At 43.8% G+C, this 68,969-nt stretch overlaps 3 protein-coding genes across 3 annotated transcripts; 1 reads left to right on the top strand and 2 right to left on the bottom strand.

Annotated features, from left to right (window-relative positions):
• Positions 1-4,714: 4,714 nt before the first annotated feature.
• Positions 4,715-5,665, bottom strand: LOC142198669 (olfactory receptor 5A2-like). Its single transcript, XM_075269697.1, has one exon. It carries the CDS (start codon positions 5,663-5,665, stop codon positions 4,715-4,717), a length of 951 nt encoding a protein of 316 aa, XP_075125798.1.
• Positions 5,666-36,111: 30,446 nt separating this feature from the next.
• Positions 36,112-45,021, top strand: LOC142198668 (vomeronasal type-2 receptor 26-like). Its single transcript, XM_075269696.1, has 5 exons — positions 36,112-36,891; positions 41,212-41,439; positions 42,468-42,656; positions 43,132-43,255; positions 44,147-45,021. The coding sequence occupies exons 1-5, from the start codon at positions 36,112-36,114 to the stop codon at positions 45,019-45,021; spliced, it is 2,196 nt and encodes a 731-aa protein (XP_075125797.1).
• An 11,019-nt stretch (positions 45,022-56,040) lies between these two features.
• LOC142198667 (olfactory receptor 2K2-like) lies at positions 56,041-56,976 on the bottom strand. The gene has a single exon (XM_075269695.1). The coding sequence runs from the start codon at positions 56,974-56,976 to the stop codon at positions 56,041-56,043; it is 936 nt and encodes a 311-aa protein (XP_075125796.1).
• Between the last annotated feature and the right edge of the window lie 11,993 nt (positions 56,977-68,969).

Genomic DNA, 68,969 nt, shown 5'->3' with positions numbered 1-68,969 from the left:
TGTCACTGTGCATCAGTCAACTATACAGCGCACTTTGCACAAATAGAAGCTGTATGGGAGAGTGATGAGAAAGAAGCCGTTTCTGCACGTACGCCACAAATAGAGTTGCCTGAGGTATGAAAAAGCACATTTGGACAAGGCAGCTTCATTTTGGAAACAAAAATTGAGTTGTTTGGTTATAAAAAAAGGCGTTATGCATGGCGTCCAAAAAGAAACAGCATTCCAAGAAAAACACTTGCTACCCACTGTAAAATTTGGTGGAGGTTCCATCATGCTTTGGGGCTGTGTGGCCAATGCCGGCATCGGGAATCTTGTTAAAGTTGAGGGTCGCATGGATTCCACTCAGTATCAGCAGATTCTTGAGAATAATGTTCAAGAATCAGTGACGAAGTTGAAGTTACGCCGGGGATGGATATTTCAGCAAGACAATGATCCAAAACACCGCTCCAAATCCTCAGGCATTCATGCAGAGGAACAATTACAATGTTCTGGAATGGCCATCCCAGTCCCCAGACCTGAATATCATTGAACATCTGTGGGATGATTTGAAGCGGGCTGTCCATGCTCGGCGACCATCTAACTTAACTGAACTTGAATTGTTTGTCCAAAATACCTTTATCCAGGATCCAGGAACTGATTAAAAGCTACAGGAAGCGACTAGAGGCTGTTATCTTTGCAAAAGGAGGATCTACTAAATATTAATGTCACTTTTCTGTTGAGGTGCCCATATTTTTGCACCGGTCAAATTTTGGTTTAATGCATATTGCACATTTTCTGTTAGTACAATAAACCTCATTTCAATCCTGAAATATTACTGTGTCCATCAGTTATTAGATATATCAAACTGAAATGGCTGCTGCAAATACCAAAATATTTAGAACTAAAAATGATTAAGATTAATAGGGGTGCCCAAACTTTTTCATAGGACTGTATCTATCTAAACTAGCTGCAAACTAGATACACACAGAATATAGAATACAGAATATAGAATATAGGAATAGGATTAGTGTCCATGAGAACGAAAATAAACTACATGTAATTACAAATTATAAATTGATAGGGACAGATAGGAGTCAGTGAGAGAGATGGGAGTCAGCACTAGTGTCAGGCTGCTGTATAACAACCCTTATATCCAGTCTATGGCCAAGGGATGTGACAATTCAGTGATACACGGCAGTTCTCGTTATGTTATATGCATTATATACAGGCCACCTAAAATGGTTGGTATGTTTCTACTTCTGTTACCGGCCATAATATGGCACTAAAAGTGGTTGATGAGATATTCTGGGCCACACAGACTCCCTTGAATGATCACTGCGGCATAACAGAAGGTGAATGTAAATGTTTATTATTTTTGTTTCCCTCCCTCTATTATAATCTGGGATATAAAGAGATCCCACAAAATAATAATATACAGCAATGCGTGTTGCGACGGCCATGTTAGGTAATCTGAGACAAATCCCAAATTGTTCGGTTTCGATAAAAACTGAACAATTCAGAATATTCAGGTCGATTCCAGTTCATTCGCCATTCTGTAGTTAAAACGTATAAAAAGGAGTGTCAGTGAAGTGTATGAATAAACTCGGATCTGTATCCATTGCTTACCACTTCTTTTCCCATAGACATACATGTCACATTCATTTTGACATAACTGTGACTGTATTTGCTTTAGAGACATAGAAATTAGATATTTAGGTTCCTAGGAGTCCTAAGAGTATTCTACACTATGTATTATAGATCGGTTCCTAGGAGTCCTAATAGTGTTCTACACTATGTTTTATAGATAGGTTCCTAGGAGCCCTAAGAGTGTTCTACACTATGTTTTATAGATCGGTTCCTAGGAGTCCTAATAGTGTTCTACACTATGTTTTATAGATAGGTTCCTAGGAGCCCTAAGAGTGTTCTACACTATGTTTTATAGATAGGTTCCTAGGAGTCCTAATAGTGTTCTACACTATGTTTTATAGATAGGTTCCTAGGAGCCCTAAGAGTGTTCTACACTATGTTTTATAGATCGGTTCCTAGGAGTCCTAATAGTGTTCTACACTATGTTTTATAGATAGGTTCCTAGGAGCCCTGACAGTATTCTACACTATGTTTTATAGATAGGTTCCTAGGAGCCCTGACAGTGTTATACACTATGTTTTATAGATAGGTTCCTAGGAGCCCTAAGAGTATTCTACACTATGTATTATAGATAGGTTCCTAGGAGTCCTAAGAGTATTCTACACTATGTTTTATAGATAGGTTCCTAGGAGTCCTAAGAGTATTCTACACTATGTTTTATAGATAGGTTCCTAGGAGCCCTAAGAGTATTCTACACTATGTTTTATAGATCGGTTCCTAGGAGTCCTAATAGTGTTCTACACTATGTTTTATAGATAGGTTCCTAGGAGTCCTGACAGTGTTCTACACTATGTATTATAGATCGGTTCCTAGGAGTCCTTATAGTGTTCTACACTATGTTTTATAGATAGGCTCCTAGGAGTCCTAATAGTGTTCTACACTATGTTTTATAGATAGGTTCCTAGGAGCCCTAAGAGTATTCTACACTATGTTTTATAGATAGGTGCCTAGGAGCCCTAAGAGTATTCTACACTATGTTTTATAGATAGGTTCCTAGGAGCCCTAAGAGTATTCTACACTATGTTTTATAGATAGGTTCCTAGGAGCCCTAAGAGTGTTCTACACTATGTTTTATAGATAGGTTCCTAGGAGCCCTAAGAGTGTTCTACACTATGTTTTATAGATAGGTTCCTAGGAGTCCTAATAGTGCTCTACACTATGTTTTATAGATGGGTTCCTAGGAGCCCTAAGAGTATTCTACACTATGTTTTATAGATAGGTTCCTAGGAGCCCTAAGACTATTCTACACTATGTTTTATAGATAGGCTCCTAGGAGTCCTAAGAGTATTCTACACTATGTTTTATAGATAGGTTCCTAGGAGTCCTAAGAGTATTCTACACTATGTTTTATAGATAGGTTCCTAGGAGTCCTAAGAGTATTCTACACTATGTCTTATAGATAGGTTCCTAGGAGTCCTAATAGTGTTCTACACTATGTTTTATAGATAGGTTCCTAGGAGCCCTAAGAGTATTCTACACTATGTTTTATAGATAGGTTCCTAGGAGCCCTAAGACTATTCTACACTATGTTTTATAGATAGGTTCCTAGGAGTCCTGACAGTATTATACACTATGTTTTATAGATAGGTTCCTAGGAGTCCTGACAGTATTCTACACTATGTTTTATAGATAGGTTCCTAGGAGCCCTAAGAGTATTCTACACTATGTTTTATAGATAGGTTCCTAGGAGCCCTAAGAGTGTTCTACACTATGTTTTATAGATAGGCTCCTAGGAGCCCTGACAATGACAAATACTATGTTTTAAGCCAATTTAACTTTGGCTCGTAACAAACTTATAAAACCCAAAATAAATCTTTGCACAGAACCAGCTACACCGGAAACAAAATGCATTTTTGTGATGTTCACGCATCTCTAGCACTGTGCAGTGTACATATACAGAGAATAAAAGCAGATACTGAGAATTACACCCAGTACACAGGACAAGGGACTGTATAGTGTCCTGTATATGTACTTATGTATATACTGTGTACTGTATATGTACTGTGTATGTACTGTATAGTGCCCATATACTGAATGAGAGCAAATTGAGGAAGTGAGAACAGTAGAGATAGTAGATAGTGACTGCTGTAATAACAATCCTGGATAATACTGGAATTCTACACGTTTCCGTATACAGCCTTTCCTGGCAGACCTTTACGGATCAGTGCGCCATCTGCAATCTTCCTTCTGCCTAGCACCGGCTGTCGGTGTATATGAAGTTCTGCTTCTCTTGCCACCTCTTACCTGGGCAATTCTTCAGTTTCCTGTATCATGTTTTGCTGTTTGGTTGCATGTTGTCCTTCTGTCTGTATGTCTCCAGTTCCTGTATTCTTGTATTTCACATGTTCATGTTTGGACTTATATCCTTCTGTGTCATTGGCTGGGACTTGGTTTCTGTACTTGTGCAGTTCTATAAGTATCAGTGTGTGGATGTATATATCTCCATCTATCATATATTTCTGTAAGGTCATGTATATCCTTCTACCATGTTTCGTGGATACATGTCCTTCTGTGGTGTATTGAGATTCATGCACTTCTGCTTTGAATGTTTGGCCTCTGGGTTTCCACCATACAGCAATGTCTTCTGTCTGTATTGACTTCTGGACCTTCTGCTATATATGTTTGGCCTTCAGGCTTCCTCCATGTTTGCATTTCTGCTACCTATTTTGGCCTCTGTAACTTTTGTTATAAATGCTCACCCCCAGGAAACCACCATGTTTGCATCTTTGTTATCTATCCTGGCCACATGTCCTTCTTTCATGTATGGTAACCTACTACGTTCCCTGATGTTATGTCTTGGATTCCTGTACGAGAACCGAGCACTGCTATCTGTATGTTCTTTGTTACCAGTCCTGTACTTCAGTTTGTCGATGTTCCTAATTCTGTGGTGCACTGGGCCATGGCCTTTGATCTGTCTGGTTAGCTGACAGACCCGGACAGTTTCAAGTCATTGCTACATCTGAACATCTATGTATGGTCACCCAGTGGTGGCCATTTCTGGTGTCCACCCCAAAGTAGGAAAATACGAAAACATGGCTATGACTAGACAAGGCCTTGACTTAGAAAGAATAGGTGAAATGAAGTGACGCTATATGGAGAATGAAAAGTGAGGCTTGGACGTAACCACAGATCTCCATAAACTTACAATGGTCTCATGGACATCTTTATTTCTCAAGCTATAAATGATGGGGTTCAACATCGGGGTGACAGTCGTATAAAACACAGCGATCAGTTTATCTGATAAGTGCCCCATCTGTTCCGGCTTCATATACATGATGATGGCCGAGCCATAGAAGAGAATGACTATGATGAGGTGGGAGATGCACGTGGAGAAAGCCTTGTATCTCCTAGTCCGGATCTTCAGGATTGCCAGGATGATGTGACTGTAGGAGTAAAGAATACACAAGAGAGGAACAAGGAGTAATATGGCGCTCCCGACTAGCTTGACCACATTAAAAGCTGAGAGGTCATTGCAGGACAGCTTCATCAATGATGGAGCTTCACAGAAGAAGTGGTCAATCACAATGTCTCCGCAATATCTTAACTGATACAAAAAGTATATGTCCACCGATGATACGAGGCCTCCGGTCAACCATGAAGCACCTATCATTCTCACACAAGCTGTGGTCTTCATAATCACATTGTAACGTAAGGGATTACTGATGGCAACGTATCGATCATAAGCCATGAAGGCCAAAAGAACACACTCTGTCTCACCAAGGACTAGGAAGCCATAGACCTGTATCAAGCAACCCCCATAAGAAATGGTCTTCTTCTCCCTGAAGAAATTGCTGAGCATCTTGGGAATGGTAAAGGAGATGAAGCAGATGTCCAGGAAGGAGAGATTAGCCAGAAAGATATACATAGGATTGTGTAGAAGATGGTTAGATCTTACAGCCACGATGAGCAGAAGGTTCCCGGCCACCGTGCCAATATACAGGATCAAGAAGATCTGGAAGAGAAAGACTTGTACCGAGGGGATTGTGGAAAACCCGAGAAGAATGAATTCAGTTACTTGGCTGTAATTTCTTCTTTCCATGATACCAAGGATCTATTTATCCCAGATCATGATGTGCTGGAAAGAAAAAAAAAATTACAAAAATTCTAGCTCAGAATCAATGTAATGGTCATACTAAGAGACATCAAGACCATCAAAAACAAGTAGATTGGGTCCAACTGTCTTATGTAGACACGAGAAGGTTCAGTTGTCACCCGATTGCAAAAATTCTATCAAATGTATTATAGTTTGGCTAATACTGGCCATATAGTAGAGGGGTGAACCATTTTGTGGCCACTGGCTGCTTTTCATGATGAAGACAAGGCAACCGAAGGTTTTGTAGATAGCTATGAAAGGTAGATGCAAAATGTTGGATTATATTGGTCATCGTTGGGTGTCAAACAACATATCTGTGACCCATCAATGAAAGTCCAGACCAGGCCACAAACCATGAAAGAGACTGATACCTGAGTTTTTTTTTTTTTTTGGTTATTTTAACTTATGATCTGAAACCAAGACCTTCCCAGAAGAATGAACCACTATTGTATGGCCAGGAGGAGTCTACAGATGAAATATAACCATAGGACATGTTGCATCTGGAGTACTGTCATGACTGTGACCTTGAATATTGAATCCATTTGGTACCTGTTCTGTGTCCATTTGTAGGTTTTCAAGACTGTCATTCACTTCTACTGAATATTTTTTTAAAAAATGGATGAATTTATTGGTATTTTCTTTCTCTTTCTCCCCCAATCCACTGATCCACTTTTTCTGGCCATCACTTAGGTGCAAATCTGTGTTGATGGCTGTTAAAAATGGACCCTTTGACTCCTATTGGACATTCCCCATTTTCTGATGGTTCGGCAACAAAAACATGAATGGTCCCATTGGCCGCAATGTGAAAAATAGCCATTACCAAAAAGAGCCACCAGGCAGCCATTTTTTTTTGTTGTCACTTGAATAAAGCCTCGAGCGATATAAGAAATATTTGGATAAGTCTCCTTTCTATCCAAAATCATAGTGAAATTTTTTGCCGATTTACCACCCTAACAAAATGGAATAAAAAGTGATCAAAACATCCTACATTCCACCAATAGGGTATCAATAAAAACTACCGTATTTTGCGGACTATAACACGCACTGGACTATAAGACGCACCTAGGTTTTAGAGGAGGAAAATAGGGAAAAAAAATTTGGAAGCAAAAAATGGTAAAATATTTAATATATGGGAGTTGTAGTTTTGCAACAGCTGCAAGGCCACATTGACAGGTGACCCTGCAGCTGTACGGGGACGCATAGAGTGTTTTTTTTTGCGGGGCCAGAAGTACTTTTTAGTTATACCATTTTGGGGATATCTATTGCTTAGATCACCTTGTATTGAAAAAAAACCCGGTGGTTTATGATATATGATTTTCTACTTTTATATATAAATTCTAGGCACAGGAGGAGGTACTTTTATTTATTTCATATTTTTATTATATATTTTTAAAGCTTTTTTTTTTTTACTATTTTATTCCCCCCCGGGGGCTTGAACCTGCGGTCATTTGATTGCAAGTCCCATAGACGGCAATACAACTGTATTGCCGTCTATGGGACATTCTGTATATTAGTATTACATAGACCCAGCCGCAATACTAATATAGCAGTGACAGGCCGGGGAGCTTCATTAGGCTCCCGGCTGTCACCCGAACACGTCAGCTCCTGCAATGTCGCCGCGCAGGAGCCGGCCTTCAACTTAACAGGTACGGGGCCGGTGGGGACCGGCCCCGGGGGAGAAGGGGCCGCCGATACTGACCCGGCATCCGCTGTACTAGAGAGGCGGATGCCGGGGAGGGATAGACGCCATCACAGGTGCCGGGGCCTGAGACATCGCTGCGCTCCTCTGCCCTGCATGAAGCCAGTGGCGGGGGGACAGAGGAGCGGAATAGCATCACCGCTGCTGGCTTCATGCAGGGCAGAGGAGCGCAGCGATGTCTCAGGCCCCGGCCCCTGCATCTATCCCTTGCCGGCATCCGCCTCTCTATTACAGCGGGTGCCAGGCGCCACATTCGGAATATAAGACGCACCCTTCTTTTCCCCCCAAATTTGGGGGGAAAAAAAGTGCGTCTTATAGTCCGAAAAATACGGTACATATTGCCCCACAAAAAAAGACGCCTTACACAGCTCCGTACACTGAAATATAAAACAGTTCCAGGTACCAGAATATGAGTCAAAGAAATTTATTTTCTTAAAAATTTAGAATTTTTGTAAAGTTATTAAAACATGAAAAAATTGGTATAAATTTGGTATCACCGTGATCGTACCGACCTACAGAATAAAGCTACCATAGCAATTTTACTGCAGAGCGAAATTCATAAGAACAAAACCCATAAGAACATGGCGGTATTGCGTTTTTTTCCCAATTCTACCCCATTCTGAATTTTTTTCCAGAATATTAAATGGCGCCATAGTGAAGTACAACTTGTCATGCAAAAATTAAGCCCTCATAGGATTACGTCAATGAGAATGTTATGGATTTTGGAATGCAGAACGCTTCAGGTTTCTAGTGATACATAATATAATACCGCCCATCTCGGAGGACATGAAAGGTCTAGACAGAATCGCTTACACTAGCGGTAGTCAAGCAAAATGGGATTCAGAATACTCAATGGTCTGGCCTAGCAGGGCAGTGACCTACAATCTGTCACTCACCACCTACCTTTGGGTGTCAGTGCATACTGATATTTGGAGATCTACTCAATCTGGAGAAGCAGAGATAAGAGGACATCAGAGTAGAAACATCCATTGTTAGGTGAGCAGATTGTGAACCCCGACATTGTGTTCCGTTCCTGCTTCCTTGGGAGTATAAGATGGTGGACCAAAAGGTGACCTCTTATTTTTCTGTATGTCACAATCGGTAAGATGTAACTGTGAAACTAATAATAAGTCATTGATGTAATAGAGAGACATGAATTCTTATATCGTAGTGCAAAGGAAAGCGAATATGAGGATCTAGGACCAACTCCAATGACGCAACGAGGAGACCAAAATTGTTTCTGATTTCAGACGTCCTATGAGAAGATCCACCTTTGTTTGAGATATTTGAGGCATGACGAAGATCCTGAGAATCAAAACACAAGATGGGATATTATAAAGAATCCCTATCACCAGGACCCCGCACAGATTTGGTTGCCACCAGGCCCCCACGGCTGCCGCGGTGGATAGAGACCATGTATACTCTACTTCTACCCAAGTTATGGGAGTGGATTATGTCACCGCCATACAGTGACCACAACTAACACTAAGTACTACTGATAGTACTAACACTAAGAACACTTCCACTACGGTAATAATCCTATCACAGCTACATTATCTCTAGTGTTACTAATACTGTGTCTATGGGAGCATGGGGGTGAGTGGTTAGGACTTTAGTATTGCCATGTTGGAGTCCAAGCCAAGGACAATATGTGCAAGGAATATGTTCTGCCTGTTCGTGCATGGGTGACATACTTATAGCACATTTATATTGGGAGCCCTATATGGGATACTGTTGGGGCGCACTGCTCAGCTGAAAACATCAGTTTTATTAACAGGCTTATACTCAGTCTCTTTCCTTGCCAAACTTGCTGTAATCTGTCCACAACCCCCTGTCTCCTAAATTTCCCTGTGTCTCCTCTGTATCTGCTGTCATTTCCAGGAGAGAAATGCTACTGTAAGGGAATTGCTAGTTGTGTAATTCCCTAGGCTGCTGCTAAACCAGGAAGACAGAGACAACGGGTCCTAAGCTTGACCCAACCCCTGTCCCTACCTGCTGGACTCTCTGTACTAGTGACAGGAGCAACTTGGCGGCGGTCCCTTCTCTGAAATAAGTGTCACACAGAACAAGACAAGACAAAGTAACACAGAAGCGAAGTCAGCAAGCCAAGGGAGAGACAAAACAGTACCAAATCGCAATCCAAAAGAGTAGTAACAAGGTCAGAGGTCAGTAATACAATAATAGCAGAAGGAGGAGCTTAGCAGGGACAAAGTCTAAGGACAAGTCACAATAGTCAGCAAACCCCGATGAGCCTAATGCCAATTGCCCCATATCAGGGGAAAGTACCCAAATATGGAACTGAGTACAAACCCGCAATCAGACTGTGCAACCAAAATCTAAAACCCCTAACCCGTAAAATGTTTCCTTTCAATAAAGAAATATCTTACCCACCACTGAGGTCACACTTACCGGCCTATAGCTTCCGGGATCATATTTAGACCCCTTTTTGAATATTGACACCACATTTGCTATGCGCCAATCCCGTGGAAGAGACAGGGGTGCATGCCATCTGGATGCGGCAATTTCTCTATTTTAGGATTTGGAGGGCATCATTGTCACCCAAGGATCCACCAAAACCTGGAGCCCTGAGCAGTAACACACCTGTACAGAATATGAGGGCTGACACCAAAGAATGAATGAATGAACCAAACCTGCGTCCCCGATCCTGGCGGTGCCCCTTGTAGTTACCGGGTTACATTTCCTCCTCTTTTTTAGTCTTTGAGCCTGAAGAAAATCTCTGCAGTCGTCCTCCGCTCTATATACAGTGAGTCCAGTATCGTATTCTCTTACATTAACCCTTACTCCTCCCTATCTCCTGCCGAGACGATGAAGTCGTAGTAATTCATACAAAAACTTTGTATCTTAGTAATTGACCTCTGGGGAGTTGGTTTTGTAATTTGGGTTTAACGCTTACTCCAGCTAATGTGTAAAGTTTTGTAGTTTTGTATGATGATCACAAGTAATTTACTCCAGGCTATCGATTACTTTGGGATACTTTTTTAAAAACTTTTCTGTTTCACCTATTTTGCTTTATTGACATAGTTTAAAGTTTGGTGCAGAGAAGAGGCGGAGAAGTAGCAGCAAAATTATAGAAAACTTAACTTCAACAGGGGGTGCAATGCTTGGTGGTTACAGTACAGAGCACCTGATCTTGTTAGGGTGCATGCAGACTACATAACGCCGGGCGTGTATGAGAGCCGTACACGCCGGCATTACGGCAGACTGCCGAACACTTCCCATTCACTTCAATGGGAGTGCTCGTAAACGCCGCTGTTACGAGCGCTCCCATTGAAGTGAATGGGAAGTGTTCGGCAGTCTGCCGTAATGCCGGCGTGTACGGCTCTCATACACGCCCGGCGTTACGTAGTCTGCATGCACCCTCAAATTTGTACTATTGGGCCATGCACAGCTCTGAGATTTTTGGGGCTCATCAGCCACAAACTATTATGATACTCTGAGTTCTCTTCGGACCTCAGAGTATAAAGAGAAGGGAAAAAAAAAAAGAGGTGGCACTACTATCGTTTGCCCATTAGCGGTATAGAGGAAAAACTTGTTGAAGTGGTCTATGTAGTGAATCGGCCATTAGAAAAAAAAAGTGGGGGACACTCACCCAAGGCCTTGGGAAAAAAGAAGACGCCCTGGGAAGATGCGGAAACCTAATAAGCACGTCACCTCTTCAAGGCTCCCACACAGTATCTGATGCTCATTTGCTGATGTCATCGTCATCTTCTGGCCTCTTATGGCTTTCTAGGTGATGTCAGTGACCCCACGGGACTTCTGAGGTCTGTAACTGGGTCTGAAAGGAGCCTAGAATAGAGTCAAAGATGCCACAAAGAAGGGGTGGATGCTGCAAGGGAGTCCAGAAAAGGTGACGGAAGTTGAGTATCAGTGCTTATTATTTTTGCAAAGATTTTGGGTTTGCCTGAACATTAAACTTTTGGGGTTCAAAACCCATGAAATACTTTAGACTTTAGAGTACACCAATTGGAGGACCAGGGGCGGTAAGAGAAACTAGCAAACACTTATACTCACCTAGCCTCACCTCTTTAGGGCTTCCAGTGGTCCTCCAGCAACTCTCATCTCTTATGACCTCCAGCTGACATATCACGTCCTATGATCACCATTGAAGCCCAATCACAGACCTCAGAATCGACCTGGGCCTTGACGTCAACTGGATGCTGGACACAAGGACACCATCAGATGCGGCCCAGTATAGGCAAGGCGAATATTTGTGTTTGCCATTACTTTCTCACCTTCCCTGACCCTCTATTTATTATACTCTGAGGTCTGAGGAGATCCTTGAATATACTTACAGTGCTTATGACGCTATCCAAACAAGTTCTGTACGAAACGAACCATAGGGCCGAAGCTCATGAATATTTGTTGAAGCGAATCTCATGAGGTTTTCCCAACTCTATTTCCACTCTCCTTAAAGACAGTATCTGACTCTTAGACATTGACCACTTGCTTATCTAAGATAATCGATATATTTTCACACCAGGCTATTCCACAACTGTACTTGGCAAAGAACGCAGGAAACTTCTTAAAATTAGCTCCACGAGCAAATGTAAACCATCTAAACCAGGGGTCCCCAACCACCGTCCACGGATCAAGACTGGGCCATTGGGGTTTTTTTGCCGGTGGTGGGCTAGCTTCAGTCTTAGCTAGATACTTTGCACTAGGCCACATTACTATGGTAATGTGTAACCTATCGGGTAGTGTTGCGCCCTGTAGCTGCTAAGGATGCTGCTCTATCCCATAGTCTAACCGCCACCATAGCAATGTGGCCTAGTGTGAAGTATCCAGCCTTGGTATCTAGTGATTCACAATACCCGCTCAGATGCTCATGTCACGCCCACCTACCTCGCTAGCATTTTGGCAGAGAACCTTCCCGTTCACCTGGTGGAGCCTGCCTATAACCCCACCCACATATGACCAAAGCCCCGCTTGGCCTGGTCACCGAAAAATGGTCTTTCTTGAAGCCGTTCCATGGTGCAAAAAAGGTTGGAGACCACTGATCTAGACTACCTGTGTAACTACATTGCAGCGCACGCCCATAAATCCATAAGATCTTACTATATTAGGCTTATATTAGGCTTTGTTTGGTCAGGAATATCTAGCAGTGGTAGTAAATAGAGAAGGCTAGGTTCATCCAGAATATTCCAAATTATTTGTTTTTTTTACAAAACCGAAACACAGCCTTATACTCGGGAGTCTCCTCCGACCCCAAAGTATAATAGCATGAGGACCAGGGAAGGGGAGAAAAACCAAAAACATGATATTGACCTCGTTACCTCTCGTGTCCTCCTCATGGTGTCCAATACACTTCTGTGACATCATCTGCCCGAGTTCAACACTGAGGCCTGTGATTAAGCCTCGGTGGTGACCTGGACTTGCTGAGTGGCCTGACATCTTGATGCTTGGCATGTCCATATGACTCCCGCATGGGTTTTTGTAAATACATTACTGTTGGGTTCCCATTACTGACCTGGGCCCATTCTTTGACTCTGTTTTTTTTAAGGGATTCTACCATTAAAACCTTTTTTTTTCTCCTTAAGAAAGGTTATTCGTCTCCTACCTTTAGATATCTTCTCCGCCCTGCTGTTCAGTTAAAATCCCGTTTTCTTCCGGTATGCAAATGAGTTCTCTCGCAGCACTGGGGGAGTCCCCAATGCTGCGAGAGAACTGTCCAGCGCTGCCTCCATCTTCTTCAAGAACGTCTTCTTCTTGTGGCTTCAAACTTCTAGGCCTCGGGCCTAGGGCAAAGCCGACTGCGCATGCCCATGGCCACAAGAAAAATGGCCACATACACATTATTGTAAGCGTCCATTTTCTTGTGGCTGGCGGGCATGCGCAGTCGGGTTTTCCCTATAGACTTCTATAGAGATTATATCGAAGCTTACGCTGTCTCAAACATCTCCAGGTCGTCTACTCTATGTTGCAGGTTGGATATACAGTCCTATGAAAAAGTTTGTGCCCCCCTATTAATCTTAATCATTGTTAGTTGTAAATATTTTGGTGTTTGCAGCAGCCATGTCAGTCTGATCTATCTAATAACTGATGGACACAGTAATATTTCAGGATTGAAATGAGGTTTATTGTACTAACAGAAAATGTGCAATATGCATTAAACCAAAATTTGACCGGTGCAAAAGTCTGGGCACCTCAACAGAGACGTGCCAGTAATATTTAGTAGCTCCTCCTTTTGCCTCTAGTCGCTTCCTGTAGCTGTTAATCAGTTCCTGGATCCTGGATGAAGGGATTTTGGACCATTCCTCTTTACAATTCGCGTTCAGTTCAGTTTGATGGTCGCCGAGCATCCAGCCGCGCACTCCTCTACAGATTAGGCCCAATGAGTGGGCCTAGTATGGAGGAGGGTCTGTCTTTAGGCCGAATCGCGAGGCGAAACAGCCAAAAGAATGAGCATCTCGCTTCTTTTTCCGGGAGCCAGAACAAACCAGCTCCCGGAAAAAAGACCTGAGCAGCTCCCATTGATTTTAGTGGGAGATGTCTTTTTGGTCAGGATTTTGAGGCGGATATGGCCTCAAAATCCTAACCAAAATACTCTGTGTGAACTTAGCCTAATAGTGTCTATCTCCATCTTAGTAGGGATCCTCTGTAAGGTGGTAGAAGACACTACCTGCCACAAAATGGCCTTAGGCAAATGACTAAAGCAATTCCTTACCCAAGATTGGCCTGTATAACTGTGCCATGTGACACTGTCACTTTGATCATGCTTACAACCCCAATCCTAAAAAAGTTGGGACGCTGTGTAAAATGTAAAGAAGGGAAGGATTTGTGAATTTCAACAAATAAAGGAAATATAGATCTCTCCTATAAATACTCGATATTCGATATTCGTTTCGAGTAGCCCCTCAATATTCGACTACTCGAATCGAATATCGAAACCTATTATAGTCTATGGGGGAAAAATGCTCGTTTCAGGGGTAGGCAACATTCAATCAAATTGAACTTACCAAGTCCACGAGTGAGGGTCGGGCTGGATTCTCTGTGCAGTCTTCTCCGTGCAGCGTCCCCGCGGCGTCTTCCGGCTCTGAATTCACTCTGCCAGGTATTGGGCCTGGGCAGAGCCGACTGCGCATGCCCGTGCTACAAGAAAATGGCCGCTTACAGTCAATTTTCTTGTAGCGCAGGCATGCGCAGTCGGCTCTGCCCAGGCCCGATGCCTGGCAGAATGAATTCAGAGCCGTAAGACGCCGCGGGGACGCTGCGCGGAGAAGACTTCTAAAGGTAGGAGAAGAACCAGCGTTGATTGGCCGACTGTATAGCATTCAGCCAATCAATGCTGGTTCTGCATCAAATTTTTCCATTCAAATAGCGAGTGGTACTCGATCGAGTACGAGTATTTCGAATACCATAGTATTCGATCGAATACCTACTCCATCGAGTACTACTCGCTCATCTCTAGTCTCAACAGATCTGAATTACAAAAATTGAGCAAGGTTACATTTCTGGACCTAAAACCTGCCTAATCGCATCCAGATATTCAAACAGTCATAACTTTATTAATATTTTGTTGTGTTGTAACTTTACGAATCCTTTCTTTTTGTCTCAATTTTTTGGAATTATTTGCAGGTTAATACATTTTACAATTCGGAAATCTAAAAAGAAAATATGAAAAGAAGTTTCTAATCTATTAAAATTTTCTAAATCTAAACATAGGATTGGAATAAACCTCAGCGAAAGTTGGAGAATTGTCTGAAATTACACAATACATAAAAATCATAGGACAGAGATTTCATGGTAAAGTTTCATTCCTAATTCTTCGGTGTATTCTTCGGTGTATTGGGTAAGTCTTTGGAGCTTCCTTTTCCCTGATCTATGTAAATGACGAGGAGTCGGTAATTGGACGGAGTCATTACCTGTTCATCGTGAATTAAGGTTCCGATTCATCTCATTAAACCTAAATAATTCCCAGGATCCCGATGTTTGGCATCGAGCGGAATAATATCCACTAATTACCCGGGAGGGAGCGCGGCGTAGCGGGGGATACACGCACCTGTACACGTTAACCGCTTACACTCAACATCTTATTTCTATGTTACTCTATCTGTATAACTTTAGTTCTTTATACAATATTATTTTTATAGCTTTTGATTAATAAAAGTTCTATATTCGATATTGTTTTATCTAGTGTGAGACTCCAGTAACACAAAACTGTAGATATTTCGTATCAATAAGTCCAGGCCTGAGATGTCTCAGCGTTTCAGTTTTACTTGGAAGAATTGGCCTTCTTTGGGTCTCTTAAGTAAAGATAAAGAAGTTGCTAAGTTATGTTACATGTAGTTACCTCCGCTGGGCTGCTCCATATTGTTGCTCATGGTGTGGATTGCTCTGGGCTTCATACTCTAGTTGGGTTAGACATGATCACAAAGGGATTGATATGGACAGAACCAAATCCAGAAGATTTTCTACGAGAACAAAAATGGGGAAGAACACCGAGCCTGCTTATAGTGTAGATAAGTTTGTGATGGATGTTGGAAATAAAAACGTTCAGAGAAATGGACCAGTTGGTCCCTCACCTTCACGTGTTGTGAATGAGTCACAACACCAATGGAAGCATAAAGGTTGAGGTGGCTGCAGAATCCACACCGAGGACCAGACGGTAATGGAAGGGAGGAGGCCAGCGGCTAGAGATGGTGCACAGATTAGAGTGTCGACAAGGTGAATAACATATATGACCTTTGTTGGTCAAAAACGTACTTAACAACGCGTTTTGAGCTCCACAGGCTCTTCTTCAGGTGCACAATTACTTGTCAATTACTTTTCCCGCCTGGAGCTCGAAACGTTGTTCAGTACGTTTTTGTCCAATAAAGGTCATATATTTTATTCACCTTGTCGACACTCCAATCTGTGGACCAGAGAGCGCAGACGTCCATCTCTAGTCGTTGGCCTCCTTCCTCCCACAAGCTTTTCTATGGACAGTGCATAGGTACTTGGGTGTTGGCTGTCAGAGTGGGCGAGGTTGACATTGTAGAATTTACCAAAATAATCCAATGAAATGGCAAAATGTTAGGCCTTACAAATTGTTAACACAGAAATGGATTGTACCCAGAACAACAGAGCTGAATTCATAGAGCAGACTAGTAACAGAGTGGAATAGACCGCCTGGATCAAATGGCATTCAGCCGATGGGGGAGAAGGGAGCAACGGGGCCAACAGGGAAGTTTGTGAAAGTTATTTTCTTAAATAAAGTTCAGTCTTTTATTATCTGTTTTTAAAATAAACATTTGGGACAGAATTAGATCCAGAAGCTTTGCTATGACAGTGCGAGAGTTTCAATTGTTGTATGTATAATAGAAGCCAATGAGAGAGCAACATTTTAGCATAGCAATAGAGTCCTGACCTTACTAAACTGCTAACTAAAGCTTTGCCGTGTAGTAGGACGTGGCTAAAAAATATTTTGAATAAACTAAACAGGAATGAGAGAGTAGATTAGGGGTAGAGTTGAGTAGACCACCTGGATCAAATGGCATCTTACCAATGGGGGAGAAGAGAGCAACGATGCCAACGGTTTCTAAAAGTTATTTTCTTACATAAAGTTTAATGTAAGATTTATATTATTTATTTTTAAAAGAAATCTACTGCCGTTTGTCTCTTTAGTTCTCAGAAGACTTTAAATTTGTTTTTACATTTAGTTACAATTTGTTAGACGACTTTAATAGAAATAGGGTTTTTTCCATTAATGAAAAATTTTAAGTTCCATTTTTGGTCCAAAATTTAGATTTTTTTTTTCTTGTCAGTTTTGCTTTGTTATCATGCATTGGAATACTTATGGGTAGAAAGAAGAACTCTAAAGCCCTATCCCCTGGTTATAGACAATAAGCTGCAAAATGTAACCGGTATGAAACTGGAATAAACCATTCCACATTGTGATATTGGCACCAGCAATAAAAATGAATATTTTCCTTAATGGTATTTTCATTTATTTTTGCTTCTTCAGAGCAGCTAAACTGCAACAAAACATTATGTTCATCCAAAAATGGGCAGGACAAAATTGTTGACACCTTTTCAAACTTGTAGATAATTAACTTTGTTTTAAGCATAGGATACTCGTTCAAACTCACCTATGGCAAGTAACAGGTGTGGGCAATATAAAAATTACACCAGAAACCAGATAAAAAGTAGAGAAGTTGCCGCAATCTTAGCATTGTGTGTCTCCACACTAAGCATGGAGAGCAGAAAGAGGAAAAGAAGAGATCTGTCTGACTTGAGAACCAAAATTGTACTAAAATATCAACAATCTCAAGGTTACAAGTCCATCTCCAGAGATCTTGATGTTCCTTTGTCGATGATACACAACATAATCTAGAAGTGTACATATCATGGCACAGTAGTTAATCTCCCTGGACGTGGACAGAAGAGAAAAATTGATGAAAGTCTACAAAGAAAATAACAGGACCAACAGTCAAATATGGTGGAGGATCAAAGATGTTCTTGAGTTGTTGAGTGCCTTGACTGTGTGCATGCCATCATGAAATCTGAAGATTACCAAAGGATTTTTTGTCACCATGTAGGGCCCAGTGTCAGAAAGCTGGGTTTGCGGCCTAGACCATGGGTCTTCCAGCAGAACAGTGACACCAAACCTACTGCCAAAAATCCCCAGAAAAGGATGGAAACAAATCGCTGCAGAGATCTGACGTGGCAGCAATGAGTCCAGATCTAAATCCCCTTGAACACCTGTGGAGACATTTTAAAAATGCTGTTGGGAGAAGAGAAGGCGCCCCCCCCCCCCAATATAAGAGACCTGGAGCCATCTGCAAAAGAAGAGGGGCCAAAATTCCATTTGAGAATTGGAACAAACTTGTGGATGGTCATAGGAAGCCATTGATTTCAGTTATTTGATCCAAAGGGTGAACAAACAAATATTAAGTTGTGGGTGCCAAGAACTATGTCTGACCCATTTTTCAAGTTTTGTGTAAAATTGTATAATTTTTGGCTTTTTTTCCCCTGTTTTTGTGAAATAAACATGTGTCATTGAAATATTTTTCTGGGAGAAAAACTTAATTTTCTGTAAAAATTTCAGGGGTGCCAACACTTACGGCTATGAACGTATATCTTACTCCGAGGTTATCAGCTATAAAGAGCCAAGATGTCGACCATGAGGAGCCGCAGGGGAACGAGAGGACGTGTTCTTCGTGAAGAGGTGAAAGTAGTGGGACAGGTTACTACTGCTCAAGGGTGAATTCAACCAAGAATGCTGTGAGTGATCAAATACCAGATTGGATGAAAAATGTATAATAAATGAATAAAGAAATCAAAAAGTTTTTTGGGGTCTGGATACATTGTCAATATATATTGGTTATAGGTTGATCTAATGATTTTTTGGGGAGCCCAGAAAATGGTTTGTCCCAATGTTTTTGTAATATTCGTTTCGCACAGTTCCGGTGGTTTTGTCTTTTATTCTAAAATTATATTATTGAGTTTGTTTACGTTAATTTTCGTTAGTAATTGAAAATCAATTCGGTTTTTGATGGAGAAGACAATAAACCCTGTAAAGATTCATGAATTTGGTTATTAATTATCTAAAAGAAAGTTTTTTTACTGCCTCAGGTTTTTTGGTTTAGCCTTTTCTTTTTTGGTTATATTTTTTCTTTTTGTTGCTTTTGCTATAAAGTAGATGATTAGTCGCATTTTCTAATTATAGAGAGTCTTTCTGAATATACTAATAAAGTAACTAATAAAGTCGCAGAAGGTCGTAACGACAACAACAGAAATGATCCTTTATCTCCCTGTTACCAATGTGAGTCCAAAAATTCAGTCCAGTTTTGAGCCCTTATCAAAGCCGTGACTTGACATCAATGAACTTTTTTATTCCCAGTTTTTGAATTCCCATTTGCTTTTGAGTTTGTAATAACCTTTTATGTCACCAGGATCTGATCTATTTGGACTATTTTTGCAGCTTCTTTTGAACCCCCCTCTCTAAAGAAACAAAATAAAGGTCCAGGAACAACTTAGACTAGATCCAAACTTGAACCCCACTGAGATACGGTGGCAGGACCTTCATAGGACTTACGTACTGGAAACCCTATAGTGTGGTAGAAGTAGAGTGATCAGTGACGTGATAGACAGGTATCCAGTCATCAAACGATTTTGCAATCGTCACTTCAAAAAGTGGTGCGACTAGGTTTTAGGCCTACTAGTTTAATATTTTACATGGGTAATAGAGATGAGTGAATTTCCTAAAAATTTGTTTCAGGTACGATCCCATGGAATCTGTCAACAGATTCAAATTGGGCCAAATAAATTTTGGTCTGAATTGAAGGTGCTCCGATTGCCGTAAAAAGTTGTAAAATACACTGAAGTCTTTAAGGTCTCTTAGGGCAATAAATAACCTCTTTAATGCCAACAACAAAGTGTCACCCAATATAGGTGGCTATGGGCAAAGGCGTGGCGGTCTGTGGTACCGGCCTGGTGAATACCTCGCTGTACTGTCTGAGTTTGATCTGCAGCTCTCATTTGGAATAATTTGTATGGGACATATCCTAAAATTTTTGGAAATCCAAAATTTTTGGTGAATTTGTAACAAATTTGATTCCTATTTATGGACTCGCTCATCTCCGATGAGTAATGTAGAGTTTGTCTAACTTTTTCACTTTAATAAATGACATCATGATTGGAAGATTATTCTAATGGTCTCATCGATATTTACATATATATATAAAGTGTAAGTGAGATACATATAAACATATATATACATGTTAGCATGTACGGAAGTGAAAATCAGAAGACCCTAAAGCTGATGTTCAAAGACAAATCAACCTCATACTAGTAATTACCAGACATGATTCATGGACAAACAGAGGTGAACCATCACTGCCATACTCCAAAATCTAAAGGAAAGCCTTACCAAAGGAGGATATGCTGATGTAACACACTGAATTTCCTCATGGTGGGACTATTAAAGGATTATCTTATCTTATCTTATCTTATCTTATCGGAACGTCAACTTGGGACTCCACAACTGATCCTATCCTACAATGATCGGACTGATGACTGATCTGTGCTCAGTGAACTGCTGCAGGTCCCATACACATAGGCAGATATGGTCACTCCAGTAGACAAGCACTCCTAGTATTTTAGATCACTATGATTCAAGGAGTCTGGATCTCTTGACTAGGTTTGGACAGATCCGATTTTTTGACTTCTATTCATCTCTGTGCAGGAGGCCACTTGGTAAGGCCTGTGCCCGGGACCACAACTCAATCCTATGCACTCTCAGTGAGCAGAAGTGCCAAGAATACAAGATCACCAATACCAAACCCCCACTAAGATGATACTGAAGTCCTGTTTTATAGGTAAGCCATCCATTTTGGAGCCCTGGATAACCACTTTAATACTGACAAACTTGGAATTACAAATTTAATAGGCACGTATAGAGGTGAGTTTAGAGGGTGCATGAATTTTGGCCATGTAAATACATGTTAAATAGATTTTTCTAAAACAATGTATTCTTGAAACATTCTATATGACTATACAAATATCTATAAGACATTGCTAATACTGTAAATGCACAATAGCAGATTCTCGTCATGTGTTTCCCTGTAGATGTTTTTGTGGCCGAGCTCCTCCTGGGAATGTTGTAATTCAATCATGTGACACCTGAGCCTTCACCTCCTGCAAACACAGTCACATAATTACAGCTCAGCACGTGCAGCAGAGTCGGAGGAGCAAACATCTTATTATAGAGCAATCTCCATGTCCACCGGGATGCCTCATAAGAAATCAACTGAGAAGATTCAACTGCAAAAAAAAATCGGATGTACTGACTGTATTCCAAATAAGATTCCATCCATATAAGATTACATTGTATTAAACTATATCAGGGTCTATAATATACACACAAGTTCACACTTACATTACGTTATATTTTCATGTTTTCATATTTATAGAATTTTGCACCAACTTTTGAATGTTTTTTTTTTAAATTTCCCTAAAAATAAAAGTCAAAGTGCCAGCACCTCACCCCAATGACATCACCTCAATAGCAGCACCTCCATGGCATCACCTCAATGGCATCACCCCAATGGAATCACCTCAATAGAAGCATCTCAATGGCATCAGCTCAATGGCAGCAACTCAATGGCAGGACCTCAATGGCATCACCTCAATGGCATCACCTCAATAGCAGCACCTCAATGGCAGCACCTCCATGGCAGCACCTCAATAGCAGCACCTCAATGGCAGGACCTCAATGGCATCACCTCAATGGCATCACCTCAATAGCAGCACCTCAATGGCAGCACCTCCATGGCAACACCTCAATAGCAGCACCTCCATGGCATCACCTCAATGGCATCACCCCAATGGATTCACCTCAATAGAAGCATCTCAATGGCATCACCTCAATGGCAGCAACTCAATGGCAGGACCTCAAAGGCAGCACTTCAATAGCAGCACCTCACTGACATCACCTCAATGGCAGAACTTCAATGGCAGCACCTCAATGGCAGGACCTCAATGGCAGCACCTCAGTAGCAGCACCTCCATAACAGCACCTCAATGCCATCACCTCAATGGCAGCACCTCAATGCCATCACCTCAACGGCAGCACCTCAATGCCAGCACCTCAATAGCAGCACCTCAGTAGCAGCACCTCCATGGCAGCACATCAATAGCAGCACCTCAATGGCATCACCTCAATGGCAGCACCTCAATGGCAGCACCTCAATGGCATCACCTCAATGGCAGCATCTCAATGGCAGCACCTCAATGGCAGCATCTCAATGGCAGCACCTCAATGGCAGCACCTCAATAGCAGCACCTCAATGGCAGCACCTCAGTAGCAGCACCTCCATGGCAGTACCTCAATGGCAGCATCTCAATGGCAGCACCTCCATGGCAGCACCTCAATAGCAGCACCTCAATGGCAGCACCTCAATGGCATCACCTCAATGGCAGCACCTCCATGGCATCACCTCAATGGCATCACCCCAATGGAATCACCTCAATAGAAGCATCTCAATGGCATCAGCTCAATGGCAGCAACTCAATGGCAGGACCTCAATGGCATCACCTCAATGGCATCACCTCAATAGCAGCACCTCAATGGCAGCACCTCCATGGCAGCACCTCAATAGCAGCACCTCAATGGCAGGACCTCAATGGCAGAACTTCAATGGCAGCACCTCAATGGCAGGACCTCAATGGCAGCACCTCCATAACAGCACCTCAATGCCATCACCTCAATGCCATCACCTCAACGGCAGCACCTCAATGCCAGCACCTCAATAGCAGCACCTCAGTAGCAGCACCTCCATGGCAGCACATCAATAGCAGCACCTCAATGGCATCACCTCAATGGCAGCACCTCAATGGCAGCACCTCAATGGCATCACCTCAATGGCAGCATCTCAATGGCAGCACCTCAATGGCAGCATCTCAATGGCAGCACCTCAATGGCAGCACCTCAATAGCAGCACCTCAATGGCAGCACCTCAGTAGCAGCACCTCCATGGCAGTACCTCAATGGCAGCATCTCAATGACAGCACCTCCATGGCAGCACCTCAATAGCAGCACCTCAATGGCAGCACCTCAATGGCATCACCTCAATGGCAGCACCTAAATGGCATCACGTCAATGGCAGCACCTCAATGCCAGCACCTCAATGACAGCACCTCAGTAGCAGCACCTCCATGGCAGCACCTCAATGGCATCACCTCAATGGCAGCACCTCAATGGCAGCACCTCAATGGCATCACCTCAATGGCAGCACCTCAATGGCAGCACCTCAATGGCATCACCTCAATGCCATCACCTCAATGGCAGCACCTCAATGCCATCACCTCAACGGCAGCACCTAAATAGCAGCACCTCAATGCCAGCACCTCAATGACAGCACCTCAGTAGCAGCACCTCCATGGCAGCACCTCAATAGCAGCACCTCAATGGCATCACCTCAATGGCAGCACCTCAATGGCAGCACCTCAATGGCAGCATCTCAATGGCAGCACCTCAATGGCAGCATCTCAATGGCAGCACCTCAATGGCAGCACCTCAATAGCAGCACCTCAATGGCAGCACCTCAGTAGCAGCACCTCCATGGCAGCACCTCAATGGCAGCATCTCAATGGCAGCACCTCAATGGCATCACCTCAATGGCATCACCTCAATGGCAGCACCTCAATAGCAGCACCTCAATGCCAGCAACTCAATGACAGCACCTCAGTAGCAGCACCTCCATGGCAGCACCTCAATGGCATCACCTCAATGGCAGCACCTCAATGGCAGCACCTCAATGGCATCACCTCAATGGCAGCACCTCAATGGCAGCACCTCAATGGCATCACCTCAATGGCAGCACCTCCATGGCAGCAGCTCAATAGCAGCACCTCAATGGCAGCACCTCAATGGCAGCACCTCAATGGCAGCACCTCAATGGCAGCATCTCTATGGCAGCACCTCAATGGCAGCACCTCAATGGCAGCACCTCAATGGCAGCACCTCAATGGCAGCATCTCTATGGCAGCACCTCAATGGCAGCACCTCAATGGCAGCATCTCAATGGCAGCACCTCAATGGCAGCACCTCAATGGCAGCACCTCAATGGCAGAACCTCAAAGGCATCACCTCAATGGCAGCACCTCAATGGCAGCACCTCAATGGCAGAACCTCAATGGCAGAACCTCAATGGCAGCACCTCAATGGCAGCATCTCTATGGCAGCACCTCAATGGCAGCACCTCAATGGCATCACCTCAATGGCATCACCTCAATGGCAGCACCTCAATGGCAGCACCTCAATGGCAGAACCTCAATGGCAGCACCTCAATGGCAGCACCTCAATGGCATCACCTCAATGGCAGCACCTCATTGGTATCACCTCAATGGCAGCAACTCAATGGCAGGACCTCAATGGCAGCACCTCAATGGCAGCATCTCTATGGCAGCACCTCAATGGCATCACCTCAATGGCAGCACCTCCATGGCAGCAGCTCAATAGCAGCACCTCAATGGCAGCACCTCAATGGCAGCACCTCAATGGCATCACCTCAATGGCAGCACCTCAATGGCAGCACCTCAATGGCAGCATCTCTATGGCAGCACCTCAATGGCAGCACCTCAATGGCAGCATCTCAATGGCAGCACCTCAATGGCAGCACCTCAATGGCATCACCTCAATGGCAGCACCTCCATGGCAGCAGCTCAATAGCAGCACCTCAATGGCAGCACCTCAATGGCAGCATCTCAATGGCAGCACCTCAATGGCAGCACCTCAATGGCAGCACCTCAATGGCAGCATCTCTATGGCAGCACCTCAATGGCAGCACCTCAATGGCAGCATCTCAATGGCAGCACCTCAATGGCAGCACCTCAATGGCAGCACCTCCATGGCAGCACCTCAATGGCAGGACCTCAATGGCAGAACCTCAAAGGCATCACCTCAATGGCAGCACCTCAATGGCAGCACCTCAATGGCAGAACCTCAATGGCAGAACCTCAATGGCAGCACCTCAATGGCATCACCTCAATGGCAGGACCTCAAAGGCATCACCTCAATGGCAGCACCTCAATGGCAGCACCTCAATGGCAGAACCTCAATGGCAGCACCTCAATGGCAGCACCTCAATGGCATCACCTCAATGGCAGCACCTCAATGGCAGCACCTCAATGGCAGAACCTCAATGGCAGCACCTCAATGGCAGCACCTCAATGGCATCACCTCAATGGCAGCACCTCATTGGTATCACCTCAATGGCAGCAACTCAATGGCAGGACCTCAATGGCAGCACCTCAATGGCAGCACCTCAATGGCAGAACCTCAATGGCAGCACCTCAATGGCAGCATCTCTATGGCAGCACCTCAATGGCATCACCTCAATGGCAGCACCTCCATGGCAGCAGCTCAATAGCAGCACCTCAATGGCAGCACCTCAATGGCAGCACCTCAATGGCATCACCTCAATGGCAGCACCTCAATGGCAGCACCTCAATGGCAGCATCTCTATGGCAGCACCTCAATGGCAGCACCTCAATGGCAGCATCTCAATGGCAGCACCTCAATGGCAGCACCTCAATGGCATCACCTCAATGGCAGCACCTCCATGGCAGCAGCTCAATAGCAGCACCTCAATGGCAGCACCTCAATGGCAGCATCTCAATGGCAGCACCTCAATGGCAGCACCTCAATGGCAGCACCTCAATGGCAGCATCTCTATGGCAGCACCTCAATGGCAGCACCTCAATGGCAGCATCTCAATGGCAGCACCTCAATGGCAGCACCTCAATGGCAGCACCTCCATGGCAGCACCTCAATGGCAGGACCTCAATGGCAGAACCTCAAAGGCATCACCTCAATGGCAGCACCTCAATGGCAGCACCTCAATGGCAGAACCTCAATGGCAGAACCTCAATGGCAGCACCTCAATGGCAGCAACTCAATGGCAGGACCTCAAAGGCATCACCTCAATGGCAGCACCTCAATGGCAGCACCTCAATGGCAGAACCTCAATGGCAGCACCTCAATGGCAGCACCTCAATGGCATCACCTCAATGGCAGCACCTCAATGGCAGCACCTCAATGGCATCACCTCAATGGCAGCACCTCAATGCCAGCACAATCCATAACGTTAAGGCCGGGGCCCCACTGGCCGGAAGTGCCGTGATCTGCCCGCAATAGAAATGATGCAGGAAAAATCGCATCATTTTACAGTAACTGCAAAGTGGATGGGAGTCTTGCGAATCCCATGCCCACATTGTGGTAAAAACCATGGCGCAGGCACGTTGCGATTTTAAATTAGTTATTGCAAAAATAAACACACCCCACAACAAAAACTACCACATCTAGTATTTAGTATGGCCTCCATGGTTTGTTAATGACAGCATCAAGCCTTCCAGGCAGGGAATGGACGTATCGCAACATCTTTTTCCTTTCTTCAAAAATGACTTTTATTGAAATTCAATAGTGGTCTTAGATGTGTATCTAGAATCATTGCCAGGTTGGAAAAGTGGAAAAGTGCAGTGGTGTAACTAAAGTCTTGTGGCCTTTTCTCTGGGCCCCCTTCCTTTATTCTTGATAGTGTCTGTTATGGGTGCTGCAGTGGCATTTCAGATACTTGAAAGGGTTGCAACTATAGTTCCCACGACTATAAAGAATACAGTCAGTGAGCAGCGCCCGACATGTAACAATACTGAGAGTATGCTACACAGTGGTCCCCTGCAGTATAATATGTTCCACAGTGGCTCCCCACACAGTATCATATGCCCCCCACAGTGGCCCCACACAGAATAAAATGCTCCCCAAAGTTGCCTCCTCATAGTTAGAGTTGAGCGAGTACTGTTCGGATCAGCCGATCCGAACAGCAGGCACGCATTGAAATCAATGCACGCAGCCGGCACGTGGCGGGTTAAGCGGCCGGCCGGCGTCAAAGCGGAAGTACCAGGTGCTTCCATTCATTTCAATGCGTGCGTGCTGTTCGGATCGGCTGATCCGAACAGTACTCGCTCATCTCTACTCATAGTATAATATGCTCCACAGTGACACCTCACACAGTATCATATGCCCCCCACAGAGGCCCGATAGAATAAAATGCTCCCCACAGTGGCCCCCACATAGTATAATATGCTCCACAGTGGTCCCCACGCAGTATAATATGCTCACAGTGGCACCTCACACAGTATCATTTGCCCCCAACGGTGGCCGGGCACAGAATAAAATTCTCCCCACAGTGGTCCCCACATAGTATAATATTCTCCACAGTAGTCCCCACACAGTATAATATGTTCCACAGTGGCCTCCTACAGTATCATATGCCCCCCACAGTGGCCCCACACAGAATAAAATGCTCCCCACAGTGGCCCCCACATAGTATAATATGCTCCACAGTGGCCCCCACATAGTATAACATGTTCTCTACAGTGGTCCCACACATGCATACATATGGTACTACATGGAAACTGGTTGATGGCTGAACAGTTGTTGATCATTGAATGATCATTACACCAATGTCCATAGTGGACACTAGATTTTATCAAACTGGCCATACATACAAGTTGAATAAAAACACGCAAAGGACAAGCGATATTTCTGGGAGCGTTCTGTTATGGTCCTCTAATAAAGGAAGTCACAAAGTGTCAGCTTAAAGAGCTTATCCAAGATCAGTGAGTGCCACTGGGGGACATTATTACTTGTCTGGGGGATGTTGTTACTTACCTGGGCCATTGGGAGACATTATTTCTTGCCTGAGGGCCACTGGGATGCATTATAAGGTGTCTGGGAATCAGTGGGGAGTATTATTAGGTGTCTGGAGGCTACTGGGGAGTATTACTACCTGCCTAGTGGCCACTGGGAAGCCTTATTAGCATTATTAGGTGACTGGGGACCATTGGGGAGTATTATTAGGTGTCTGGAGGCCACTGGGGAGTGTTACTACCTGCCTAGGGGCCACTAGGATGCATTATTAGCATTATTAGGTGTCAGGGGACCAGCGGGGCGTATTATGTGGTGACTGGGGGCCACTGGGAAACATTACTAGTATTATCAAACTAGGAAGGGACAGAAACCATGAATTTTGTGACACTAGTAGAACTAGGATTTTACGGCTTGTTATACCTATATGGTTATGACACCAGGGTACCTCAGATAATTTACTTTTAAGCCCTTCCCTATAATGACATTTTTCGATTTTCGTTTTTGACTCCTCATCTTCCGAACCCCAATAACTTTTTTATTTTTCTATCCACATATGAGGTTGTAATGTAATGTAATGCGGGACAAATTGTTTTCCATACTGGTGCCATTTATTATCCAGTACCTTGCCCTGGAAGTTGAAGAAATAATCAGAATGGGGTAGAATTAAAGTGAATTTGTGCGACTTTCTTACAGGCTTCATTTTATGGTGTTCACTCTGCACCCAAAATGACCTGTCACCTGTATTCTATGTTTTGGTACGATTCCGGGGATACAAAATTCATGTAGTTTTATTTATATTGTTCTTTAAGTCGACATATTCTGACACCCCTACCATCTTTATATTTCCGCATAAGGCGTCTTTTTTTGCAGGGCCAGGTATATTTTTTAGTTACACCATTTTGGTGAATGTCTATTGCTTTGATTACTTTTTATCAGTGATGAAACAGCAAAAAAAATAGGGGTTCGGTACTTTTAATTTTTTTCCCCGCATTCACCATATGGAAATAATTTTGTAGACCGTGAGTTTTTGGACAAAGGGATTTTTAGTTTTTTATGTTTTTTTTTTTTTGTTTTATATGTATTCTAGGGAAAGTGGAGGAGAGGTGATTTGAATGTTTAGGTTTTTATAATTTTTTTAATGTTTTTGAAATTTTTATTTTTATCACTATTTTATTTGCCCCACTAGGGAGCTTCAACCTGCAATTGTTGGATTGCAAGTCCCATAGACTGCAATATAACAGTATTGTAGTCTATAGGTATTTTGGTATCTTATTACTGAAGGCTCCTTCATAAGGCTTCCAGTTGCCATGATTACAGGTTGTCTTTCAAGATCTCACCATGTGGGCGCAGGTCTGCAACAGGTTGTTTTTTTTTTTACTTTGAGAGAGATCCTGGCCTGCAATACCCACGGGGTTAGCTCCAGGTCTCTGCTGTACAGTGTTGGGAACAGGTTCACTAATAATTGGCAAAAAAATGATGTGCTTCCCCATTTTTCACAACCAGCCAGATACAATAAAGCAGGCACAACCTAGCATGACCAGGGTGTGCAGTGTCACATTTTGGCCCTTCCCAGCTTAATAATCCCATACAGTGGCCACTCTAATATCTAATCAGTTCTAATCAACGGAACATACCCAGATCTTCCCAGTTCCCCTGATGGTGGTTATACTGAGGTAATAATGGTGAGTGAGCCCTTTTATACTATAATTATCATTGGTATTACTATGTATATTATAATTTCTAATACAATATATTGTACTATTAAGATGGAACCATTAGCTCTTTCCATCTTTTTAGCAAAATAGAATATATCAGTTGAAATAAAATAACAAATTCTCTATTTGAAGATAAAGATTAACGAGATTTTTTTTCAACGTTTGATAATTGTTATAATTTGTTGGCTTCTTTTCTCATTGTCTCTGGGTTCTTTCAGTTTTAGGATTGTCACTATAGTGAAGACTCTAAAATAAATCTTCAGAAGCTTATTAAGGTCTTAAAAGCCTCGCACCAGGAGCAGCTGCTTTGTCGTCGTTGTGTCTGCACCGTATCAGGGCTCTCCAGTCTTCTTATACCAGCTTCCTGCCACATTGCATATCCCGATACTCCTTTATACAATAAAGATGGTGCTGTTACTGCTGTTACTTCTCCTATTACTACAGTGTTTCCCGGTGGCTTCTTCTGAGGTGGCTTGTGCACTGAGTAGACACATTCTAGAAGCTTATTACAAGGAGGGGGACCTGATGTTCGGCGGGATTATACAGGTCAACACTTTGTACATAAAGAAACTTTTACAATTTCGTTCAAAGCCAAAACCTCTTCGTTGTGTTCGGTAAGTGACTGTAATTGTGGCCTTTGTGGAAGCAATGTAAGATGTTCTGAAGCCGCTGGACTTTGTGCATCAACCTGCCCGAGATCATTGATAATGGAATGAATATGGAACCTTTTATGTCATGCAGTAACAGCTGCCGTGCTGAAGTTCATGTATTTTTTTTCTATATTATTTGCAGTCTTTTCCATTTTTGTTGGTAAAAAAAATTCCACATTTGGATGTTATTCAATAGGTCTTTAGGACATGCCATATTAACATGATGGTCCTTGCAGAAGGACCCTGAAAATTGTCTTGCAATGAATCCTTACTAACCTAGACCCAAGGTATCTTGTTACAATACCCTACACACTCCCGCTTAACCCCTTGTTATCTTGCAGTCTGAAGACGCTATTAGCACAAAGGACTTTGAGTGGCCAGACTCCATCGGTGAAAAGTGCATGTAACTCCATTCTTCTCTGACTTCAACACTAACGCCTGCAGGGTAAAAAGTGAGGAACCATTTGACTCCAAGCCACTTCCTTGTTATCTTTGTCCTCCACCATCTTTGTCTACAGCCAGCAAATGTGTGATCTTAGAGGACAAAAAACAGGGACATTGGAGACAACAAAATTCTAAAACCAAATGATAATGGTCAATAATCCACTTACCAGTTCTCTTTCAGTGTGGTCCCTTTTCTGTTGGTCTCTTGAAACCCATGGATTGAGCAGGTTACCCTTTGGAACTGCTGCTGAAGGATGAAGCCAATTCCACCCACATCAACAAGGGTTCTAGCCTTGTGTCTTCAGTGATATTTTGATGGAATATTTCTTCATTGCTCAGAACCTTAGTGTGCACCCCTGTGCTTCTGAGAAGGGATCAGTTGCTATAGGTTTTTGCACTCACACCATCATGGGGCAGAAGCAAGCAGTAGAAGACTCCTCTCCTATAGGCTGGTAGAGGCTTGTATACAACTCCCAGCAATGGCTAGAGGGTCCAAACTGAGGTTTTTATGGCAGGAGCAATGGGATCATCAACATTGCTCTTTCCTGAAAACCCAAAACATAAAGTTATCCCCATAGCTATTCCCTCGACACACAACCATGCCCCACCTGTACAACCGTATGCTGAGTCCATTTTCCTCTCTGATGTCAATCTATATCTATTGCCTTAGAAGATGTCTCCTGACAGACCATGTTACATCAGTCAGGAGCCCTTTGAGTTATGGCTTCCATCCCGTCATCCCTACACTAATATAACCCATACTGAATCTTATTACTGATTGGATGACAACTATATATCTATAGCAAGCTTATATATGCTTATTTATGAATTTCAGGCCTTCTGTAAAATATTATCGCCATCTTCTGGTCTTCTTCTTTACTTTTGAAGAAATTAATAAGAATCTGCAATTTCTTCCCAATATATCATTGGGTTACCAGATATTTGACTCTTGCGACAATGTTCATACATCTGTCTATAGCACACTCCGGATACTGTCAGGTAAAGAGCAAATCATCCCAAACTATAGCTGCTGGAACAAGACCAAAGTGGTGGGATTTATAGGAGACGTGACGACCACCTCCTCATATGCCATCGCCCTGCTAGCAGGGATTTACCGGTACCCTCAGGTTTGTACCAATATTTTATATCTACAGTGGGAAGCTGTTCAGGTCTTTTGGTTCCCTATTCTTTTGTAACGCTATCCTGTTCCTACTGGAGGTTTCGCTAGCCAGCTCAACTCTCTGCCATGCTGTCACGGCCTTGCTTTCCTCTGGCCTTTTCTGATACCCTCCTTTTTCTCCACCCATGGTAGTGTCACCCATAAGGTGCACGCATCAGTTCTTTCAATCTCTTAGAAGGCCAGAGCTCAGGAATTGGGTCCCAAGCCAATTCTTGGTGACCATTTTTTTATATAACTGTACTCAGTCTCTTCCCTTTTGCCTGAGCTACAAGGTTCTAGAAGCCTTGCATTGCTTGTTACTTGACCTGACCTTCAGTCTGTTCCTGTCTCTACGCCTGCTCTGCCCTTCCTGCCTCTGCATGACCCTTGGTTTGTACCTGACTTTTAATCCTTGCCAGCTGCCCTGACCTTCAGCTTGTGCCTGACCATTTTACTGACTGATCCCTGGTGCTTCACAGTCTCTCTTGCTCTACTGGGTAGGTTACTACCAATACTACGACCACCTCAGGAGGTAGCAACCTGGCAGTTGTCCCGCAATGAACTTCACATCCATGTACAGGAGTTAAATGGTGAATACTGAGGAGGCTGCCTAGACAACACCCATAGAGGAGACCCAAAGCCAAACTGATTTGTATACATATTGGGTCCACAACCCACTTACCCTGAAACCTCTGATATCCCTTTCACTGTACATTACATAGTGTAAATATCCAATAAATGCAAGACTAAAAACACTTAAAGAATAAAAACAAGTCATCTTGTTCTTACAGTTAATGGTGGAAGGATAAATTTTGCATAAAGATCTGATCTATAGACAATACAGTGTTGGCCAAAAGTATTGGCCCCCCTGCAGTTCTGTCAGATAATACTCTTGTTCTTCCAGATAATAATTACAAGCACAAACTCTTTGGTAATATCTTCATTTATTTTGTTTGCAATGAAAAAACACAAAAGAGAATGAAAAAAAAGTCAAATCATTGATCATTTTACACAAAACTCCAAAACTGGTGCGGACAGAAGTATTGGCGCCCTCAGCCTAATACTTGGTAGCACAACCTTTAGACACAATAATTGCGCACAACCGCTTCCGCTAACCAGCAATGAGTTTCTTACAAGGCTCTGCTGGAATCTTAGACCATTCTTCTTTGGCAAGCTGCTCCAGGTCCCCCCTGAGATGTGAAGGGGGCCTTCTCCAAACTGCCACCAAGAGATCTCTCCCCCTCCCCCACAGGTGTTCTATGGGATTCAGGGCTGGACTCATTGCTGCCACTTTACAAGTCTCCAGGGCTTTCTCTCACCACCATTTTCTAGTGCTGACCTGAAGTGTGTTTTGGGTCATTGTCCTGCTGGAAGAGCCCTGACCTCTGAGGGAGACCCAGCTTTCTCACACTGGGCCCTACATTATGGTGCACAATGTGTTGGTAGTCTTCAGACTTCATAATGCCATGCACACGGTCAAGCAGTCCAGTGCCAGAGGCAGCAAAGCAACCCCAAACCATCAGGGAACCTACGCCATGTCTGAGTGTAGGGGGCGTCTTCTTTTCTTTGAAGGCCTCTTTTTTTCCTGTAAACTCTATGTTGAGGCCTTTTCCTACTTTTGTCCCGGTGCTGCTCGTCCAATTCCCTTTAATAGTCCTTGCAGACCGAGATGGTATGGACATTTGCATATAAGGTAAAGATTTTTACCCCCCCCCTTCATTCCTTCATTTCTATTTTTCCAGAGCCAGCACACAGGGGGTCTATTAATGCACCATCTTGTGGATGTTTTTGTGAACTACACCTGCCTATACTTTGCCATTGTAATTTGAGTTGTCAGTGTGAAGGTGTGTCCTTTGTAATCAGGTGACCTTCAGGATCAATCAAGCTCCCTTGATTTGGTCTGGAGGAGGGGTCGAGTTACAACCCCCTCTAGGTGGGTTGGGAGTTTTGCTTTGGGTTTTTGTGTAGACACAGCTAGCAGACTGGGCACATGGATTGCTGAAAAATGGCAGCCAGCTCTCACAGCCCTGCAAGCAGAGATGTCTCTTCCTCTGTACTCAAGATCTTTCTCAGAGAGTGTTTTCCTCTGAAGCTCCAATCTTACAAGCACTAAAGTTGACGGACCTGCCTATCCATACATCTGGGACGTCTACACGTATCTCTCTATCCAAGTAAGTCTTTGGGACAAATCTATATTTAAGAAGCCCATAGCTAGTCTGGCAGAAACTGAGGGTTGCCCGCTGCTGGCACTTCTAGTCGCTCCCCTACATACGTGTACCCAGTTGTTGAGAACTAACCCCCTGGATACAGGCCGTCTTTACAAGTATATACAAGTTAACTACCTAAGCAACTACTATCCAAAGCATTCTGCCCCATCCTCTGCTAATTGGACACTACCTACAAAGATCGCTGTATTGTATGTGAAGAATTCCTCCATATGTACATTTGTATTACTTTGTATTACTTTTACTGCTAGTAAAAGAGCAACGATCACCCCCGAAGCCTGGTTGTCTGTTGTCATTGTCAGATATCAGAGTGGGGACGGGTAGTCGGGGACATCAAAAAGGAAATTGTGTGCACTTTCGGGATCCAGGGATCCCCTGAAATCCGGCCACATCTGATATATTACCCGTGATACCAGCCCTGGCCCTCCTGAGTGTTACAATTCTTCCAGAACGGTTTTGGCTTTCTCAGGTAAGTTTTGGCAAACTCCAGCCTGGCTTATGTCTCTGGGTAAGAAGTGGGGTCTTCCTGGGTCTCCTACCATACAGTCCCTTCTCATTCAGACGCCGGGGATAGTACGGGGTGACACTGTTGTACCCTCGGACTGCAGGGCAGCTTGAACTTGTTTGGATGTTAGTCGAGGTTCTTTATCCGCCATCCGCAAAATCTTGCATTGAAATCTTTCGTCAATTTTTCTTTTCCGTCCACATCTAGGGAGGTTAGCCACAGTGCCATGGTCTTTACACTTCTTGATGACACTGCGCACGGTAGACACAGGAACATTCAAAGTCTTTGGAGATGGACTTGTAGCCTTGAGATTGCTCATGCTTCCTCACAATTTTGCTTCTCAAGTCCTCAGACAGTTCTTTGGTCTTATTTCTTTTCTCCATGCTCAATGTGGTCACACAAGGACACAGGACAGACGTTGAGTCAACTTTAATCCATTTCAACTGGCTGCAAGTGTGATTTAGTTATTGCCACCACCTGTTAGGTGCCTCAGGTAAGTAACAGGTGCTGTTAATTACACAAATTAGAGAAGCATCACATGATTTTTCAAACAGTGCCAATACTTTTGTTCACTCCCTTTTTTATGTTTGCTGTGGAATTATATCCAATTTGGCTTTTTGAGAATTCTTTTTGTGGTTTTCCATTGAAGACAAATTAAATAAAGATAATAATACCAAAGAATTTGTGATTGCAATCATTTTTTGGAAGAACATGAGTATTATCTGACAGAATTGCAGGGGTGCCAATACTTTTGGCCAACACTGTAACTAGGGTTGAGTGATCGGGATTGGAAAAGATCGGAATCCGATCGGCGATCAAGTAAATTCACGATCGCGATCGGAATTCCGACCCGATCTTTTCCAGTGGGATAAAGGTTGGAGATTATTTGAAGATCGGCTCAACCCTTATGTGACTTTTCCCATAGAGAAGCATTGATTATAGTTGAGGATCGGGATCGGGATCAGCGATCGAGTGAATTTCACGATCGGCTGGAAAATGATCAGAAATCGGATTTTGAAATCGATCCTGACAATAACACATATAATAATGACAATGAGGAAAAGGAGAGTCTCTATCCATAAAAGTTTACATTCTTTAGTTCTTACTCAAATAACATGGTTGTGCGGCCATGTGCTAGCCACTGTATTTATGGTCACATGGCCCATGGACATTAATGAATCTATTCACATACCTGTCAAATAAACGGCCCATGTGACTGATCCGCTAAAAAATAGAACCTACCTTTTCCTGGGTTGTTTTGAAGTCCATAAATGATCCTTAAGGGGGCATTCACACAGAGTAACGCCGGGCGTGTATCACAGCTGTACACGCCGGCGTTATGGCAGACTGCCGAACACTTCCCATTCACTTCAATGGGAGCGCTCGTAACAGCGGCGTTTACGAGCACTCCCATTGAAGTGAATGGGAAGTGTTCGGCAGTCTGTCGTAACGCCGGCGTGTACGGCTGTGATACACACCCGGCGTTACTCCGTGAGAATGCCCCTTAAGAACTGATTTACCCTTGGATGTACATTTGACACTTTTTTATGGCCAAGTCAATAGTTATATGACTTAAGTCCAGGGGTGCAGTCAATGTGTGTCCGATAGAAATAAATTGGTTATAGATCTAATGCTGTACTATAGATGGTCGAAACAGTTAGTCACGAACTGATTTTGACCCGAATAATCCAAATTGTTCAGTTTTTAATTAAACCAAATGATTTGGGATTCATCTCAAACCAACAAAAATGGCTGCCATGACATGCATCGCTGTAAATTATTATACTTTGGGGTCTCCTCATGTGTCAAGGGTCTTTTCTACCGGCAGATAAGTTTCGGCACAATGACCTCAATCTTTGGAGCAACCAATCTATTCCCATCATTCTACCAGGCGGCGGCCAATGGATTATCTGAGATCGATGTCATGGTGCAGTTGGTGAAACATTTCAGTTGGAAATGGGTTGGGATTCTTGTATCGGACGATGACATGGGGCAAAAGGCTGGAGACACGTTTAAGAAGGCGATTCTAAGCTCCGGAGGATGTGTGGCCTTCTTCATATTATTTGACGAACTTCCTTACGCCAATCCCGGATACATTAAAAAGATGGTTAAAACAATCAATGAAAGCTCAGCGAATGTGACTGTGGCCTTCTTCAGCCCAAGCTTCGCGGACATGTTTGTTCACGTGTTTGCCTCACAGAAGCTGAGACCTAAAATATGGATCACTTCTTCCTACTTCTCCCGGGTGGCAGAATTACAACGTTTTGATATAAGAACATCTTTTAACGGGACTTTGTCACTGGCCACTCATCAAGGGGATATTTTGGGCTTTAAGGATTATTTCTATAGCACAAACCCCATGAAGTATCCAGATGACGACTTACTGAAGGACATCTGGCCGATCCTAGCACTGTGCACCTACTCAAGGGCTGTGAGCAAATCTCTCCCTATGTGCATTGGGAATGAAACTATGGACGACAAGTATTTAGAACTTTATAATATTTTCATCTTTAGGACCTCTTATGCCATTTATACTGCCATATATGCCATGGTACATAGTCTTCGTGATATGTATGCCACCAGCAAATCCAAAGATCTACTGACCGATTTCCAGCATTGGCGGGTAGGTTTGCAAGCACAAAATATTGCAACAGCACTCTGCTAATGGTAAGACCATTACTGCTATGTCTCCTGTATACAAAGACATGAAAACAAGGTTCTTAGCACACGCTTTGATCAAGTTCTGTAAGTCCATCTGCCAAGGACAAGGCGCCCTCTTTAGACGAGACCCTACACTACAAAGACTCAACTCTCTCTGGGCTTTGAAATGAATTCAAGGGAAGTTTAGTTCCGCCATATTATGATTACCACCTTTTTGTGGGTAGATTTGACTATTCTGTTTGTGAGATCTAAGTTATGCTAGGTTCACCTCTGCACCGGTCTCTCTGTCGTTCACGTCTGCTGGGGGACGCGAATGATGAAGCAATGGACTGCTGTTTTAGCGGTTACATATAGACAAGTCCGACTCCATTATAGCTCGCCATTATAAAACACAACAGCCCCATACAGACCATGTGTGGCGCCCCCTTCAGCACATCGTGGTTGATGCTAGCTACACATCATAACCCAAAGTTTGCGTCTTCATTTTTTGCCATAGCTTTTCTACACCCTAATCCCGATAAAGGTTCCCAGAAAAACACCTTGGATTAATTCATTATTAATTTATGCTACTTTTTATGCAATTTGCAAACTGCTTTGATTTGGCACCACCTGTATCATCTCCACCACTTTTCTCAATGTAGTCGGGGGCAGAGCCATTGGCCGCACCGGATTTTAGCCGTAGCCCACGGACTCCCTTATAATGCCCCTAATTCATGACAAGGTGTGAGTTTCATCATCAATTAAGTACATCCTCTGCCAGCACAGGGGGCATCAAGACTGGAATTGAGAGTCCTCAGTAGTTGATACCTTTTTAATGGCTAACAAAAATGATGACAGATTGCAAGCTTTCAAGGCTACTAGGTCTCTTCATCAGGCACGGTACATACCTCCCAACCGTCCCGATTTCCGCGGGACAGTCACGATTTGGGTGATATGTCCCGCGGTCCCGGTTGGAGGGAGGTATGTCCCGATTTCAACTTGAACACTCCTGGCTTGTAGACGCGATGTACAAGCCAGGAGCCGGCGGCAGCGGCGAAGCGAGGAGCTGACACAGGTCAGCTCCTCGCTTCAGCCGCATGTGTCAGGGAGAGAGGCGGGCAGCGGCGAAGCGAGGAGCTGACCTGTGTCAGCTCCTTCCTTCAGCCACATGTGTCAGCCAGAGAGGCGGGCAGAGAGCGGCGAGGGAACGGAGGAGAAGGTAAGTTTAATGTGGAGGTGGAACGTGAATCTGGGGGCAGATGAAGTAGAGGATGGCATGGCACTGGGGGCAGAGATGGAGAGGACATGAATCTGGGGGCAGAGATGGAGGGACATGAATCTGGGGGCAGAGATGGAGGGACATGAATCTGGGGGCAGAGATGTGGGACATGAATCTGGGGGCAGAGATGTGGGGACATGAATCTGGGGGCAGATATAGAGGGACATGAATCTGGGGGCAGAGATGGAGTGGACGTGAAACTGGGGGCAGAGATGTGGGGACATGAATCTGGGGGCAGAGATGGAGGGACATGAATCTGGGGGCAGAGATGGAGTGGACATGAAACTGGGGGCAGAGATGTGGGCACATGAATCTAGGGGCAGAGATGGGGGGATATGAATCTGGGGGCAGAGATGGGGGGACATGAATCTGGGGGCAGAGATGTGGGGATATGAATCTGGGGCAGATATAGAGGGACATGAATCTGGGGGCAGAGATGGAGTGGACGTGAATCTGGGGGCAGAGATGGGGGGACATGAATCTGGGGGCAGATATAGAGGGACATGAATCTGGGGGCAGAGATGGAGTGGACGTGAAACTGGGGGCAGAGATGTGGGGACATGAATCTGGGGGCAGAGATGGAGGGATATGAATCTGGGGGCAGAGATGGGGGGACATGAATCTGGGGGCAGAGATGTGGGGATATGAATCTGGGGCAGATATAGAGGGACATGAATCTGGGGGCAGAGATGGAGTGGACGTGAATCTGGGGGCAGAGATGGGGGGACATGAATCTGGGGGCAGATATAGAGGGACATGAATCTGGGGGCAGAGATGGAGTGGACGTGAAACTGGGGGCAGAGATGTGGGGACATGAATCTGGGGGCAGAGATGGAGGGACATGAATCTGGGGGCAGAGATGGAGTGGACATGAAACTGGGGGCAGAGATGTGGGCACATAAATCTAGGGGCAGAGATGGGGGATATGAATCTGGGGGTAGAGATGGGGGGACATGAATCTGGGGGCAGAGATGTGGGGATATGAATCTGGGGCAGATATAGAGGGACATGAATCTGGGGCAGAGATGGAGTGGACGTGAATCTGGGGGCAGAGATGGAGGGACATGAATCTGGGGGCAGAGATGGAGGGACATGAATCTGGGGGAAGAGATGGGGGACATGAATCTGGGGGCAGAGATGTGGGGACATGAATCTGGGGGCAGATATAGAGGGACATGAATCTGGGGGCAGAGATGGAGTGGACGTGAAACTGGGGGCAGAGATGTGGGGACATGAATCTGGGGGCAGAGATGGAGGGGCATGAATCTGGGGGCAGAGATGGAGTGGACATGAAACTGGGGGCAGAGATGTGGGACATGAATCTAGGGGCAGAGATGGGGGGACATGAATCTGGGGGCAGAGATGGGGGGACATGAATCTGGAGGCAGAGATGGAGAGGACATGAATCTGGGGGCAGAGATGGAGGGACATGAATCTGGAGCAGAGATGGAGAGGACATGAAACTGGGGGCAGAGATGGAGAGGACATGAAACTGGGGGCAGAGATGTGGGGACATGAATCTGGGGGCAGAGATGTGGGGACATGAATCTGGGGGCAGAGGTGGGGGACATGAATCTGGGGGCAGAGATGTGGGGACATGAATCTGGGGGCAGAGATGGAGAGGACATGAATCTGGGGGCAGAGATGGAAGAGGGACATGAAACTGGGGGCAGATGAAGGGTGTATATGAAACTGGGGGAGAGATAGAGGGGAGACATATAATTTACGGGTGACTGTAGGAGGATTATACTGTGTGCGGGCACATGAAAAATTAACGAGTGGGCGGAGTCAACACAAAAGTGGGCGGGGCTAAATTTGCCGCGGCGCGCTACATTTTGTCCCTCTTTCAGTTCTTCAAAAGTTGGAAGGTATGCACGGTATGACACAATATCTGAAGGCATGCATCAAAAGCTCTATTCCTGTATAAATGTTCTAGCCTTCAGAAATTGTGTCATACCGTGCCTGATGAAGAGACCTAGTAGCCTCGAAAGCTTGCAATCTGTCATCATGACCATTAAAAAAGGTATCAACTACTGAGGACTCTCAATCTTTACATTTCATATCCACTGGCTAATACAGTACAACGAAATAATTTTCCCAAGACTGGAATTCAACACATTGTACTTAGCAATACTGAAAAAATATAAAAATATTGATATAAAAAAACCTTAAAGGGATCCTATCATTAAAAGTCAATATTTCGACCCTAACACATAGGAATAGCCTTAAGAAAGGCTATTCGTCTCCTACCTTTAGATGTCTTCTCCGCGCCACCGTTCAGTATATAATCCGGTTTTTGTCAGTTAAAATCCCATTTTCCGCCGGTATGGAAATGAATTCTCTCGCAGCACTGGGGGCGGTCCTCAGCACTCAAACAGCACTGGGGGCGTCCCCAATGCTGCAAGAGAACTCTCCAGCACCGCCTCCATCTTCTTCAGGAACGTCCTCTTCACGTGTCTTCTTCTGGCAGTGGCTTCAAACTTCTAGACCTCGGGCCTAGGGCAAAGTTGACTGCGCATGCCCGCTGGCCACAAGAAAATGGCCCCTTACAATACTGTGCAAGCGGCCATTTTCTTGTGCGCAGTCGGCTTTGCCCTAGGCCCGAGGCCTAGAAGTTTGAAGCCAACCCCTGGAAGATGACGCAAAGAAGACCCGTTCCTGAAGAAGATGGAGGTGGCGCTGGAGATTTCTCTTGCAGCCATGGGGACGCCTCCAATGCTGTTTGAGTGCTGAGGACCACCCCCAGTGCTGCGAGAGAACTCATTTCCATACCGGCGAAAAATGGGATTTTAACCGAACGGCAGGGCATAGAAGACATCTAAAGTTAGGAGAAAAATAGCCTTTCTTAAGGCTATTCCTACGTGTTAGGCACAAAAAAATTACTTTTAATGATAGGATCCCTTTAAAAATGTTTTGGGGTTTCGGATGTGTTTTGAAGGACACCAAATGTAACTGCAGTGACAGAAATGTTGCACAGTGAGTATTCAAAGCTAAACAAAATATCTCATTCCATATCCTCACCAGCTGAACTCCTTCCTCCAAAGGGTAGTCTTTAGCACTTCTTCTGGGGACACAATCTACTTTAAACCCAACAAAGAAGCTCCGACACGTTTGGATATCCTAAAGAACATCTTTACGTCTTTAGTAAAAATAGTACGAGTGAAGGTTGGGAATTACAATGAGACGTCTTCTTCAGGACACCCCTTCAAAAGCCTCGAATCATCTGATGTGTGGGCTCCATATTTCCAGCAGGTACAGTTGCAGTAGATGTGACAATATGCACAATACTACGATTATAACTGATCAACATTTTGCTAAAATGAATTCAGATCTTATGTAAAGAGACACAAGAGAGTAGGCATGGGCAGAAATGTTGAGTATCTGGCAGGGGTTCACATCAACAACAGTGGTGCGCTATGCAAAAACAGTATGTGGGCTCCTTGGTTTCCAATGGCTTATTGGGTTTTACATGTTGTCTGTTTGCCCCTGACTGGCTGGATTTCAATGCAGGTTATCAGACTAAGGCTAGGGTCACATCTGAGCACGGCTCTCTGTCGATGGAGACAGACTGCTACCCAATGGACCCTTTAGACCATCAGGTGTCCACCATTTTTTCATAGTGAAACCAGTGGTGCTACGCTGACGTAGATGTGAACTTATTTAGAACAACAATGGGGACTGCCGGGTGTCCACTGGTTTCATACTAAAGTTCCCCTTGTAGGATTTTTCCTTCCAACGATTTTGGGCAGTGGTTGTGGTGGAGTCTCCAATGGCGCAGATGTGATCTAAGCCTTACTTCACTTTTGAAAAGGGCCTAGAAAAGTTGGCATGAATGGACTGACAATGCAATTTTCAACAGATTTATTAAATGTAATATTTTATAAAATTGCAAAAATTTTCAAAGTCCAGTAGAAGTGTAACATCAGGGCATAAGTGCTAGATATAAGAAAGAATTGTCCATGTGAACACAAATCTTACCACTTTGATAACATTGGAAAAAATCACATCAACGCAACTCCAAAAATGTCCCATCAGATGCCAACCATGAGGAAAATCCTTCATATTGTAAAAAGTAGCTCAATTGTTTCAATTGGAACACCAAGAATATCTGAAACTTGTAGGGGGAGATCTGTCATGAAGGTAATTTTAAAGTTGGTTTTGCTGGTGTCCATATTGTCAGGGCCTCTTTAACCATAGAGCCAACAGTGTGTTTGCACCAAGCCCTATGGTAGCGGTCGCTCCCATGGGACAGCGAGACAGTCCTGCATTTGTGGTTCTAGCCAGTGGTTCTAGGCCGCCCAACTTCAACTCAGCGATGTCATCGAGATGCTGATGAACTGCGTACAATGGTGAGGCAGGGAGCCCCCGGGCTCCCCGGTGGCTGCAGACGTGATTTGTTGACATCACTGGCATCTCACTTGCAGCTCCCTGAAGACTCCGGACCAGAGAAAGCAGGTGAAAGAGGAGAGGTGAGTATTAGTGTTTTTTTGTAACTGGAGGGGGACATTATACTTTGGAGATAGTTGGAGGTGGACATTATATTGTATGGGGTCACCGGGAAGAGATTATAATTTGTAAGTCCGGTATTCTTAAGTGATGGCGATGAAGGGGAAGGCCACTTATGAAACCTTTGCCCTGGGCCGACCAATGTGTTAAAATGGCCCTGCGCGTTGCTGTAATTTGCCCCAAATTCATGAAATACTGCACAATGTATGATAGTTTGGGACATTTGTAAGACTCAGCCTATATTCCATGACCCTATCCATTTCTCAGCCATAAAAAGTGGACAAATAGGTAGCTAATCTTATTTATCTGAAGTTTTTTCAGTGGATGAAAATATGTGCATAATACATTTGTTCTCCACCTTTGTGAAGTCATTTGCTTACAACATTTCTTCCCTTGCATCTTGGATGGGGTCACTTCCACAGACTTTTCCATTCACAGGCGCCTCCATCATTGTGCAATGACGCTTGTAAACCAGGGTACAGGAAAGCTAAGAGAGAAGGGGAACCTCCGTGTTGTTACGACTGTGTTCGGTGTGCCAAAGGTGAAATGTCCAATACGACAGGTCAGTGATAGTAAAATACTGTATACATGAGCAAATGTTAGGAACCTTAGAGTGAAGTCCAAGAGAACGGAAGGAATGAAGTTGCAGATGAGCAGGAGGGTAATCCAGGGAATACTCACAGAGATCCGAGGAACAATACCGTGGTCAAGCAAGCCAGGTCAATAACTGGAGATCACGTGGAGGAAGGGAGGCAGAAGCATAGTCAGGGAAGCCGGGTCATACACAGGAGGTCAATGAAGTAGCCAAATCAGGATCCAAAAGAGAAGTCAGGTGAAAGCCAAAGGTCATAGACAGGAGGTCAGGAAGGTGCCAAATTAGGATCACGGAGGAGAGGTCTGAAAAGCATGCCGGGTCATACACATGCAAAGGGTTCAGGAATAGCAGGGACAGAAAACAGGCACAGGAGCTGATGCCATGGTAAAACGAATAACCAGCGGGCCTGAGGCTATTTTGGTCTCATTCTGATACCCCTAACCCCAGAAGTGCAGGCTCTGGCGCCAGGGAAAAACCGGAACCTCCGCAAACTCCAGCGGAGGCTTCCGGCCTACCCTGTGCCGGAACCACCAGCCATTCTGGTGCTGAACACAGAGCAGCCAGGAGCCTCCGCGCAGCACAGTGGAGGCCCTGGCCCATCCTAACAGCAAATGTGACTAGTCTGTGAGATCCCCTGGCTGTACAGACATTATGGAACCCAAAGATGGCAGTGTGTACAAAAAGTCTTAATACTCATCTCAGACTTAATACTGATCTCAGACTCAGTTTCACCCGAGACCATTACAGATTCAGCAGAGGGTGTGATACTACTCTTGGCCCACAAGGATATCCTGGTAGAGACAATGGACATCATTAGGCTCTAGCCCTACCATATCTATAACAATATTTTTTCCGCAGACTCACAGACCTGCTTGAAATGTTCCCGATATGAAAACTCGAACATTCTCAGAACCGGCTGTGTCCCCAAAGATCTTGATTTTCTTTCCTATGGAGACACTTTAGGAGCAACTTTGACAACTGTTTCCTTATTATTTTCAATCATAACAAGTGTAATCTTAGGAATTTTCTGGAAATATCGAGAGACCCCAATAGTTAAAGCCAACAATCGGAACCTCAGCTACATTCTCCTCATTTCCATAACTCTTTGTTTCACAAGCACGTTGCTGTTCATTGGTCGGCCATCACCGATACGTTGTCTTCTCAGACAAGTTGCCTTTGGAGTGGTCTTCACGGTCTCCGTTTCTTCTGTATTGGCCAAAACTTTGACGGTTATCATTGCTTTCAAGGCTACACAGCCTGGGGGCTGGATTAAAAAATTCTTAGGGACAAGACTTTCCATCTTATTCGTCTTCCTCTGCTCTATGGGGAAAATTTTATTATCGGTTATCTGGATCATGATTTCTCCGTCCTATCTCGATGTTGACACTCAGATGGACACCATTCTCCTGTTGTGTCATGATGAGTCATTCACTTTCTTCTTTTTGGAGCTCGGCTACATCGGTGTGTTGGCTATGATCTGTCTAGGGGCTGCCTACGTGGCCAAGGATTTTCCGGACTGTTTTAATGAAGCCAAGAACATAACTTTCAGTATATTGATCTTCATCAGTGTCTGGGTGGCATTTGTCCCTACATATCTCAGTGTGAAGGGGAAGAACATGGTGGCTGTGGAGGTCTTCACCATCCTGACCTCCAGTGCAGGGCTATTGTGTTTTATTTTCTTACCTAAGTGTTATATCATTTTTATTAGTCAAAAACAGTATCATAACAGATAATCCATCGTTATATGTATGTTAGATGAGCAAATAGTTTTGGAATAAATCAAATTTCTTGTGAGTTTTCCAAAAGTTTCATATTTTACAAATTTGAAACTTTTGTCCCACGTGAATTGCCCAAAATGATGGCCACCATTTTATAGATGAGAAGAAGTCAGAGAATGTAATGGCCAATGAGTTATGTACCCATTGTACTAACAAACTGTGGGCCTTGTCTAAGAAGACTCCCCATTATTTACCCTTTTGAAGAGATTCTACTATTAAAACACATTTTTTCTCATTGACACGTAGGAATAGCCTTAAGAAAGGCTATTCTACTCCCACCTTTAGATGTCTTCTCCGTGCCGCCGTTCCGTATAAAACCTGGTTTTCGTCAGTAAGCAAATGAGTTCTCTCATAGGAATGGGGGCGTCCTCAATGCTGCGAGAGAACTCTCCAGCAACGCCTCCATCTTCTTCAGGAACGGCCTCTTCACTCGTCTTCTTCCGGCGCAGGCGGTCAAACTTGTAGGCCTCAGGCAAAGCCAACTGCGCATGCCCACAGCCACAAGAAAAATGGCCGCTTACATAGTCTTGTGGAAAAGATCGGATCCTGATCGGTGATCAAGCAAATTTCACAATCGCGATCGGAATTCCAATCCTGATCTTTTTAGGGGGATCGAGGTCTCATGTTAGTTCCCACAATGCTTGGCTACAGGTCAATCATTGTGGGAAAAGCTAACATCAGGGTTGAGTGATCGGGATCAGAAAAGATCAGATTCCGATCAGCCATCGAGCAAATTTCACGATCGCGATCGGCTGGAAAATTGGATTTTAAAGAGGATCCTGTAATCTCAAGATCGGCTCAACTGTACTAGATATAGTTGCTTATGCTTGAAACTGGTATAATGTTATATGATAAGATGGCACCTGCATCCAAGATGGGTGCAAGAAAAACAAATGCTTGGCTTGCTGCAAGAAGACATCTCCCCAAGGTTACCACGCAGGACCGGGAGTAGCTGGCTGTATATGGAACTGCTTAAACCTTTTCAGTCTGATTGAGTTGTACCATACCAATTAGGAAAACTTACATTGTTATACACTTCCTTTCTCTGCTACTATTTAAAGAGGACCTTTCACCACTTTTGGGCACATGCAGAGTTATATACTGCCAGAAAGCCGACAGTGCGCTGAATTCAGCGCACTGTCGGCTTTCCCGATCTGTGCCCGGTGTAAAGAGCTTACGGTGCCGGTACCATAGTGCTCTATGGTCAGAAGGGCGTTTCTGACCATTAGCCAGAGACGTCCTTCTGCCTCGCGGCGCCTATCGCGGTGTGCTGTGGAGCGGGGAGGAACGTTCCTCCCCGCTCCACAGCACAGCGCGATAGGCGCCGCGAGGCAGAAGGACGTCTCTGACTGACTGTCAGAAACGCCCTTCTGACCATAGAGCACTACGGTACCGGCACCGTAAGCTCTTTACACCGGGCACAGATCGGGAAAGCCGACAGTGCGCTGAATTCAGCGCACTGTCAGCTTTCCAGCAGTATATAACACTGCATGTGCCCAAAAGTGGTGAAAGGTCCTCTTTAACCCCACGTTGTTTTAATTAAAACACGTCAGTGCACACTTTCTTCACTGCTAAGAGAGGAGTTAATACCAACATTTTATGTCTGGTACCAATACCACTTCGCTAGCCCTTGGCTCATATCAATTAGGACAAGGACAGTTACCCGGCATTATTGGTCAGTTAGTCATAAACACGGCTTTGACCTTATCATGCGAACAGGAGGTCACACACACACATAATGCAGGTCTATTAGGACCGTGATCTGATTTCCATAAACATTATAGAGATATTATTAGTTTGTCCTCCTGTTCTTCATATAATAAGCAGAGAGGAGTTTAGTGCTTCACCAGAGGAGAGCATATACAGTGTTGGCCAAAAGTATCGCCCCCCTGCAATTCTGTCAGATAATCCTCGGTGTCCCCAGATAATGATTACAAGCACAAACTCTTTGGTAATATCTTCATTTATTTTGCTTGCAATGAAAAAACACAAAAGAGAATGAAAAAAAAGTCACATCATTGATCATTTTACACAAAACTCCAAAACTGGTGCGGACAGAAGTATTGGCGCCCTCAGCCTAATACTTGGTAGCACAACCTTTAGACACAATAACTGCGCACAACCACTTCCGCTAACCAGCAATGAGTTTCTTACAAGGCTCTGCTGGAATCTTAGACCATTCTTCTTTGGCAAACTGCTCGTGGTCCCCCCTGAGATGTGAAGGGGGCCTTCTCCAAACTGCCACCAAGAGATCTCTCCCCCTCCCCCACAGGTGTTCTATGGGATTCAGGGCTGGACTCATTGCTGCCACTTTACAAGTCTCCAGGGCTTTCTCTCACCACCATTTTCTAGTGCTGACCTGAAGTGTGTTTTGGGTCATTGTCCTGCTGGAAGAGCCCTGACCTCTGAGGGAGACCCCGCTTTCTCACACTGGGCCCTACATTATGCTGCACAATGTGTTGGTCGTCTTCAGACTTCATAATGCCATGCACACGATCAAGCAGTCCAGTGCAAGAGGCAGCAAAGCAACCCCAAACCATCAGGGACCTCCGCCATGTCTGACTGTAGGGGGCGTCTTCTTTTCTTTGAAGGCCTCTTTTTTTCCTGTAATCTCTATGTTGAGGCCTTTTCCTACTTTTGTCTCCTCTGACCGGAGAACATTCTTCCAGAACGGTTTTGGCTTTCTCAGGTAAGTTTTTGCAAACTCCAGCCTGGCTTTTTTCTGTCTGTGGGTAAGAAGTGGGGTCTTCCTGGGTCTCCTACCATACAGTCCCTTCTCATTCAGACGCTGACGCTGGATAGTACGAGGTGACACTGTTGTCCCCTCGGACTGCAGGGCAGCTTGGACTTGTTTGGATGTTAGTCGAGGTTCTTTATCCGCCATCCGCACTATCTTGCGGTGAAATCTCTCGTCAATGTTTTTTTTGCGTCCACATCTAGGGAGGTTAGCCACAGTGCCATGGGATTTACACTTCTTGATGACACTGCGCACGGTAGACACAGGAACATTCAGGTCTTTGGAGATGGACTTGTAGCCTTGAGATTGCTCATGCTTCCTCACAATTTTGCTTCTCAAGTCCTCAGACAGTTCTTTGGTCTTCTTTCTTTTCTCCATGCTCAATGTGGTCACACAAGGACACAGGACAGAGGTTGAGTCAACTTTAATCCATTTCAACTGGCTGCAAGTGTGATTTAGTTATTGCCACCACCTGTTAAGTGCCTCAGGTAAGTAACAGGTGCTGTTAATTACACAAATTAGAGAAGCATCACATGATTTTTCAAACAGTGCCAATACTTTTGTCCACCCCCTTTTTTTATGTTTGCTGTGGAATTATATCCAATTTGGCTTTTTGACAATTCTTTTTGTGGTTTTCCATTGAAGACAAAATAAATGAAGATAATACCAAAGAATTTGTGATTGCAATCATTTTCTGGAAGAACACGAGTATTATCTGACAGAATTGCAGGGGTGCCTCTTCACATGGAGTTTACGCTCCGTGTATTCTGTACATTTTACACGTGTAAAAACTCACGTGTAAAATGTAGTTAGCCATTGAGTTCAATGGCATGTTCGTATAACGCGCGTCTTTTTGCACACGCACAAAACGACGCATGTTATAGGAACATGCCATTGAACTCAATGGCTAACTACATTTTACACATGTATTTTTACACGTGTAAAATGAACAAAATGAGCGGAGCGTATACAGAATACACGGAGCGTATACTCCGTGTGAAGGGGCACTAACTTTGTCATAAAGCTGTCTGTAAGTTATGTAATACTCACAGGCTCATTTTTAAATGGGGAGGAAGATTGATGATGGGCGGAGAAGACTGATGACATATCTTTTTGAAAGGTCATCAATTGAACATCGGCGGGAGGGGGAGTCCCACACCCAGGATCCCTGCAGATCAGCTGTTAAATAGGCCATAGCATTTGGATAAGTTCTGCAGCTTCTTCACTGAAAAATAAGCACAGCGCCATACAATTTTAGTGTATCTATGTTTGAAATTGCAGCTCAGTCCCATTCACTTGGATGGCACTGAACTGCAAACAGACTCTGTGATCAATAAATGTGATATAACCGCCTGTATAGCAGGGGTCCAATTGATGACCTATCCAAAGCATGGAAAATCTTTTCTATTATGCCATCAATGCAGTTTGTGAGGGTTTGTTTTTTGCAAAAGTAGCCGTAGTTTTTATTAGTACCATTCTGGAGAACTTGCAACTTTTGATCACTTTTTATTCCTTTTTCAGGAGATGGGTGAACAAAAAAACAGCAATTTTAAGGGTGATGATAAGACCCCATGGGCCGAAAATGCTGCGCTAAAGCACTGCAGGAACAACCGCGGCGTGAATGCATTGCGGTTCTATACCGCAGCGCTTTGAACAGAAAGTTTTTGGAGTTTTCCTTTGCGGACTTTCTGTTACAATTCTGTTATATCTATGTTTCCGTGGATATAATTGACATGCTGTTAAATATTATATATTTACAATATTCTCTAGCAGACATGGGGTTAACACTCTACTGACATCATACACTTATATTCTTGGAACATGGGTGCGGTTAGTGTACACTATTTTAGAAATCTCCTCACATAGCTACAAGATGGAAGGTAACACCCACTCTCATGAATATAAATGAGTAAGAAATACACATGTCTGGGTCTGTCTTTGGGAAGACCAGGGGAAGACCAGGAGGTCTGTCTTTGGGAACACCAGGGTGGGTGGTCCAGGCAGATGGACATCCATGGACGTCGTAACCAGCCCAAGTCCACCAACCAGATGACAAGCATGAACCAAGCTGTAACTACAAGATATCCAGATGATTTAACTTCTCTGAAGATGTAAGCTATTGACAATTGACTGATATTTGTGTTATTTGGACATTTTCCCTGTTCCTGTGTTTTCCTTCAAGATATTAATAAACCTCTACACTGATTTATAACAAGCTGACTTCTTCCTATCGTGGACAAGGCCAGGTCCGGATATTTAACAGTGGACACAAGTCTCACCGGCAAATACAAGATATTTAACAGTGGCGAGCCAGCACGGTCGTTTTTTTTCCTGTTTTTCTCGTTCCGTTCACTTGCAATTAAGGGGGAAGAGAGGAGTATTTTGCAAGTTGTATGAATTGCAAGATTCAGGAAGACTTCGAAAAAGAACTTATATTGGTGAGATACAGATGACTGTTGTACGTGTTATATGATACGGAAGCCTGTGTGAGGAAAGCCAGTGAGGAAACACAGAAGGACCACAAGTGCCAGACGTACTGAGACGTTCTGATGACAGGGACCAACTGTTCCAAGGACAAGCTAAAGGTGAAGCTTTCTACAGTGGTGAGTAAAGATTTTACTTTTAAAGTATGGAAAAATTAGAGTCATTGTCTAAAAAGTGTAACGTTGATTTTAAAATTGTGCCTAGTGACAGTATAGAGAGTATATGGCAAGATTTATATACACAATGTGAGCAGGCAAATTCTAAGATTGAAAATAGAATTTGTTCTACAAAAGAGAAGCAGGTATTTAGGAATATAGCTTCTTTGGTAAAGATTTTTAATGACATGGTAACAGAAAAGAAATTAAGTAATAGTATGCATAAATCTGTTCAGACAGATGAGAAATCTCAATATGTTGATAAAGAGCACCATGTGGCAGTAATGGCCATAGATGGTGAGGAACAAATGATACAAGAAACTAAATTGAAATTAAAATCTCAGGAATATTTGATCAGTCTGAGTAAAGCCATTCCCACATATGATGTAAAGATCCATGTGTGTAGAAACTCAGAAATTTTTGAAAGCCATGCAGAGAAATTTGATCTAAATATTGAACAGAGAAATAAACTGTTTAAATTATGGCTTCCTATTGATTTTACAGAACGTTTGTCTGCAAAAATGTCTTATGATAATGAGTCAAATGAATGGTTAAAAGACAGTGATGTGGAGAGATTAAAGAAACTAATCTGGTGCACTAGAGGTGACAGCATGCCAACACCTGACATACTGAATGAGATAAAGATTGGCAGAAAAGAATGTACATATGCATTCATGTCTAAATTTGAAAGGACATACAAAACTGTCATTCCAAAGGTGAACTCTTCATCTATGGTGAAAAGTTTTGTTAAAAAGTTCAAATTCTTGGATGCAGTCACCCTTGCCAGTGCCTCAGATAAGAAGACTTTATTTGAAGCTGCTAGTTTATTGGACATGGCCAGAAGACATCAGAAACATATGTCAAATGCAAACCGAGTATGTCCAAAGCAAAAAGCAAAGCCTATTAAGAGACATCTGTCAAATCATGTTAAAGTGTCCCCTATTTATAGGAGGGAAAGTGACAAAATCTATGAGAAACGTAGGAAATTACATGTTGCATATAAACCATATGCCATGCAGGAAAATCCACAAATTGAAATTCCAGTATTAACTGAAATTAAAGAATTGCAGCCAACCAAATCTATTGATAGTCAAAAGATTGTATCTGGGAATGTACCAGTTGTCTCCAAAATGTCAGATCTTTTCAGTAACCCAATGGCATCTGACCTGTCTTATATTCTTAGGAAAAGGGCAAGCTTGGCATTCTCTCATGACCTGGCGAGGCTATTATGGATGGACGTGTTGACAGGAAGTTCATGGGTTTAACTTAAAAATATATATCTGAAAGGAGGTCAGGGGTCGAATTTAAAAGTATCTCTGAAGGAATGACTGTCTACTGAGTTTTACTTACGTACTATTTGGCTATATAAAGAGAAATCCCTTTTATATGAGGAGAAGTCCAATGATCAGGTATAATCCACATGATTATGTGATAATGTTTGTAAAATAATCCTAATTATGCTATTGTGAATAATACTATGGATCATATTATTATATATATACACACACATATAGGAGGAGAGCCTGATGTGTGGTGACAGATTTTTGTCATAGTCCACTCTCTGGATGCAGAGAGAGGAGGAACATGTTATGTACATTATATGAATATGATCAAATAGTATTAGGAGTCCATAAAGTTATTAAACTTTTCCATTGGTTAAAATCAATATTGTATTAATTTGGTTTTTGCTAAAGTTTATCTATTTTTCTCTTCAGATATAGATATATGGAAAAATGCAGAAGTTCAATCAGTGATGTCCATTCATTCATCATTCTTTCCTTATAGCCAAAAGAATACATGGAGTGTCTAACTATTAATGAGTAAATTAATTTCACATGGTGTGACTAATAACAATGCATGATAAAGTGATAGAAGTTATAACTTACCTTAAGCATGTTTTTCAATAGTTTCATGTAAAGTCCATATTTTTAGGATTTTCAAGTTATAATCCATTTTGTTTAAAGGCATGTAACTAGGCATGGAGCTCTTACTTACTGTGAGAATAAGTGTTCGTTCATGTGGTCAGTTGATTGACAGCAACACATTGTGACCTGTGACCCTGATGGGCTGGTCAGTATAAGTGTTATGTGTGTTATGTGTCCACTGGTGTATACAACAGATCTGTGACATCACAAATAGGCCTAAGAAAATCAGGATGCATCCAACAAGGAAAAAAGGAAAATATATCCAACAAAGAGACGTCTATTTTCTTTTTATTTTCTATTTCTTTCTATTTTCTATTTCTATTTTCTTTTTCTATTTCTTTCTATTTTTTATCTTATATGATCCTCTATATTAAATTGGGAAATTAGCAAATATATGTGAAATCCATTGAAAGGAACCTCATATGTTTATACCTACAGGAAAACCAAGTGTTTAAGTCACATGAGCTGAGAGAAAAGGTGACAGCTGCACTACAAAGCAAGGTTATTTTAGGTGAACATTCTGTAGGAAAAAGTAGCTTTTGAGAAGATACAGATAATCTTCAATATATTTGTTCAAACCTGACAAATAATAAAGGTTTATTGTGGTAATTGGATCATGGGATAATAAATATATTAGTTATGGTGGGAAAATCTAGTTAGCTATAGCCAGTATTGCAGTATTGATTTATTGTATTATTATTCATTATGTATTCTTACATGTACACACACACTTGCATACACTTACACACATCAACATCTACAAACATTGGGAAAACAAACATTGGGAAAACAAACATTGGGAAAACATAAGTGTCTTATATGCAAATAAGATAAGCTAATCATCTTCATGAAAGGAGAAGTATAATATCATCAAAGGATATGGGATATCAAGAGTAATAGTCTCTGGTTTATTCTTTAAACTTCTAATTATAGGATGTGACATATTTTGAAAAGTTTATGTTTATATACTTATTTCATATATATGGTATTCATATACAGCCAGTACACAAGAATATATACAGTTAAGTTTAAGACAGAGACAAGAGTGTGTTGGCACAAGTGTTGTCTCTATTCTTGGTATTGGAGGTATCTGAAAGGTTAAGAAGGTCACAGGAATCTGTGAAGAGACGAGGTGTTAAGAGGAAACTTTAGGCACATACGTTTTTATGAATAAAGGTTAATATTGTGTCTCAGATAAAGAACACAATGATATTTAATAAATGAATGTTTAAAATAAAATAATATCTTATTAAAAAGGAAATAAAGTGATTAAACTTTAGAAAATGTATGATTAAGTATAATATAACACATTCATATAGGAACATATGTTTAGTATAATTGGTGAAAAGTTCTAACTAAAGAATAAATATAGTGATTGTCTATAGAATGGTAATTAATAATCACATTATATTTCAAAGTCATGTTGCAATTTGTCATCACAAGTAAAGTACACATACATATTCATACATATAGATATAAAGATATATATATGTTGATATATGATGTTTATATAGATTATTGTATCCAAAGTACTATTATCTGATAGTTTGATAAATGTATTGAATATCAATATTTTATAAGTCAAATATAAATATTGATACAATATAAAGAGAAGTATGATATATAAATGAATGGTATGGTACACTGTGATATTATAGTTTAGTCAATTGCCTAATTTGGCTTAGTTATTAGGGAAAGAAAACTTATCTTCAATCAAGTCCAAGATTATGATAAAGTTTGATATCAAATGTTAATAAAAAGACTTTAACAGTTACAAGAAGAAGATGTGCGGGAAAAGACAAAATCTGAAGGTATGATGCTATATGCTTAAGCTTATGCCAAGGACTGTGTTTGAAAATTATTACTGGAGGTTGGAACCTTTGATCAGCTGATGATTGGACAGATATAAAGACGTCCTCATCAATGTTTGGTGGAATCCTCTCTATTTCAAGACTTCAAGTTGTTTGGTGAGCAAAAGGGTTGTGAATGATAGAACCCGAACACAGAAATTGTGTATCCAAGAGACTGAGATTCCAGGACTGAACCTTACTGACAAGCAGCAGGGATGATGTCAGAATTCACACTTGCCTTGCTTTTGCAGTATTGCTCCAGAAGTGTCACATGATTGTACAGTGACAGGTGGTCAAGGGAATTACCAAAGGAAACTCCTCTACAGTCTATGTCTTGGTGAAGTGAAACATATGGACTTTGTTGTTATATCAATATCTTCTCAATATGAACTTTAATGGACAATGTTATAATATCTGCACAACACGGAGGAAATCTATAAAGGACTTTAAGTCAAGAACTACATTTGTGGTAATAAGCCTTCTATTATGATGGAAGAAGAGATGACCAGAAGACCAGACGATGAAAGAAGAGCCTTCATCAGGTGTAGGTTAGATAGTGGATCAAATTGTTTCCATCTTTGATCACAGTTTACCATAATATACCATAACATTTATTAATGACAAAATGTATTGCAAATTGATGAAATTATTGTTATATGGACAATCAATGAAAATTAAGTTCCAGTATTCAGCAAAGAAGAAAGAAGATATAATCTAATTGTATGAATATTGTCGTATGGTATATCTTGAGAGTTCAAACAGATATTTCACTCTCAAAAGGGGGAAATGTTAAATATTATATATTTACAATATTCTCTAGCAGACATGGGGTTAACACTCTACTGACATCATACACTTATATTCTTGGAACATGGGTGCGGTTAGTGTACACTATTTTAGAAATCTCCTCACATAGCTACAAGATGGAAGGTAACACCCACTCTCATGAATATAAATGAGTAAGAAATACACATGTCTGGGTCTGTCTTTGGGAAGACCAGGGGAAGACCAGGAGGTCTGTCTTTGGGAACACCAGGGTGGGTGGTCCAGGCAGATGGACATCCATGGACGTCGTAACCAGCCCAAGTCCACCAACCAGATGACAAGCATGAACCAAGCTGTAACTACAAGATATCCAGATGATTTAACTTCTCTGAAGATGTAAGCTATTGACAATTGACTGATATTTGTGTTATTTGGACATTTTCCCTGTTCCTGTGTTTTCCTTCAAGATATTAATAAACCTCTACACTGATTTATAACAAGCTGACTTCTTCCTATCGTGGACAAGGCCAGGTCCGGATATTTAACAGTGGACACAAGTCTCACCGGCAAATACAAGATATTTAACACATGCTGCGATTTTCAAGACCTCGGAAAAATCGCAGCATTTCTAGCCCATGGGGCCCCGGCCTATAGTAGCTTCCTCCATGATACATATACAATGATACATTTCCAAAAAATATTTTGGCCCAATCTTGGGTTTCTTGGCTGGTTCCATCCTCCAGTCACTTGATAGAATTGTAGGGTTATAGGTTGTACTTAGTGGACTGATGTCTTCATCCACCCTCATCTACTATGTAACTATGTAATAGTCAATTTTGCCAGCTCCCATAAGAAAGCGTCAGTGTAGACTTGGATCAATTTGGGCAACCAAAGGAGGTTCTGCAGGTCACAACATCCAATAACCAGTTGTAGCCGAAGGGCAGCTCTGAAGCACAAAGTTCTGATCCATGAATGTGAAATACTGTACAGAGTTTAAGGAGAAGAACTTTGATGAGGTCACCAAAAATTTTCCCATTTGGTCAGTTAAGTAAGTTCTACTAGATTGTTTTTGTCAAACAGTTGTGCCTTATTTTCTTAAAGGCATCTTTAATATTCTTATTTCTCAAGCTGTATATCATAGGATTTAGGGCTGGGGTCATGATCCCATACATTATAGAGATATATTTTAAATGATATGAAAATGTTTTGGTCTTCCCCATGTACATGGTTATACTTGCCCCATAAAACATGATAACCACGGTGAGGTGCGAAGCGCAGGTGGAGAAAGTTTTGGCTCTTCCATCCCTAGAGCGAATCTTTAATATGGCAAAAATAATACAAATATATGAAGCGGTAATAAAAATCAGAGGGGCTATAAGGGTGAATAAACTCATAAAAAATATCATTGCCTTGTAGAAGGAGAGGTCACCGCAGGCCAACTCAAGGACAGCCAAGACCTCACAAACAAAGTGGTCCAAGCTGTTTCTTCCACAGAAGACAAAAGGCCTCAAAATGGTGGGAAGAGTTGACGAAATTAAACTGACCGACCACATGAGGACGGCCACATTTCTACACACATTCTTGTTCATGATGATGGTGTAATACAAGGGTAAGCAAATCGCAATGTATCGGTCATAGGCCATCACCGCTAGAAGAAAACACTCCGTTTCTCCAAGGAACAACCCAAGGTTCATCTGTGCCAAACATCCGATGACCGAAATTTTTCTTCTCTTAGAAAACATATCGAGTAAGACCTTTGGAAGAGAAATTGATGAGTAGCAGAGGTCAAGGAAGGATAAATTAAGAAGAAAGAAGTACATGGGGTTGTGTAACTGAGGACTGGCCACAACTATACAAATGAGGAAACTATTACCCAGGATGGTCAACAAGTAAAGTAGTAATAAGAAGACAAATAATACGATACAAGGCTCGAGGCTCTGAGGAAATCCGGTCAAGATGAATTCTGTGAAAAATGTCTGGTTCCCAGAGGCCATCATAGGTCAAATGACAAAATGAACTTTGTGACGTAAAGAAGGATGAATAAAATGTCCAATTTTACAATGACCACTTCTTGTTCTTAGCAACTCACTTCTTGGCTTTGCTGTGTAGACTGCGGCAGAATCAGCAGAGAAAAGGGGATTTAATAACAGGTCCATTGAGGCCTAAATATATCAGAATAGTAACTCTATACACTATACATCACACAGACAAGCTTCATGTCACATCCTGGTTTCTGGAGGAGGAGACTGTACTCTCTCTCAATATATGGAGACTGTATATTGACTCTTTCTATTGACTATTGATGATTTCGGCTGCCATAAAGCACCTGCACTGCTGCACTGTTTGCACAGAAAATGCTGGAAGGAAAATTTCCAATGTGGTTATTCTCAAGAAAAAAATTATAAAACAAAAACATAGCAAATATACAGTACAGACCAAAAGATTGGCCGCACCTTCTCATTCAAAGAGTTTTCTGTATTTTCATGACTATGACAATTGTAGATTCACACTGAAGGCATCAAAACTATGAAGTAACACATGTGGGATTATAGACTTACCAAACAGTGTGACACAACTGAAAATCTGTCTTATATTCTCGGTTCTTCACAGTAGCCACCTTTTGCTTTGATTACTGCTTTGCACACTCTTGGCATTCTCTTGATGAGCTTCAAGTCCAAAAAATTGGGAAAACCTTGAAAGTGTCCTCAAGTGCAGTTGCAAAAACCATCAAGCGCTACAAAGAAACTGGCTCACATGAGGACCGCCCCAGGAAAGGAAGACCAAGAGTCACCTCTGCTGCGGAGGATGAGGACCGCTCCAGGAAAGGAAGACCAAGAGTCACCCCTCCTGCGGAGGATAAGGACCGCTTCGGGAAAGGAAGACCAAGAGTCACCTCTGCTGCGGAGGATGAGGACCGCTCCAGGAAAGGAAGACCAAGAGTCACCCCTCCTGCGGAGGATAAGGACCGCTCCGGGAAAGGAAGACCAAGAGTCACCTCTGCTGCGGAGGATGAGGACCGCTCCAGGAAAGGAAGACCAAGAGTCACCCCTCCTGCGGAGGATAAGGACCGCTCCGGGAAAGGAAGACCAAGAGTCACCTCTGCTGCGGAGGATGAGGACCGCCCCAGGAAAGGAAGACCAAGAGTCACCTCTGCTGCAGAGGATAAGTTCATCCGAGTCACCAGCCTCACAAATCGCAGGTTAACAGCAGCTCAGATTAGAGACCAGGTCAATGCCGCACAGAGTTCTAGCAGCAGACACATCTCTACAACAACTGGTAAGAGGAGACTTTGTGCAGCCACCGGCCTTCATGGTAAAATAGCTGCTAGAAAACCCCTGCTAAGGACCGGCAACAAGCAGAAGAGACCACAAGGAATGGACATTAAACCAGTGGAAATCTGTGCCAGGGTCTGATGAGTCCAAATTTGAGATCTTTGGTTCCAACCACCGTGTGTTTGTGCGACGCAGAAAAGGTGAACAGATGGACTATACATGCCTGGTTCCCACCGTGACGCATGGAGGAGGAGGTGTGATGGTGTGGGGGTGCCAAGCTGGTGACACTGTTGGGGATTTATTCAAAATTGAAGTCATACTGAACCAGCATGGCTACCACAGCATCTTGCAGTGGAATGCTATTCCATCCGGTTTGTGTTTAGTTGGACCATCATTTATTTTTCAACAGGTCAATGACCCCAAACACCTCCAGCTGTGTAAGGGCTATGTGACCAAGAAGGAGAGTGATGGGGGGCTACTCCAGATGACCCGGCCTCCACAGTCACCAGACCTGAACCCAATCCGATGGTTTGGGGTGAGCCGGACCGCAGATTGAAGGCAAAAGGGCCAACAAGTGCTAAGCATCTCTGGGAACTCCTTCAAGACTGTTGGAAGACCATTTCTGGTGACTACCTCTTGAAGCTCATCAAGAGAATGCCAAGAGTGTGCAAAGCAGTAATCAAAGCAAAAGGAACCGAGAATATAAGACAGATTGTCAGTTGTGTCACACTGTTTGGTAAGTCTATAATCCCACATGTGTTACTTCTGAGTTGTGATGCCTTCAGTGTGAATCTACAATTGTCATAGTCATGAAAATACAGAAAACTCTGCGAATAAGAAGGTGTGGCCAAACCTTTGGTCTGTACTGTATATATATTCACAGTACTGTAGATGTGACCTGAATGGCTCTAATAATGGGAACTCGGTGTAATAATGCAGAGCAATACAGAGGGAATCACTTGCCTTGTGTTTGCCATTGTTGACCTCTCCGTAGACATATTGGGACACTTGTCTTCATGAACTGCTTGTGCCCTAACACTACATCTCCATCAGGTTCAGTTGTCCATCTGAGATGACTTCTACGACTCCCTTGACGAGTTTTCTGCAATAACTTTGACACTTATGGAAGGTTCTAAAACCGAGAGTTGTCACTGATGGTTAATGGAGTCCCAGAACAGACCCAATACTGGGACACGTCATCCACAGTTGTCACTGCAGCCACCTAAGGGTCAACTATTTTTTTCAAACAAGGAATAAAAATCTCAGGAACCTCTTACTGTTGGATATTTTCAGTCATACTGATCATGTATAGAATATACTATGGGGGAGGGCAGGTAAGTATGTTTTTGGCCCTGTATACATATATATATATACTTTGTATCTGATATTTACACTCAGAGCTGTTACTTACATTCAGTCTTGAATAATAAAGTAATATAGTTGGTAAGATTGACACAAGACCCAGGTCCATGAAGTCCACCCTATCATGTTAATGCAGAAGAAAGCAAAGTAAATCCCAAGGAACGCATCAATTTCCCATATCAGGGTAAAACAAATCATGCTAACCAAAAATCTGGCAACAGCAATAAATCCCTGGATCAGCATCTAGAACCCGTATCTGGTGTCTGGAGCTCTGGACTTGTCTCCGTCAGCAGCCCAAACCAATCACGGTGTTGGCAAGCAAATAAAGTCAAACAGTCACAGGGAGGTTAACGGAGCCCGAAAGAGTCCAAAATAAGTCAGGTTTAATATGATGGAAGTTCTCGGTTGTCCTGATCTGGTCCTAGTCTTCGCCTAAGTCCTCACTTGTCTTGGATTGCGTCCAGTCCTGTCCTTGGGCTGTGTGTAGCCTGGTCTTGGGCTGTGTCTAGATTTATTCTTGGGCTGTGACTGACCTTGTCCTGGATTGTGTCTGGTCCTGTCTTGGGCTGTATTTAGTCCTATATTGGGCCGTGTCTAGACCTATTCTTGGGTTGTGTCTGACCCTGTCCTGTATTGTGTCTAGTCCTGTCTTGGGCTGTATCTAGTCCTGGTCTTGGGCTGTGTCTGACCTTGTCCTGGATTGGGTCTGGTCCTGTTTTGGGCTGTATTTAGTCCTATACTGGGCCGTGTCTAGACCTATTCTTGGGCTGTGTCTGACCCTGTCCTGGATTGTGTCTAGTCCTGTCTTGGACTGTATCTAGTCCTGGTCTTGGGCTGTGTCTGACCCTGTCCTGGATTGTGTCTAGTCCTGTCTTGGGCTGTATCTAGTCCTGTCCTTGGGCTGTATCTGAACTGGCCCTGGATTGTGTCTAGTCCTGTCTTGGGCTGTATCTAGTCCTGTATTGGCCTGGTGTAGCCTGGTTTTGGGCCGTGTCTAGACCTATCCTTGGGCTATGTCTGGCCTTGTCCTGTATTGTGTCTAGTCCTGTCTTGGGCTGTATCTAGTTCTGACCTAGGGCTCTGTTTAGCCTGGTCTTTGGCTGCTTTTTAGTCTCGTCTTGGGCTCCATATACTCCTGATCTAGTATTATCTATAGTCAGAGTGTTTCGAGCATGCCTTATCTCTAGCCTCACACAGCGGTGACTCCGTAGTCAGCTCTGCTACATCTGTCAGACCCCACAGGGATGTTATTATCCATATTCTGCACCGATTCTATGCTGACGGCTTAAAGTGACAGAGCAGACTTTCATATAACCTTCATGGAGTGCATCTGTCAGGGGTTTGTGTGATGCTGCGGTGCCGCACGTGTCCCATTCAGTCCATTCTATTTGCATTGTTTGTTACACACATATATATATACATACTGTATGTATATATCATGGAGGCTTCAGACCCGGGAGGTCAATTATTACCATCCCCCAGTACATGCTCGGCGTTCTACCTCCCAGAGGACACAATCCGCAGCAGAACCATCACCCAATTATATCGACAACCCAGCAGGAGCCACAATTATTATTACTTCTTTCTAGTCACGTCCAATGTAAGCATTATAAAAAAGTATTTGCCCCCTTCCAGAATCATTAATTATGAGTGTAAATGGATATACTTTCCTCCTGTATTTGTAGTGCCCTTGGCCATTGGCCCCTAGCCATTGTAGTCTCACCCCTAGCCATTGGGGGTAGCTGGTTCCATAGATCCAAAAAGCCCCAAGATGTCTCCATAGGACAGAGGCAGGGTCTTCAGTATGGCACCTGTGAACCGAGTAGGGTCCAGTACGTTGACAATGGGGCTGAGCCACAGAACTACCATTGGAGAGGCTAGACAATCTTGCAGACAGATAAATGGAAAAGAGTCCATGTTGCTAGTTGGGATGGGAACAGCACAGATCCATGGAAGACGTCATCTTATCAAGAGATTGAGTTGGCCTGGAGCCTGGTAACCGGGAGGCCACATTGGGTTTGTCCTTGTGACACAAGAGACCAGCTTGTCCATTGTGTAGTAGGCCAAGAGGCAAAGACAGCAGAGATACTGCACTTATGTGGAGATCCCCAGGTGGAAGTGGCCAAAAACGGCCTATAGAGTCACCTGCAGGGGTGGGATGAAGCCGCTTCTCCCCAGTTCTGTTCATCTACTTGTTAAATATTTGGCAGGTTTGCAAAGACAGTGAGAAAACGTCCCCCGACGTGATCCTGATCCTCCGGTAGAGCAGGAAGCCACAGGCCGCCTGCCCTACCACTCTGATATATAGGTTAGAGGTTCCCTTATGCCTGCGGTCTACACGGTGCGAGGAGAAGAGACAAGGTATGTGTCCTGGTGCAGGCGGTGTTATAATGTCACCGCCTCGTGTCCCCCGTGTCGGGTCACTCAGGTCCTCTCAGGGCTCCTTGTAGGCCGCAGGCCGGCTCACAATCTGGAAGAAGAGGCGGCGGGAACAGGGAGGTGACTATAATATTTACACATGGGGGGGGATTATATTATTGGGGGAATCAGGTTACATTACAGGGGGCAGCAGGTGACATTGATGGTCTTAGGGGGCACATTGGGGGGATGGGTTATATAATGGGGGTATCAGGGGAATATTAATACAAGGAGACGCCATGTATATAAGGCTATATTCAGTCATATTACCTTCCTTCTGTCTTGTAGTGAGTGATTTCCGCCGCTAGAGGGCACAGTTTACACACGTGTTCTTATGTTTACATCGCTGCCCATATCCAAGATGGCGCCCCTGGCCTCTAAGCGCTACTGCGCATGTCCGGACGTGTCTTCCCCCGGAGCCTATGTATGTAGTGCAGCTGTGGTGGTCAGGTGTAGTGAGTGCGGGGAGAGCAGCAGACAGGACGGGGTGAGATCTTCTAGAAGGTTCCGTGTAGACGCTGCTGCTGCTGCTGGTGTCGGCCTCCATGGCTGGCTTCTGCCTCTTATACTTCTCTATGGGACTTTTCCTCACTGTATGTGGAGTGGTGGTGACAGCTGGTCACGTGGTGTGCTGGGCTCCAGGGCTGCAGGGGTTAATCCTGCATTCTAGTGACTACCTGGTAGGGGCAGTATGGAGGCCGCTACTGTGGTGTCCGCGGGTCCATATGTGCCTGAGAACAGGAGATGAGCGCCACGCAGGCGCAAAATCCACCGTATAAGGCGCCGCAGAGATGTGTAATACTGCAGCGAAAACATCCGAAATCCTCTGTGCTGCTGGGATTGTCGCAGGTCTCGCACCTACAGAATCTGCAGGACATGTACAGTGGCTGTTACCGCACTGTGTAAATATGGCGCTCACTAAGATCTCACCGGGCGCCATAACTGTGTTTGTACAGCAGAGACCCGGCCGCAGCGCCTGTGAGCGGACACCGCCCCGGTTAGCAGGTTACAGGGTGTCCGGGGAGACGCGGCGCCCCCTATGACCTGTTTATGTAACATCCAGTGATTGATCCCTATGAGAGTAACTTACTATGTGGCCAATTACTTATCAATCAATCAATAATTCTATACCATCAGGCCCCATGTCCGAGTCTGCGTCCGATGTAGGGCTGAGTATCGGGGGACTTGGAGCCACCTCAGACTATATTTCGGATGCGTTCATGTCTATGGGGGCTTTGGATTGGATCTGTTGCGGTGACTCGGAGCAGGACAGGACGGGATCTATAATCATCTGTGTCATCGGGACGGCCCATCAGAGACCCCCATAGTATAATGGGATGTACTCGGGGGGTCACATCAGTGTATTCTGCTGCAAACTGGGCCCCACATCAGTCCCGGGCCTGTGTGTGGGGACTTATTCTTCATTGTACTTTGAATCCGGGGTCCTTAAAGGGATTCTCACTAACATGTAGGAATAGCCTTAAAGGGATTCTACCATTAAACTACTTTTTTTTTTTTTTTTTTTTAATTACCACGTCGGAATAGACTTAAGAAAGGCTATTCGTCTCCTACCTTTAGACGTGGTCTCCGCCGCGCCGTTCCGTAGAAATACCGGTTTTAACCAGTATGCAAATGAGCTCTCCGCAGCAATGAGGGCGGGCCCCAGTACTGAAAGGCCGATGAGCGCATCCCCATTGCTGCCCGAGGGCTCTTTCCTGCTTCGCCTCCTTCTTCTGCAGCAACTCCGCCTCTTCTGGCTTCTCTTGCTCTTGTAGTTCTATAGAGGAGCATAGAGAGGCCACCCCAAAATGGCCGCCGGCCAGCTCCTGTATTGAACTGCAAGAGCGGCAACCCAAAAATGGCCGCCAGACATTTTTGGGTAGCCGCTCTTGCAGTTCAATACAGGAGCTGGCCGGCGGCCATTTTGGGGTGGCCTCTCTATGCTCCTCTATAGAACTGCAAGAGAAGCCAGAAGAGGCGGAGTTGCTGCAGAACAAGGAGGTGAAGCAGGAGCTCTCGGGCGGCAATGGGGACGCGCTCATCGGCCTTTCAGTGCTGGGGCCCGCCCTCATTGCTGCGGAGAGCTCATTTGCATACCGGTTAAAACCGGTATTTCTACGGAACGGCGCGGCGGAGACCACGTCTAAAGGTAGGAGACGAATAGCCTTTCTTAAGGCTATTCCGACGTGGTAATTAGAAAAAAAAGTAGTTTAACGGTAGAATCCCTTTAAGTAAGATTATTCATCTCCTACCTTTAGATGTCTTCTCCGCGCCGCCGTTCGGTAGAAATCCCGGTTTTCATCGGTATGCAAATGAGTTCTCTTGTAGCACTGGGGCGGTCCTCAGTGCTCAAACAGCACTGGAGGCGCGTCCCCAATGCTGCGACAGAACTCTCCAGCGCCACCTCCATCTTCTTCAGGAATGGCCTCTCTGCACATCTTATTCCGGCACTGGCGGTCAAACTTCTAGGCCTCGGGCAGAGCTGACTGCGCATGCCTGGGCCACAAGAAAATGGCCGCTCACACACTGTGTAAGCGGCCATTTTTCTTGTGGCCGCGGGAATGCGCTCTGCCTGACGCCTAGAAATTTGACCCCCAGCATCAGAAGAAGACGTGCCGAGAGGTCGTTCCTGAAGAAGATAGAGGCGGCGCTGGAGAGTTCTCTCGTAGCATTGGTGCTGTTTGAGCACTGGGATCCACCCACAGTGCTGCGAGAGAACTCATTTGCATACCGTCAAAAACCGGGATTTCTACTGAACGGCGGCGCGGAGAAGACATGTAAAGGTAGGAGGAGAATAGACTTTCTTAAGGCTATTCCTACGTGTTAGGGAGAAAAAATTAGATTTTAATGGTAGAATGCCTTTAACTCTTTTTGGACTCTCTTACTGCCCCCTCTCCACAGCTCTGCGACTACCTGCACTACTGCGGTCTGTTACCGTGGATGAAAATTAAGAACACACTGGGAGGAATTTTATTTTTTGCCTCTTTTTAGCTGTTTGCTACTATTTTTGAAGAAGTCGGTGTTTTGGCCGCTCCGCTCCACAGTCCTGCTGGCCGAGGCGTCGCAGTTTGGTCGAGTGCAGATGACAAATTTCTGCTGTAGCCCTGGTCAGACTCGCCTATATCAGACTGGCATCTTATTGGTTAATGGAGGGCTGGGCAATTAATAAACATAATCAAAACTGATTGTCAATCCCCATAACTGACGTGATTGGGGGAAGTTGTTTGGTTTGGTTATTACAGTATTGGTGAGCTGATGGAGCGCACAAGTCTTATTATATTGTTGGATGTCTCCAGACCCCAGAGTATAATAGGTGGAGGCCCAGGGATGGTGAGCAAAACGTAAAACACAATGTTACTCACCTCCCCCGGGCTCTGGCGCTGGTCTTCATCCTCTTCCGGCCTCCTGAGTAATGTCAGGGACCAGTAAGGCCTGTAATTGGGCCTCAGTGGTCATGTGGGGTCATGACATTGGGTGACCCATAAGTGCCAATCGCAAGTCTCAGTGGTCTCTGATGTCATTCATGAGGGCGGAAGAGGACCAGGAGCATTGCTGGAGCCCAGGGGAGGTGAGTAACACTATTTAATGTTTGGACACCTCCCTCGGCCCTCCACTTATTATAGTCTGGGTTTTGGAGAGCAGTTCCAGTTCAGGCTGAATGAAACCTGATCAGTTTTGTCCAACATATACTTTATGGGTAAGTTCACACAGAGTTTTTTTGGTCAGGATTTTGACCCAAAAAAATCCTGACGCAAAATACAGCTCCCATTGAAAACAATGGGAGACGGTCAGGAGCTTTTTCTGGGAGCCAGCTTGTGCCGACTAACGGAAAAAGAAGCAAGGTGCTCATTCCTCTGGACGTTTCGCCTCACGATTCGGCCTGAAGACACTCCCTCCTCCCGACTAGGCCCATTCATTGGGCCTAATCCGGAGCAGAGTACATGACTGGATGCCGATGCAGATACTGGCTTTCAGTCGCGGCAACCTGTCTTTTAGACCGGAACCTGAGGCGGCCTCCGCTTCAGGTTCCGATCCTAAAAACCCGTGTGAACTTACCCTAAAAGAGGTGTGGCCTAAATAATCACCATTAATGATAATCGGGGTAAAATCCCTGATTAATGGCGATTTGGATTTAGGTGACTGTCCCCAGCCTTAGGGTAATGTGCTCCATTGTTCTATGTTGCGCTCTGGTTGCCGTGACCATATCCGATGAGGCCATCCGATCACTTTGTGGGTTCCTGGAGGCTCGTGCCCTACTCCTTGGATCTTCCTTCGTCGGTGGGCATTGCTCCCGTGGGCCTCTCTAGGACTTATCTAGTGACCCTTTCGGATTGTTGCCTATCTTCTTCTCTTCATATCTTCGGTGTAACATCCTATTTATTACTTTATCTGTAAATATTTGCTGTCTGCATCTTACAGAATTCGTCATATTACTGAACAGGAAAGATGGCCGCCGACAAACAATATCATAGGCCCCTGGTCTGCAAGGCCTGTATGAAACTTCAGGTCCGTCTGCCGGCGCACCTCCGCCAAGTGTGCAAAAAAAGAGCCAGAACGTCCGTGATCCGCCAATATGTGGAAGAAGCAAAAGCGAACTCTCGTAAACTGTTGCAGTCCCTGAGCCTAGTGCCTTACGGATGTCTGGACTACAGGAAGAGTCAATATTCCGATCTGCAGGAGTTCTTTGCAGACTTCCTGGCGCAGCGCGGTTGTGTTATATCGGATAAACCAATTATAGCGTATGGTTAAGTGTGATTTTCCATTTTTATGTTCCTTATTTTACTCCCAAAAGCCGTAACTTTTGAAATTGTATTTTGTATTTTTCCATTCAGCAGTATGGGGGCTTATTTTTTGTGGGACACGGTGCACTTCATAATTGTACTTCACCTTTTTGTCTGCCTTAGCAGGCCATGCACATGAGCAGGTCCAGTGGAGCGGTTGTCTATACCAACCAATCAGATGAGTACTTTTGTTTTTAAAGGGGCCATGGACAGATGACATCACATTGGTTTCTATGTGCAACTGCCTCACTTTTCTTTTCCACCAGTTTAGATAAAACACTCCCCGTTGCATCTCATGTTTTTTGACAACATATTAAAGGAGTGATCCCGTTTTCAAAAATTATCTGCAAATACATTCACAGCTGTGCTCCATTGTTGTCTTCCAGCGGAGTCCCTGTTGCACATGAAAACTGAGTCCAATCAGCGGCCTCAGCAAAGGGCACAAGAAGTCACTACCTGTGACATCCCAGATCCCTTCCGCTGAAGCTGCTGATTGTCCTCAGCAGTCGTGACCTATCGGCATCTTCAGGAAGAGACCCTGGGGCGTCATAGGTAGTGACTTCTTGTGCCCTTTGCTGAGTCCGCTGATTGGACTCAGTTGTCATGTGCAACGGGGGCTTCCGCCGGAAGACAACAATGGAGCGGCAAGACTGGACTGCACAGGGAAGGCATCGGAGCAATGGGGACAGCTGAGTATGATTTGATTTTTTTTTTTGTTTTGTTTTTACATCCCCCAGCCTATTTAAAATATAAAATTACCCCCCTGCTACACTGCCTGTCTTGTCTCCCTTTTTCACTGCGTTGCAGTATTGCTCTCCTCCGCATATCTGACCTGGCAATAAATCACTCTCATGAGTGGTTTCATGGGACAAGGAGGTAACATGTTGCTGTGACTTTTTGTTTGCTGGCTCAACTGCTTACGGGGAGGGGTACAAAACGCCACAGCTGTGATCAATGACCTGAAGATAAATATAGCAAACGATGCAGAATTTAAACAGGGTGTATATTAGGAAGTGTTTGGTATTGATGAATCCTGTTTTTTGACCCCTAATTTTTAAAAACTGGGTAACCCATATATATGTACACATTAATGCATATTATCAGGCAAACTTCTGATGAAGAGGAAAAGTCTCAAAACGAGGATGATATGACAGATTGCGTCTTTGATGATTCCTTGGTACGGGAGAAATTGTCTGAGGCTGGTGCGTACCAGAGACATGACTTGAACTCCTTGGTGTTGGACAGTTTTAGACGTTACCTGAAGAAACAGTTCAGTGAATTCACCACAAAGCAGATGGTAAGCCGGATCTCCCTTCGGGTTGCTTGTATTGGATGACTCTCCCATACATGTTCCAACCACAAGTTGACATGGATTTACTTTCAGTTGTATAGTGTGTCTAGCTATCTGTATTTCATCAACCCGGATGAGATCTCCTTGGACTTTCTCAATGACCTGGAGAAGACCCAAAAATATGTTAACACCTACTTAGACACGAATATTTCTGTCAAGGCAATAAAAAGCCGCCTGCATTACATTGAGCATTTCATCAAGTTTGTGATCTCGGGAGACTTCCCGAATGACGTAGATGAAGACAAGAAACGGGCCGCGGAGACTTTCCTGAAAGGACTAAGACGTTTGAAGGCGAATGTGAGACCAGTGTTGAAAAAAGACCCCAAAAAGCGGTAACTGCCACTCATCATACAAGTAGGAGGCTCCGACTTTGTCTTGGGAAATGGAACACTTAACTTTTTTTTTTTTTTCCAACACAGAACTGGGAAGGATCTGACCCCCAAAGAGAGTTGCAGGGTGCTCACCGTATCAAAACATCTTGTCATGAACGTATTAGCACAGGCAAGATCAGGTTCTAAACTGGAGGCGAAGGATAAGATCTTGGTCTGGTATTACCTTGAGGCCTTGCTGGTCTTGAAGTATCTTTACAAACCATCCGTCCTTCACAATCTGACGGTAACATTCTTATTACTCTAGCGTACAGATTTCCGATAGACGCCCCGTTACCCTAATCTCCTTTTCCATCCATCTCTTACAGGTTAAAAGTTGGCTCGAGAGAAAATCCTACACACACCGTGAGGGAAGGGTGACAAAGACAGTGGCCATCATAAAAGCGGGACGTAAAATCATTCTGCTGCAGCCTG

This window comes from Leptodactylus fuscus, chromosome 3 (assembly GCF_031893055.1).
Source record: "Leptodactylus fuscus isolate aLepFus1 chromosome 3, aLepFus1.hap2, whole genome shotgun sequence".
NCBI lineage: Eukaryota > Metazoa > Chordata > Amphibia > Anura > Leptodactylidae > Leptodactylus > Leptodactylus fuscus.
This window is presented reverse-complemented; position numbering and strand designations above follow the sequence as displayed.

Bases quoted from the DNA above. Each gene is read 5' to 3' on its own strand.
- LOC142198667 (XM_075269695.1), bottom strand. From the start codon at position 56,976: ATGGCCTCTGGGAACCAGACATTTTTCACAGAATTCATCTTGACCGGA.
- LOC142198668 (XM_075269696.1), top strand. From the start codon at position 36,112: ATGACCTCAATCTTTGGAGCAACCAATCTATTCCCATCATTCTACCAG. The intron at 42,657-43,131 runs GTGAGTATTAGT...TTCCATTCACAG, and splicing joins AAGCAGGTGAAAGAGGAGAG to GCGCCTCCATCATTGTGCAA. The intron at 43,256-44,146 runs GTCAGTGATAGT...TTTTTTCCGCAG, and splicing joins TGAAATGTCCAATACGACAG to ACTCACAGACCTGCTTGAAA.
- LOC142198669 (XM_075269697.1), bottom strand. From the start codon at position 5,665: ATGGAAAGAAGAAATTACAGCCAAGTAACTGAATTCATTCTTCTCGGG.